The sequence below is a fragment of the Nelumbo lutea genome, chromosome 1, assembly GCF_056320005.1.
Source record: "Nelumbo lutea isolate HS-2025 chromosome 1, American lotus-T2T, whole genome shotgun sequence".
NCBI classification, from domain to species: domain Eukaryota; kingdom Viridiplantae; phylum Streptophyta; class Magnoliopsida; order Proteales; family Nelumbonaceae; genus Nelumbo; species Nelumbo lutea.
In genome coordinates, this window is record NC_142684.1 from 173099624 (window position 1) to 173171712 (window position 72089).

The following is a 72089-nucleotide window of genomic DNA, read 5'->3' on the forward strand; positions in this document are numbered from 1 at the left end:
CCTTCACTGAATATTTACACAACTTTCAATCATAGTGCAACTTTTGGTCAATAAACATAGATGGACTTATAGTTAATGATGGCATACTATGTTTCTCAGCAATTTTCTTGTGACTACATCAACAAGTTTGATTGTCCAGAAAATGAGAGAATGAGAAATGTTCTAGATTTTACCATGAAAGTCCTAAAATAAGCATTTGGTCAGCCTACGAAAGTAGATAAAACCCATTTCTCAAAAAAAGAAAAAAATAAAAAAAAAAGAAGAGTGGAGAGAACCCACAGTAGTGGGCCCCATCCCTGCAACTATTTCGAAATTGCCATGTTTTTGCCCAATTAAGCGTTTTCAAGAAAAGAAATATTTTCTTTCCTCCTATTCTTTACATTCTTCTACTTTCTCACTTTTTTATATTCTATAAGAACCAAATGAAGTCCATAAGACCAAGTTCTGGACAAGATTTATCGTCATGATTTTATAGTCCTCAAACAGCCAAATCTCATCTTATTTTTCCCTTGAAAAGTCCAAACAGATCTTATAACAAACATCAAAGTAGCATAGCAAAATATTTGTAAAACTAATAAGGAGCACAAAGACATAACAAGGCTACAAGATTAACCGAGTAAAGGTACTCTGAACTTTGCACATTATGAAATATGGTGAAAGCACAATTATAACTTGCCAAAGACATTAAGATCCTTGCTCTAGTTTTGAATTGCATACATAAACATCAGCTGCGATCTCACTCCTAAAAACCACTTTAATATAAACACATTAAATTGTTGGATGAATACCAACAACTATCCTTCAAAAAGCCCCAACGTCAACTTTTAAACTGGCCTCAGAAATTAAACAAAATAACCCTCACAACAAAAATAATGGGGAGAGAAGCCACAGAAAACGGGGTGGAAATAAAAGAAAACTTATACGTTTAGCTTTTGGTTCTCATTATTTCATGTTACACAATCTGACCGCTCCCTGTTGGAGGATGATCTGGCTTCCAGTCGGACAACGAGGTAGGTAAATCTGCAAAATGAGACAAGAACCCGGGGCGGCTAGCCCGGCGAGGTTGCTCCGATGCTTAAGTTAGTAAGTTGTTTGCGAGCTAAAATAGCTTTGGAAATGTAGAGAGCTAGAGAGCTGAGAAATCACGCGTACCTTGTGCCCTCGAGGTTAGAGCCTTTATATAGTTGAGTCCTCGCGGGTTTTGCAAATCGGTTCCGGGATCTTTGTCACGATGGGATCCGTTTCCGATAATGTTACCAACTGATAAGGCTTATCAATTCCTCCTAAACCGAGCGGGGAGGAGATAAGGCTCACCGTTATGCGGTGTGATTCCGCGAGGTTCGAGGTCTATTGGAGAGATTCTTGGGGTCGCCACGTAGTGGTCTGGGTCAGTATCCCCGAGGTGATACATTTTAGTTCCGAACTGGACTAAATGCCAAAGTGCCTTGAGTCCAAGGTGGCCATCTCCTGAGGTGGTTTAATGCTGAAGTGGTTGGGTGTCCGAGCTCAACTGTTGCGAACTAGGCATGTCGGGCTGAACTGTCATCTCTTGGTCAGATCGCGTCCACGTGTCCCCTTTTTACTAGGTCGGGCCAAATCACCTTTCATCATTTGTAATGCTACCTTTGCCTCCTTCCATGCGAATTTTGGTTTTAACAACTAAAGGCTTTCCGGAAAAGGCTGAAGTGGGGTAAGAAGCATAAGAGTCATCATCAATATTGTGCTTTGACTTTGATGGTGGTGTGTGTATCCTCTGGTTTATGTCATTCAGAGTTACATTTACATGGATCCCACAGGGTTTAATGAGGGCAAATGGATAAGCACAGAAGAAGCAAGTTTTGTGGGCATCCGCATGTACAATTTCCTTCCTATATATGTCAAATAGGAACTCTAAAATTGAAATCTTTTGAAATCTGAACAGGACAAAGTAAAATTAAAGACTGCAAACAGATTAGTACCTTCAAAAACATTCCTTGGAGATGGGGTCGCACATTCTTGCACAATATTAGGTTCTTCTACTTCAGGAGGGGTGTTGCAGAACTCTAGGGAGAAAAATATTATATGTCGAAAATTTTTAGTTAACATAGCATTAAATAAATCAAATTATTGATTAATTGAATGAAGTTATATGAAATACCTGAAATATCAAGTTGCTCATCAAGCAATCCAGACAAATTGCTGCAGCCCATGCACATCGAAAGAAAAATTATTCAAATGAAGGTGCAAACTGATTGCATAAAAATGTAAAGTTGAAAGAAGCATACATATCATCAGAGCTAAAATGCATCTCCACATCATTAAAGCAATTGGCAAGCCACCCCCCACATGATTGATCTAGGCCCTCATTCCCAGAGGTAAACCTATCTACTTGCACCAATGAAATAATTAGAATAGCCTTCACTTCAGCTTAACAATATTCATGTGACAACAGAAGTTAAGCATTATCATTATAATCTGTACACCGATCACATTAAAGCAAAAATTCAGAATTATTATTGCTTAGGCAATAGGGAGAGATATGTTTGTTTTATTTCATAATTTTTTATTTTGATCCTTTGAAATGTAGAAAGAGGGCAAGCATTAGCACCACTTCAGATGGGAAGGAAGAAGTTTTAGGGAGAAGGAAAGGGCTTGGAATTGCAGTCATGTCTATCTTAGAGTATGAGGACTGATAATTAAAATCTGTAAATAAGTGCAGATTTGGAATACAATTTGCCTATGGCTATCAGCTGATAATTAAGAGGCTTAAAAGAAGCCACCCCACTTTCAATGTTAAATGTAGATATGGAGTTTCAACCATTGGATAAATTGAGAGAAATTTAATAAAGCTTTTTGGCAATCGAGGAAATTTAGAAATGAACAAAAATATTTGTTAACTACTATATAAATGATTGAATAAAAGAAATTTTTTTTGAATTATATTATACTCTGTCAAACAAAATGATACCTATTCTTCTTTTGTTGTCTTTTTTTTTTTGGAGTGTGAAGAGCAATATAATACTTCAGTCATCAAAACACTCTACTTGTTATTGAAAAGGATTGCATTCACTTCTCTGTTGTCCTTCCACTCTTAACTTTCTCAAATTCAATGTCCTCAATGCCAGTACTTACGAGCTTCACAAATTTGCTGGGAATTGGATTTTCATGCAAGGTCCCACATATTGAAACTACAGAAATTCTCAGCTTACAATGGAGAAATGAGGTGTGCATCAATCAGATCAAACAATTCATCCCCTATATCAAATCCAAGCATTCTACCCATGTCCCTTGTCTTCAACTTGGACTTTTGAATTTTATGTTGCTTCAACCAAGAGTACACATTAAAAGCTTTCTACATTGCAAAGAATTCCAATGCCTCTGGGTTGAATACAACACCCATTCTCATGCTCATCTGCCAAAAGAAACTTGGGACCTTAGGAATCTAATGAATTGTCTAGCAAGCAAATAAGTTAATCAACTTAATCAGTAATGCAGTACCTGGTGAGGAACCAACATGGCTGCATAGCGAGGAAGTGCTCTGGCCCGCCAGTCCAATACAACAAGCAACCATGGATAAGAAGAATCAAGCCTCACAAATCATAGTCTTATATCTGGGAATTCAGATAGTTCACGTGGATCATATGGACCATCTCTTGTATAATTTGTTGTAAAACCAACTTTCCGTTCAAGAAGCTCTTTTGGCTCTGCACAGACACCATCTGCAGGCATTTTCCCGGTGGAATTCTTGGAAATTCCATTACAAGTTAAAATATGTAAATTTGGAAAAACAGTTTTCAGTGAACATAAAGAGTTCAGATTCTTGGGCTGAAGCCTCACAGAGTAAGAAGTCACAAACGGATGCTTACCTACCTGATGAAAGTGAGCTAATTACTGGTGAAATGTCGAGACGCTGAATGCTATCATTATCTATAACTATGTCAAAATACCCTTCTGTGGGAGGCCTTGGGGGTTCCACCTTCGGAGTATCTGAAAACCAAAGTTCAATATAGTTAAATATAGTGAAACTCATGGTTTCTAATATGAGTCTCAGTAACCATTTATCTTCTGTGTCATCTGACATTGTTATTGGATCTGTTACAATTCTGTGTAAGCCTAGTAAACTGACACAGCTTTAGACCTATGAAATTCTAAATTTACAGTTACTTGCTTGATTTATATTCGGCTTGCAAAGAGCTATAACAAATTCAAACTGGGGAACACTGTTTTAATCATTTTATAAAATTGAACAAAGCAGAGATGTGTTTTAAGACATACTGTAAGAGAGAGAGAACCAAGAGCAGGTACCCGAGAGTAGCATATATGTGCCAATTACACATGCTTCCCTGCTTGAAATGATCGATCAATTATGACCCTCTAAAGCATCCATCCTTTAGAAGGCCAATACTATTTAAGAATTTGTAAACTTTTCAATGATCTCGGTCAGAGTACGAATTTGGTTGACGTTGAGAAGAAGAGCATTGCATGCCTTCTCTTTGACGGCTTTCTGAATCCTCTTTGGGTTGGTAACCAAGAGATCATCTCCCACAATCTGCGCTTGTTCTCCAATTTCACATGTTAGCTTGTTGTAGTGTTCCCACTCATCTTGGTCAAATGGATAATCAATGGATACAATTGGGTATTCAGAAACAAATGATTTGTAGAGATCCTTGAGGGCATCTCCAGAGATCTTCTGTGAGCCATTATTATTATCTTCCTTGAAGTTTAGGTCATACATTTTGTCCTTCTGATAAAATTCAGAAGTGGCAACATCCATGCCAATAACAACCTGGACTGTGTTACCAGATTTACCAATGGCTGTATTGAGAAACTCAAGACCTTCCTTGTTCTCCTGAATGTTAGGAGCAAAGCCTCCTTAGTCACCAACATTCGTGGCATCTTGACCATACATCTTTTTTATCACACCCTTCAAATTCTGATATACTTGAGAACCCATTTTCATGGATTATTTGAAGGATGAACCAACCAATGTAAACCAGCCAATTGTTACTTCCTGAGCCAAATCCTTTATCTAAATGGTATACTGGAGGACTAACATCCAAACAAACTGCAAAGAATTGTGAACTTGAAGGTAATATATAGTAACAACCAAAGAGAGGGAAAAATTCTCTAGGAGTTCAAACCTTTTACCTATCACCATTGAAGGGCAGGAAAGGAGAGAGGAAAATAAAAGAAAAGCAATAAAATTTATTACCTGCACCCTTAGCTACAACAGATTTAACATAACTAATCTACACATATATTCGATTCACCTTCAATGTGATCAGTGTACAGGTTATAAATTTCGGCACTGATCTTGCATAAACCATTATGTGCACGTTAATCGTAGTCAAAACAAGGGAGATACTACGAAATGCAAAATATACACATTCAAAATAAAAATTGGAGAAAAAAACCGATCATTAAATGTTACTCCTAAACATACTCATTCACTCCTCAACCCCACCCTTGAAGTGTCAATATAATGTAGCTTTTTCCCTAAAACACTAACGAAAAATATGAATTGTCAAACTATTATCACTAAACCTACCCTGTTCCCTCTATATCTGCAACAGCAATTGGGGAAAGGGGCTTTTTAGTTTTTACCATTTTATGAATAGAGAAAAAATCATGAAGCAAATTGGAACAAAAAGCTATCTACAATGATGATAGTGAAGAATGATGGTATAAAAAGGCATTCTATGTGTAGGAAATGCAGTGCCAAGTTAAATGTCAAACCCATATACCGGTTTTAGCATAAACAATTTGGGTCTCTTGCAATTTCATGGACATTTGGTATTAAATTTACTATAGATAATATGAAATTGATAAATTTAAATAAACCTGAAAAAATTTCCCTCAAGAGAACTTGGATTATTATTATTTCATTTTGTATTTGAAAATTTATGCTTCTGTCATTAATCAAAGTATGTCATGTAGATGCAAAGCACCAAAGTGACTCTTCAATAATCAGCATTCTCTTACCTGGCTCATTGCATAGATTTAAGAGGGCTAGATCTGCAAATAGGTTCCTTTACCTTAAGTCAAAATAAAGATGCAACCAACAACTTTCATGCAGTAAACAAGATTGGAGAAGGTGGTTTTGGATCTGTTTACAAGGTACCCTACTTACACAGCCTATACAATGTTTGGTAAAATATCAGTTGGGTTTATTTGCATGCCATTACTCCTTTCTTCTAAATCAAAGCAAGGAAAGTGAATTTGTAAATGAGATTAGCATGATTTCTGGATTGCAACACCCGAATCTTGCTAAACTTCATGTTGTTGTATCGAATAAGACCATTTGGGGAATTGCTGCCCCTTCAAAATTCAAAATTTTCTATTGGATGGTCACAAGGGAGAAGTACCTCACAAAGTAAATGCTGAGAGTCTGAAAGTTTTACGAGGATAGCTTGAAGAGAAGCCATAATTCCGGGGTGAGACCTTTGGCTTTGTGGAACTGAGACTTGTTCCCTCCAACGACTGGTTTTACTCCACTGAGACCTGTGGGAACTTTATTTCTTCATCACCAAGTCTGCAACATAGGAATCTTTATTTGTTTTTAGAGTTTCTTCATTTCCGGAAGTATGACCCCCATCCCAACTTCTGATGCTGGGATTCCGGAGACCTAGAATTTCCCAATCTTGACTAAAGATGTTAGGTTCCTACTTTACCTCTATGGTCTATGCCATTTTTTAGTTGGTTTTAAATTTTTATAAATATACTCTAGCACATGCTTATTATTAAGTTCAATGCTATCTTACGACATTCAATGCTGTTATCCAACAAAGTTGTGCTGAAACCAAGGAGTTAGGGGCTGGGCGGGGCTGCGCCAAACTGAGCTTAGCACCTATAATAAGGGTTATAGCCCAGGCCCAACCCGCAGACCCCAAGCCTGAAATATAAACCTGGGCCTGGTCCAGTCTTCAAGGCCTATGTCTTTCAGAACACCATAGAAGTATCATAGTATAACCGTGTGTATTTTTCAATGCTCTATAGCATTTTGTTAGGGTCGAACAAAATGAAATGGGGTCTTGACATGTGTAAAGGAGCTAATGAAACCTTAATACAATGAGCCCTTGAAAGAAGATGGTACTAACCTTGTCAATATATCTTCAAAATAGGTTGGGTAAATCAGCTGATGGACAATGAACTTCACAAAATCTGGATTTTAAAGGACTAAAAGGAGATATAAAAATAATGTCTAGAACAATGAAATCTGTAATGTTAAATATTAATTCAAAACAATTATTCCTAATTATCAAAAAATTAATGAATTCCATGATCGTTGTTGAAAGGGAAGTCATCCCAAATGCCTTCCTTATTAAGAATGCCCTTTAGTAGGTGTTAGAATTCTTTTCGCTACATATAGATTTAATATATGGCACAGATACGGTTATAGCTTTCTGGGATTCTGAATTTTGTTAAAGCATGTACTTTGTCATACTATATGACTCAGTTGATGAAGCATTAGCATAATTGTTTTGAACTCTTTGATATGTCTGTTCCAGTGGTATGTATAATGTTGGTTTCAAATATGGCTACTTGACAACCATCAGGTGCCCCCCATAAGGGAAAATAAATCCAGCAACAAAGAAAAAGTAATTATGCTGCATTAAAGGCATGCAATTTTTTTTGTGTATTTTTATATGTTTTTAATCCAGCATTATTTTGTGTATTTCTATATGTTTATAATTTATATTATTTTAACAAAAAATATAAAAATAATTCTTCTATGACTTGGAACAATGGTTGGGTTGGTCCTCATGGATTTTATTCAAAAAAAACAAAAGAATAAGAAAAAGAAAACCATCACCTAGGCAATAAGGCACTCCCCTGTTGCTTAGTATTGCCTTGGCACCTTGAAAAATATGGGTGGTCTTCAAATCTAATTATGGTATGTTTTGGTCTTAGTGTTTCCCTACTGATTGTGCAGACGATACTAAAACTAAGTTAATGCCTTCTTTATAGATTCCCAGATAGGAAAACAAAGCCACCATGTGTTGTCATGGAAAATGATTCAATAAATGCCATTAAATGGGGCATAAAGCCAAAAGTGTGGGTAAAAGCACATGATATGTTTTCCATTTCTTAACAAATCAAGAGAAACATTAGCTAAGGTTTTTGGAATGAAGGTTACTTTGATCAGTTGATCTCAGAGCAAGAAGAATGAAGAAAATGAACCACTTGGAGCAGACTTGAGTTTAGTCAGCAGAGACCATGAACTGATGGATATTAGATTGGTATTTTACACCGTTAGCCCAGACACAATAACAAATGGCCAACAGATCAAAGACGGCCATACTTTAGTTTCTGCAGGAGGCCACTTTGAACTCGGCTTCTTCGGTCCCAACTTGAACCTTAAGAATCGCTATGTTGGAATATGGTATAATAGAGTACCTGTGAAAACAGTAGTATGGGTTGCTACCAGGGACAGACCTGTTATAGATTCTTCAGGGATTTTGATGATCAACAATGAAGGGAAACTTGTATGATATTCCATAATCTAATGGATTATGAAAGCACATTTTGTGTAATGGACAGGAGAGGTGGGTATATCATGATAACTTATGGTTCTGCTACCAGAAGTAATACAAGTGTAAAGCTTTCGGATGATGGAAATATTATATTGGTATAAGAAAATTCAGATAAGCAAGTGGTTTTATGGCAGAGCTTTGATTATCCCACTGATACATTTTTACCAGGCATGAAACTTGGGCGGAATTTGAACAGCAAACATAATCATTTTCTGACATAATGGAGAAGTGCAGAATATCCTTCATCTGGAGTATATACTTTTGGAGCAGACCCAAATGGAACGACCCAGTTCTTCATTTGGCAGTATTTATTAACAGTGTTTTCATTAATATTTAATACTATTTTCAATATATTTGATAACTACAGTAAATATAGTATTTTAACAATATATTTGATAAACAATATTTTAATAATTAACAATATTTTATTAATTAACAGTATCTTCAGTATATTCGATAATTACAGTAAATATAGCATTTTAACAGTATATTTTAGCAGGCTACAAGCTAACAGTATCTTCAGTATATTTGACCCAGCTTTAGGCTCCAAGCTAACAGTATATTCAGTATTTTTTATAATTATAAATATAGTAAATATTAACAGTATATTTGAGCAGGCTAAGTTCAAAAACATAGTGCTGAAAGTGGACTTGAAAGTAATAAAAAGATGGCTACAGGATGAAGTGCAAGGAGCAAAGCAGTATTGGTACACATTGAAAGAGAAAATGGAGATAATTTTCATTTATATTGGAGCAATTAATTATTGTATGTAAACTGAAAAGTATGGGGCTGAGAAGTTGCAGCTAGCCAAACAAAAAGGGATTGCTTGAATAGCATTCTTTCATTAAAATCAATAAATCTTCTAAAGCTACCTGTAAAAAAAATAGTTCATCAAAACTGCCATCAGGTTCCTAGAAGGCTAAGGCTACAAAAAATGGTCAAAGGGATAATCCAAATGCCGGAACAGAACATTCAAATCATGAGGCTGAATCTGAAGAATGGAACTCCTGGGTAACCCTGTGTAAGGTTATATCCAGACTAATGAAAATCAAAGAAGAATGAGGGAAAGATTACATTAAAAGCTGTTTTCTCACCAAGGCCAAGTTAATTATAAATTCAAGAGTACTAGCCCAGACCCAGCTTTAGGCTCCTAGAACAATTCAAAGAAAAAAGTAAACTCAAGAAACCTCCCTGTCCCATTAATTGTGACTCTGGTACTCACAGAGGAACAAGGAAGGAATCATACATAAGAGTCTGATCCTTTGGCCGGTCTGCAAGGAGTACCCTTATTTTTGAGAAAAGGAAACTTTCATTAAAAGAAGGGAAGGATATACAAGATATATATGATAATGATCAATCAGAAGCAAAACAATAACGAAACAAAAAGCCTTTCCTACCCATTAAAGAGGATGTTCTATATTGCTGCAAAAAAAGTCCCTACCCACCCCAGATTACACAAGAGTATCTGCTACTGAGTTCAAATTCCTAGGAATCCAACTGAAGACACAATGGATCTGAGATTGAATAACACTGATTTCATTGATCTGATGAGAGAATCTCCAAGGCCCCTCCTGATGATTTAACATCCAGCTTATGACCACCTTTGAATCACCTTCCTCCACAAACAAAGAGATGTTCAAGGATTTTACACACCTCAGCCCCGTTAGCAAGGCCTGTACCTTAGCTTCAACCACTTCAGCCTCTCCAGTGGAACCATTGTAGGAACAAACTTGAGTGCATAGAGACGTGAAAATTCTGCCACCTATACCAGCCTGACGTCTGTGATCTAGTATACTATAGCAGCTGCCATAAAACTGGAGAATGAAGTCTGTAGGAGGTGGGCAAGATATGGTGAGCCCACATAGATATTGTGATTCTAAACATAAACTTGAAAGGGGGGATTTAGACTTGGAAGAACAGTCACTTTAATGAAAAAAAAGGACTAAAGTTGAATCTCTTGGACAAGATATGGTGAGCCCACATAGATACTTATGGTATGAAGACCCTGAACTCGCCCCCTATTCTAATTCCCAATTCATGATAATGTATTTCTTTTCTTCCCATTTGAACAGATAAGTCTTGATACTGCCACTTTTGGGGGTGGAGGGGAGGGGGGAAAATTTTATGTTTCATTTTTCTTTTCAAGTTAAGACAAAGATAAACCAGTTTTTGGATTGCTGGACAATTGTTTTACCATATTTTCTCCCTGTTTCTTACAATTCATCTACTTTATTTTTTAAGGGTCAATAGAAAGAAGGTACTTAATCCTTTATATAAGCCAAAAACAGTATGCATCTATCATTTCATGGTTCGTTGAAGGTCTATGGCTCTATGTATCTGTAACTTACAATCTCTTCTTCTTTGACCAACTTTTGAAGCTCATAACAAGAACTCTGGGCAACAGGTCTGGACAAAAACCAATATCGGTTATTTACAGGGGAAGAATAAAGACAATGTCTCTTTTCTCATGTTGGATATTGATGTTCCTCCTCATATTCATGCATATTCTCTAATCCAATTCAAGTCAAATTACAACTTGGTGATGGATAAAAACAAAGTGGGAATCATTAAAGAACACCCCAACTTTATAGTTGCTTGTCCCAACTTGCAAGCTGAGTGAATCTAAGACAATTCCTAGCGAATTTCCTCTCTCCAATTGCTACTATGTATTGTTATCCAACGAGCACAGAAACTTCTCAGTGCCCATGCTGTGGCTGCACTTTCTGTATATTCTACATCCTTTCATAGCTATGTTCATTTAGATATTTTGTACAGATAATAAATAACCAAATACCTGTATTAAGGGTGGTATAATGTTTTGGATATATCAATTTTTCTACACCTTGTCCAGCCTTGTCCAGTTGTCCCTGCTATATCTGGGTAACATATGTACGTACCTTTTACTCATGCATGCATACCTATGTGTGTTTTGACTCTTGAAAGTGGGTTAATATATTTCACTTATAGTCAAATATTTCTTTGGACATTCTTTCTGTAGTAGAAACTCTTAGGATGATTTGATTTTGTTTTTACTTGGAGATGGTGGTATTCCAGAAAACGGAGAAGCCAAAGAAAGAGCTTGAAAGCATAAGCATTTCGTTTCTTGAATTATAATCATAGAGAACAACCTTCAGACTCCAAAGCTTTTTATCACAAAATAGGAATTGGTTTCTTTCAGGCTCAGGGATGCTAGAGGTGTCCTTAATATTTGAAGAATCTTTTTTTTTGGTGCAAAGCACATGAGATCCATAAAGGAAAGGGGGATGCCAATTGTCAAGTTATAGGGATATGAGTAGGGTGTCAGTGGCTTGGGTTGGGTTAAGTGGTAAACCGGCTTTTACCCGACCCTATTGGGTTAGGATTGGATCAGTCTTAATCAGGTTGAATGCCAGTGGTTAGGTACAAGTAGAGATGCCCAGTAAGGTTAAAGTAGAAAGGATAAACCACCTCTTATTGACTTATTAGCTTGCATTGCAGGTATGGAACCACTTTTTCCTCTTTGGGGCATCATGGACATCTCCTTTAAATATCTTATTTTTCCCTGCACGTTTGTTCTTTTATTACCTAAAAAGGCAGAAAATTGTATGGCATTGCACAAGGGCATCCATTTTATGGACCCTAGAGGTTAGAGTACTACAAGAATACTCGAGAAAAAAGAATAAAATGTACATCCCCCCTTTTTTTATTTTAATGAAAGTCTGCCTTTCTCAAAAATATTCCTGGGTGGCTGGGTAGTTATCACCATAGTGAGAATAACAAATTGTATTTTGTTATATGAAAAATTAAAAGGTGTTATAATTGGTGATCTAGGCAACCAAGATGCATTAGGCATAGGAGTGGTGAGAGATAATGGGGGCCAGTGGTGTATGTCAATCTGCTAACTTTCACTCAAGGTCTAACATTTGCTTCCATGAACATCTGGACAGACCTGATTGTTTAAGGTGGCTGCCTAGTATGCTTTTCTTTGGCTGAGGTTAGGGGAAGAGACACCTTGGGTATACAGGTTTCTACTCTGGAGAAGCAAGAAAAATCAGTAGCAGCATGAACTGCTCCCTCAGGTGGGTCTGAAGAGCTGCTAATTGATTGGTCGATTCTTTAGCAATAATAGGGGTTGCACAGGAGAATCTTTGTAGGGAATTTCTGGGCTGGGGAATGATGTGTAAAGATGGTAATTATAAATGCAAGTTGGTCTGGTCAGCCTTGGGCTGTTTTGTATTAAATAACTTGCTATCAGAATTTTTTGTGGTAAGGAAATTCTCTTTTCTTCAATAAAGTTCAATGTTTCCATTGACTATCCAAAAGGAACAGGAAAAACTTTACAACTATAAAAGTTCAGGTTTCTGGACATGGCCGATGCCATTTCCTGCCATGCCCTTGCCATATCTGGGTAATATAGCTTTCTACCTTCATAGTGATCCTCCCCAACCTATTTGTTTCCTTATTTATTTCATCATTTTGGTCATTTAGATTAATTTGCTTACAATGACCTGTTGTTGCAATTTCAGAAACCTAGACAATAGCCCCTGCTTTCTCTTGGATATTCACAGAAACCTCACTTTTGAACTAGGGAAGTTTTTTCAGTCATTTACCTGCTGGTCTGGCATCATCTAAAGTTGACAAAATATCATCACTGAATGACGAAGTATCTGCATTTTCAAAGTTGGGTTGAACAAGAAACTACACCATCATCAAGGAAAAAGTTCAATTGAAAGTTTTTGTTTGGAAAGTTGCAGGGAGAGGTTTGGTAATTTAATAGTTGAAAGTTTTGGAAACTACAAAGTTCTATAGCAAAATTCAATTGACCTTAGGAAGCTCATAGTGATACTTGTTCTGTAAGGTTTTGTGAACAGTAGGATGAACAATGGAGGAGGATAATTCAGTTTAAGCATGGTGTGAGAAATATGGTTTGGGAGCCTGGAGCTGCTTTCCAAACTTGTGACTGTTCCGTTTGGAAGTGATGGGAAGTCATCAGCTTATCATGTGCTTTGAAGATGAATTCCTGAATTTGTTGGAAAGGTCTGGTTTTGCAAGTTGAAAGCTCTAAAAGGCCCAAGATTTAAAAATACGTTCTATATTCTAGTTTAACTTTTAAAGTTATATGCTGTTCTTTTTTTATGAAAATGAACAGCTTGAGCCTCTAATGCTGGCCTAGGTAAGCCTATCTGCACCCATTTGCAAGTTGACAGGACTTTTTCTTCTTTTTGGGGTTGATGCCTTATCACCCATTGTAATCTCCTTTCTTGCCTCTTTCTAATAAAATTAAATGAATTAATCTAAAGTCATCGTATTGAATATTCAGGTTGATTCTGAATCAATTATTGTTGGTAGGGCTGCTATTGGAAATCTGTTGGGTGGAATTGGCTACTTCTATGGCCAGTCAAATGTTGCCATTCCAAAAGATTCAAATGTAAGTTGTGAAATTCTGTAATTTTCATTTATCATTAAGTTGGAGCTGCATGTCACTGTTTACTGCCTAACCTGCCTAACCATATATGTGGAAGCTGCATTTTTTGGAATCCCTTAGAAACAAAACTTCTCCCACTTGTTAGAAACTTTTATTGCCTTATTCCTTGAATAAGGTTCTGACACAGGAGCTTGATGGTTCAATTTTAGTTGTATGTAAAAGGAGTTGTTATATGCAGAATTGTCAATTTTCTGAATAAGTGATTATCACTCTGATTTGTAAGTTTAAGTTATTACCTAAAACAGATCTGTTGGAGACATTTAAAATTATTTTGGAACCTAGCCGTCAACTCATTAGTACATGCATATAGCTAGACAAAGGGATTTTTCCATCTGAATTTCTTCTCTTTTATCTGGATTAGCTATTATATCCTGATGCATTCCTGCTTCATTGTGTGGTTTAAACCAAAGCAAATTGTTGAGATGAGGTTTTGTTGAAGCAACCTCATCTGCTTTGTAATTTTCATCATATACCTTGATAAATCAGACTGAGTGTTTGCTTTTGCAGATTAAAAATGGTCATAACTTTGTTCCATATTGGCCAGCAGAACTTTATACAGCTGTTCCAAGCAGATCATTCTTCCCAAGGGGGTTCTTATGGGATGAAGGTTTCCATCAATTAATGATCTGGTTAGTCACCTCCTATTCTCAGAATTTATTGAAATGGTGTTTTATTTCCTTCATCTTCAAGTGCTTACTTTTTTAGTTTGGGAGTTCTACAGTGATATCATTTACCTCATTGATTTATTTTGTGCACTTATGAGAATCTTTACCTTGGAAAGGTGTTGGGATATCCGAATCTGCTTGGACATCATTTGACATTGGTTAGACCTAATGAATATTGATGGATGGATACCCCCTGAACAAATTTTGAGTGCTGAAGCTCTAAGGTGATTTACATAATCTTGCAATAAGATTTGTATATTGTGTAGCACAGTAGAAGGTAAAATCAAACCTTACTCATCAATGAACTTGACCATGAAGGATTTTTTGGAATATTTGCAGTAAAGTGCCAGAGGAATTTGCTCTTAGGTATCCCACAAATGGAAATCCACCAACTTTATTTCTGATACAGGAGGTAACAGGAAGATTGTTCAAGATGTTGTGGAGGATGGTGGTGGTTCTGGTGGTTGTTGGAGCATTGCTGTGGGTGATCAATTCCCTGGGACTTGTGATCAAGAGGGTGTTGAATCTCCCGTGGCCTGTGACAACTCAGAGGCTCAGAAGGATGCTGATTTGCCAATTCAAAAAAGTTTTTCTATTTCAGTGGAGTTGCTTCTGACTGGTTCATAGGAGAACAAATGAACAATGAAGGGGTGGATAGTGAACTGGGGGATGGGAAGGAAGTTCATGAGAAAGTTCACGTTCTTTGTCTGATCAGCGAAGAAGATGGAGGTGGTTCTCCAAGACTTCAAGTTATCAGTCTCCTAATTTCTACATGATTTGTAGGTGGGTTCAGTTTGATAGATCAAAGCAAGTTATAGTAAATTACCTATAAGTGATCAATCTCCTCCTGGTTTCTACATGATTGTAGGTGGATTAAGTTTGACAGATAAAAGCAGGCTATGTGTAGAAAACTCAAGGCAAAGGCAGACACATGAAGAGAGACAGTTGTAGAGATGATCACATTATTCTTAAACAAAACTCTTGTATTGCTTGGGGTCTTTAGAACAATGTTACTATATCATCTCCAAGTCTCCAAGTGATGAATCCCGTCCTAGAGGGCTTGAGGGAAAGCAAAATTACTCCTATATCATATTGCTCACTTATCTATTCAACTGATATGGACAAGCTGTATTTTGTGTAGAGATTGAGTTAAGAGTGTGTATTGTATTGTATTACTATAGTCTTGTTGTTATTTTCTGTTATTTATTGGAAAATAATAATGATTAATAATTGTAGAGAAGATGGGCCGAATGGCCCATAGGCTGTTACTTTATATTATCTTTATGTTCTTCTCTGTAATGGGCCTTATTCTGGGCCCATACTCTTCTATGTTCCTTTTTTTGTAATTTCTTGTCCAACAAAGGACCTTTCTTGTAATTACTCAAATATTAACTTAATAAAAGAGTATTAGTGTGTTAGAGAGCGGATTAGTTCGAACTCATCCTCTAACTCTCCTTGCCACAGCTCTCTCTCTCTCTCTCTTCTTCTCTAATCTTCTCTTGTTAGTTTTCTGGTTTTCTTGCACAGTCCCATACTTCTAGGACTGTTTTTCAACTTGGTATCAGAGCGAGACTGAGGCTGGTGTGGCTCTCATGTGGTTGTAGTCCAGCCGACTGCATGAGGGTGTTTTAGGGCTGGAAGTTTAGACTCACTTGCCTGACTCTTGGAGGTCATTGAAGGGTGCCCAAGACTCTATTCGCTTGGAGATTAGTTCGGTAACCAGGAAGAATCAGAGAGATAGATTGTTCGGCCTGATTTGAAGCTCAAATCAGAGATTCATACGACTGTAAGTTGCTTCAGTTATTGCTGAGTTGTTGCTGGGTTATTTTTCTGATTTGAGGAGCTATTAAAGTACTTGAAACTCCTCTATATCTGCTCTACTGTTCAGCTGTTGTTGGACTGGTTTTACTTAGAGATTTCTGGGTTATTTTCTTATCTTATTGGACTGCCAAGTGGCCGAAACTTGTTTGGGCTCAGTGGTACGAGTCTCTACTTTAGTTCAGCTACTTGGACCTATACGGAGTGTTTTTGAAGTGATTTATGCTAGTTAACAGTGAAGTGTTGATTGCTGCATACATAGTGTTTGTAAAAAGGCCTCTTAAGTACTGTGAATTATATTTTTTGTTCTCTTTGGGGAAATATTGTTGGGAACCAAGAATACATAGTGTTTGGAAGTCGGCTGATTGTTCCTTGAAGGCTGAATCAGGCCTTCTTCTTCTTGAAAGTGCTGCCACCGAACTTGGTTCTCACGGCTATCAGGCCTGAACTGAGTTTGTGAGTTGTTGTGTTTGTTGTTGATTCAACTCAATCTGAGTTCTTTAAAATCAGTATACTATTGGTGGCTTGCCGAAACCCTAATTGAAGTTGTTACATAATAGACTTCTCAGAAATTGAGAACAAGAGTACTGCTGAATATGGACATACTTCTGGAACTACAACTGATTCCTTGTTGGCTGTAACTATAGTTAAACTGGATGGAACCAATTATTTGGCCTGGTCACAATCCGTAAAAATTCATATTTTCAATAGAGGAAAGTGGGGGTTTATCTCTGGGAGCAAGAAAGCTCCCCCAGTGGATGATCCCTCTTATGAGAAATGGGTGCAAGAGAATTACACAGTGATTGGGTGGCTTGTAAATTCAATGCAGCCATAGATTAATCAGCATTATCACTGGATGAATTCGGCTAAGGAAATCTGGGATAGTGCTGCAGAAACGTACTCCCAAAAACTGAATGTAGCCAGAGCCTATAAACTAAGGAGTAATGTGAAGAATCTGAGACAGGGGGAGAAATCCCTTGCAGCATATTTCTCCACCTTGAAATCTCTGTGGCAAGAAATTGATCTAATAGAGGCAGTGACATGGGATACTCCCAATGATGCAGAGACCTACCGGAAATTAGTTGAAAGGAACAGGGTTTTTGAGTTACTAACTGGGCTAAACCCTAAATATGACATCACAAAACAAAATATTCTGTCCAAGGAAAGTGTCTCACTATCACAAGCATATGCTTTAGTCAGTAGTTAAGAAAGCAGAAGACAGGTACAGGTACAAGGAGTTGGCACTAATGCATTTGCAAATATGGGGGTTAAACCCAAAGGAGTTATAGGGGCTCCCAGTGGCACTGGAAAGAAAGAGGTTGTCTATGAATACTACAAGAAGCCAAAGCACACCAAGGACAAGTACTGGAAATTACATCCCGGACTTGTTCCTGCTCGATTTCAGAAGAAAAATGATGGTAGGAAGACAGGGAGTGCAAATGCAGCCACAGGTATAGATGCTGAAATTGAGTCCGCCTGTGCACAATTGGCAGCCATGAAGGCTGAGTATGAATAGTTTGGAAAGATGATCAGCCATCTTGAAGGAGTGACCTCATCATCCAACCCTTCAGAAAATTCAAGCACCACTGCATTTGCTCACTCAGGTATAAAGGCTTTTGCTAACCATGCAACCACCTCAGGTAATCCTAAGATCCCTTGGATCATAGACTCAGGTGCTTCTGATCACATGACCAATCTTTCTACTTTGTTTGTTTCATATGATTTGCTTCCTGGTCATGACAAAATCACCTTAGCTGATGGCTCTCTTGCCACTATTTTTGGAAAGGGAACTATCAAGACTGCAAACTCTTTACTCCTATCCTCCACCCTTCATGTACCTAGATTGAATACTAATTTGTTATCTGTAAGTAGCTTAACCAAATCATTGAATTGTTGTGTAACATTTTTTTCCTTCTCATTGTGTTTCTCAGGACCTGAAGTCTCGAAAGGTGATTGGGAGTGGCCATGAAGCGAATGGAATATACATGCTTGACACTCCTGGACAATGCATTGATCATCCTAAGAATGCTACATTTGGATCTACCTTGTCAGAGTCAGCCAGTCGAATCATGTTGAGTCATTGTCGTTTGGGTCATTTGTCTTTTTCTGCTTTAAGTCATCTATTTCCTGAACTGTTTAAGGGAGTCAATGTGTCCAGTCTTAATTGTGAGTCTTGTCAGTTATCAAAGCATTATAGAAACAGTTACCCTTTGGGCAATAAATGATCATCTTCTCTTTTTAATATTGTGCACTCTGATGTGTGGGGGCCTTACCACTTATCTTCTATGAGGGCCTACAGATATTTCATCCTGCTTATTGATGACTTTTCTAGATTCACTTGGATATACCTAATGAAATCTCGTGAAGAAGTTCTAAGACTTGTGAGGCAATTTCATGAATTTGTTTTAACTCAGTTTAATATCATAATCAAGATTTTCAGATCTAACAATGCTAAAGAGTATTTTGAGAAGAGTTTATCCTTGTATCTCTCTGACATGGGAGTTGTTCATCAAAGTTCCTATGTTAGAACCCCTTAACAGAATGGAGTTGCTGAAAGAAAAAATAGGCATATTGTTGAAGTTACAATGAGCCTTTTGTTTGCCTCACATGTTCCCACAAGATTTTGGAGTGATGTTGTTCTCACTGCTACCTATCTCATAAACTGTATGCCATCTAGGGTTCTAGGGTTTAAATCCCCCTTTAGTCTTCTTCATCCAGACAATGATCCATTCCCGATTCCTCTCCGTGCGTTTAGTTGCACCTGTTATGTTCACATTCCAAGTGTCCAGAGACATAAGTTTGAACCAAAAGCCCACAAATGCATCTTCCTTGGTTATTCCCCCACACAAAAGGGTTATTGTTGTTTTGATCCAAAGACTGACACTCAATATGTCTCCATGGATGTTACCTTTGATGAACTTTCTCCTTTTTATGGATCCTCTCAGGAAGGACATTGTCAACAGGGGGAGAGTTTGTCACAAGTGTTTGCTCTTCCTCTCCCTGTCCCAGTTGAGTCTCTTGATAGGCCTGTGTCCTCACAAAATGAATCAAGGAAGAACTAGTCACTTCATTCTTCTTGTCCTAGTACTCCTATCTCTTTACCTCCTCGTCCTACCCACAATTCCAAGGTGTATCAAAGGCAAAGGTCTAGGAATGAGCAGGTTGTTTCTCTTACAACAAATGAGCCTCATACACTTCCAATCGCAAATGAGACAACAGGTGTTGTTTTAACCTCTTTGGAACCATCTTTCTCGGATCTTGATGTTCCTATTGCTATCAGGAAAGGAAAACGGAAGTGCACTGCACACTGCATTTCCAAACACCTTTCTTATGACCTACTTTCTCCTTCATACTTTGCCTATCTCTCTTCAGTTGCTTCTAACCCTATTCCTAGATCTGTGTCAGAATCTCTTAAGATTCCAAAATAGAGAGATGCCATGCAATCTGAGATGGATGCCCTACACAAAAATGATACTTGAGAAGTGGTGGATTTGCCTGAAGGGAAGGATCCGGTTGGTTGCAAGTGGGTCTTTACCATTAAATACCGGGTTGATGGGACTATTGAGAGGTATAAGGCAGACTGGTTGCCAAAGGGTACACACAGACGTATGGGATTGATTACTTGGAGACCTGTGCTCCTGTTGCGAAAATGACATCTGTGAGAGTTCTCTTATCTCTGGCAGCTCACTTTGATTGACCCCTTTATTAGTTGGATGTAAAGAATGCATTTCTGAATGGTGACTTACATGAGGAAGTCTATATGTCTCTCCCTCCAGGAATGTATAGAAATGAGATGCAAGGAAAGGTATGCAAATTGAAGAAATCTCTTTATGGCCTCAAACAGTCTCATAGAGCATGGTTTGAGAAATTTAGAACAGCACTTGTTAAATTTGGCTACACAGACACAATCAGATCATACTATTTGTGTGAAGAGAAATGAATCCCTGGCAGTCTATCTTATTGTGTATGTTGATGACATTGTTGTGACTGGTAATGATGCCTCAGGAATTCGTGCTCTTAAGTCTTTCCTTCGTACAGAATTTGAGATTAAGGATCTGGGGGAATTGAGATACTTCTTTGGCATTGAAGTTGCTAGATCCAAGAATGGGATTCTTATCTCCCAAAGGAAGTATGTCCTTGACTTGCTCTCTGAAACTGGGAAGATGGGTGCTAGACCAGCTACAACTCCTATTGATATGAGTCACAAACTGTCTGCTTCAGATGAGACATTGTTAGAAAACAAAGGGGTTTTTCAGAGACTTCTTGAGAAGCTTCTGTACCTGTGCATGACTCGGCCAGATATTACATATGTTGTTAGCTGTATCAGCCAATACATGCATGCACCTAGAGATACTCATATGGCAACTGCAGAACGAGTTTTGTGCTATTTGAAAGGCTCTCCGGGAAAAGGGATTTTGTTTACCAAGCATGGACATCTGAAACTCGAAGCCTATACTGATGCTGACTGGGCTAGAAATATTGATGACAGAAGATCCACTTCAGGGTATTGCAGTCTGGTGGCTGGTAATGTTGTCTCTTGGAAGAGCAAGAAACAATCAGTTGTGGCCCGATCCTCAGCAGAAGCAGAATACAAGGCCATGGCACATGGAGTCTCTGAACTGTTGTGGCTAAGGTCATTGATGGAAGAACTCGGGATTGATTATGACAAGCCAATGATGTTGTACTGTGATAATCAGGCTGCCATCAACATTGCCCACAACCCCGTACAACATGATCGAACTAAACATATTGAGGTTGATAGACACTTTATTCGAGAAAGAGTCTCTTCAGGTGAAATGTGTTTTCCGTTCATTACCTTTGAAGAACAATTAGCTGATTTCCTCACCAAAGGTCTTCCCCCAAGGCAAGGCTTCAGCATGACACTAGCAAGTTGGGCATGATTAACATCTATACTCAGCTTGAGGGGGAGTATAGAGAAGATGGGCCGAATGGCCCATAGGCTGTTACTTTATATTATCTTTATGTTCTTCTCTGTAATGGGCCTTATTCTGGGCCCATACTCTTCTATGTTCCTTTTTTTGTAATTTCTTGTCCAACTAAGGACCTCTCTTATAATTACTCAAAGATTAACTTAATAAAAGAGTATTAGAGTGTTAGAGGGAGGATTAGTTCGAACTCCTCATCCTCTAACTCTCCTTGCCGTAGCTCTCTCTCTCTCTCTCTTCTTCTCTAATATTCTCTTCTTAGTTTTCTGGTTTTCTTGCATAGTCCCATACATCTAGGACTGTTTTTCAACTATAATGATTATAGTAAAGAAAAAACGGTAAATTATTTGTTGTTATTTATTGGAAATGAGTAATGATTAATTTATTAATTAGTGATTAATATAATTGATGTTTCTGCAAGTGGGCTGATGTTAATAGTTGAAGTAAATCAATAACTCCTAGAAGTACAGTTAGATACAACTTGCAACTTACGCAAGTAGTCAATTTTGCTTCATGAGGCAGAGGACAAAGTAATCATGTATAATTAAGGTGTTTCTTAGCAGTTTTACATGAGGATCACTGTAAAATAGTGTTGTTCTACTACTTGTCTCTCTGAACTGCCTCCATAAGGTTTGTGCAATCACCATCAACCGTAAAATAGTGTTGTTCAGATCACTTGTGGCTAAAGCATCAGCCCTATCATTTACAATCACCATAATTAACATTTGTTTTCATTGCTTCTCTATTTGACATTTTCAGTATCATATTGTTGTATCAGGGATACAGCTGGTCTGAGAATAACTAATCTACTGAATTATTTTCACATTCTTCTTAGGAGTTTCATTTAAAGACATTAGAAAGGCCTATGCAGGCTGCATCCTCAGTTTATAAAATCAAATCTGACAAGGTGGGACACTAAAGCTTTTCAACTTCCAAGAGGCTTCAGCATCATCCCCCGATTGAATTATTAAGCAAGGTAAAATTTAAACTATACAAAACCAGATCTGCTGTAATGCGATCCTAGCTAAGCCTGTCTGCACCTACCTGAATCGGTTTCCCAACCTTTCCCTACCTTTTCTTTCAAATGAAAAACACACAACCTAAAGGTGGCAAACCTTGGAATTTCTTGCCAGCCTGCACTTAACTAAACCTACCAATGTTGGTTTTGCCTTAATTAAAATTTGGCATGGTTTATAGTTGAGTCATACCTGAAAATTAAATTATATATGTTAACTTGGTAGATTATCAAACAGGAGGCTTGGTCTGTTATGAATGAAAAGTAGTAGTCTTTTCTTCTTAGTTCTTACTACCTCAATAGTTATTAATTGATAATGAAGTAACCCCAGATTAATATTAGATCACTGAACTGATTGAATTGTCTAAAGCTGAAGAGGTTCACATTCACCCAACTAATTGACAGGTACCCGATAATGAATATCTACCAGAATAATGGACAATTTGCAAGTCTATATTTATTACTGCAAAAGCTGAAGGGTAGATACATCATTCTGGTAGATAATCATTGCCAAGTCCAAACCTTTGTCATCTAACTCCTAAAATAAGAAGCCAAGTCCAAACCTTTGTCATCTAACTCCTAAAATAAGAAGCCAAGTCCAAACCTTTCACAGAAAGCCAAATAAGCACAAACTGCACCAAAGATACACACAGTGACAATCTCAAAATATTTAACCATTTCCAATCCAAAAAAATAAATCAAGATATTTACCATAGATACATTATTCTGGTAGATAATCATTGCTGTTAAATTAAGAATTTTGAAACAGGATTGGGCAGAACATTACCTCTCGAAAATCCCCTGCTTCTTTGATCGAGTTGCTGTTTCACAAATGGGAGTTGTGCATACTCCAAGGCGTGGACAAATTCCATTTATATAGATTTCGAGATAACTGCACTCCCCATTCGTGAGAGAAATTGTTGGAGAGTTCGTGGGAGAGTTCATCCTCAAATGGACCAGTTCGTGGGAGATAACGTCTTCGTGGAGGATAGGGTACGAAGGACTAAGGGTTTGAGGGAGAACTCGAACAGGGAGAAACATAGTGGGAGAGTGTCTCAGCGTACCAAAATAATCGAAAATAATGTACCAAAATAGTGGAAGTTACAGTGTTCTTCCTCGGTTTCGAGAGAGAAACCGAAGAGGGAGAACGTACCAGAATAATCGGAAATAGCGGAAGTTACAGTGTTCATCCTCGATTCCGAAAGAGAAACCGAAGAGGGAAAACGTACCAAAATAATTGGAAATAGTGGAAGACGTTATCTCCCCTTACAGTCCCTTTGCGGGAAGAGGAGACATGTCTCTGCAAAGGCCAAAGGTCAATGTTCGTCAAGCTATTACATTCTTTACAATGGCCAGACGTTCATTAGGAAGTTTTGGCTGCTCAGCGATTCCAACGTGTCAACCATCTGGCCAACTATGAGAACGAGGTTTTCACATTTACCGTCGATTTCAAATTCATGGCATGGAGACGGTGTGCAATCCCATGATGGCAAAGTTGTACCTCGCTGAGTCTTTGATTTGACTCATCCACCGTTCGATACCGCCGGTCTACGACATCTTTAATGTCGGTTGCTTCGTCATGGTAAGGAGCATCGATGGGGACGGTTTTGGTGGCGCCGGGTTTCTTCATCCGAAACCTTGACCAGGAGAGACAGCTCTTTCATCTCCAGCCACCGGAGCTTCTGTTACTTTTTGCTGGTTTCACGTCGTCGGAGTCGAGGACTCGACCTTAGAACCCAAAGTGATACAAATTCTTGTGAAGGCGAAAAGATTATTTTACTCTTTATTCTTCTTCAAATTTTCAAAAGAAAATAAGAAAAAAGGAAAAGAAATGCTGAAATCAGTGGCTCTTAGTGATCTCAAGGAGACTTGCTCTTATACACTCAGAAAGGAAGGCGAGACTACTGGCACTTACTCAAATCCATCCAGCAAGCGGAGGTGCAAGAGTAGGCTGAAAAGCAGCAAGCGAAGCGTATGATTCATAGTGGTAAGTAAACCTAAGCTATCACATCTTGGAACGGCAACGGGAAGGCCTTCTTTGTCACTTTCTTTGTTAAGTTATCTAAAGTCTACGCAGATCAAACTCTTTTCGTTTTTATTAAGAGCAGCTATTGGGGATACCAAATAGCTCGTGCTAACTCTGAATATGATAGATAGATAGCAGCGTCAAGCATTCGTTGAATCTCATTTTCCCCTTCAGCATCTTTGGTCTGTAAATGGAAAAGGAATAGGCTCGGACTTCGATCACGGACCTGGACTAGGAATAGGCTTTGGATCCATAGGCCCTGGATATTCTATCGATGACTCCGGAATAGCATTTGTTGCCACCATTTTTCTGTGGGTCTCCACCGACTCGGAGAACGAAGGGATTCAGTAATGGCATTGATCTTGCTGGGTTCGTCCTCGGAGAACGAAGGGGAACCAATGTTGGTTTCCATTATTGCCTCGGCCGTACGACGACGACTATTTCATTCTCCGAGCTTCATACGTCTAAGATAAAAGTTGCAACGGAGCGGAAGTTACAGGTTGCAGACCGGTTTTAGACGGAAGTTGCAGCAGCGCTCCTCTGTTTTCGTTTGAAGGGGGTCATCGCCGCCGCCGCTACAATGGCGGATCTGAACACGGGCAATATGCCTTCTCGCTCTCACTTTCAATACCGACCTACCTCTCTCTCTCATCTTTCCGACCTTTTTTTCCACCCCTTTCCTTATTTACTTTTTGCATTTTGGATTGTTGTTCAGCATCATCTTCAAATTCTCGAACTCGACCTACGTCACAGCTGCAGCAAACGGTAGATTCTCCGGCAGGCCGAAGAAGGGAGAAACCAAAGAGTGAGGCAGGGGGATGTCTAAGAATGGAGACAGTGGGGGTTCAAGTATGAGGGGACGAGGGTAGAACTATTCAATTAATGAATGTTAACATGAAGTCACATATGCACAAATTGCAACGGAGCGCGTTAATGGATAGGAATAGGAATAGTGTTAGTCAATTTTCAAACAGTAAAAATATAGTAAAATAGGTAATTTGAAAAAAAATAATATATTGGTCAAACGTTTTTTTGTATAGCTTTGTGTTGAATTTTCCAAAATTTTAAGAAAGATTTTTGTTAAAAGTAAAACTTTAGGAGAAATTTTTATAATTGTCAGAATAAATAAATAAGGGAGGCTTTTATATTTTACCCAAAATAAATAGGATGTTTATATGCTATATCTTTTAAAAATAAATATAGAATAGATGTTTATAACTGAAAGTTGAATCTTCATTTAATATTTTAGCTTAGTTAGGGCCCTAAGCGCAAGCCCAAGCATCATTCAAAGTTGAGAGTTGAATTATGATGTCTATGTGCGTACTCCCGCACGTCTGGCCTGGCCCAACCCAATCCCAGACCCGGACATATATTATTAAATCACGGTGCAGTCCGGGTCCTATACCATGTTAATATCCTAGCAATACTCGGACCGGGTCCGGCTCATGATCATCCTTAGTTATATGGTGGTGTTCGGGTCTAGGTATGGTGGTCCGGTCAGAAAACCGATCCTTCGACACCCCCCGCGTTCCATATTTAAGAGCAACCGACTAACTTCGCGCTGCCATTCATCCCTAAATCCACAGATGGGTAGAGGCAGAGAGTTGGACAACGACGACATCCCGCGAAGGCGGGACTCAAGGTTATCCTCAAGGGTGGAAATTCCAGAAGGGCGACGTCGCGCCGACCTGGAAAACGATCGCTACTCCCCTGATTCAGTTAGGTCTTTATCTCCTCGATACTCCTCCGACGATCGTCGTGGCCGTAGCGGTAGTCGTAGTCCGGTTAACGGTTACGGAAGATCTCGTTATGAATCAGATCGTCGTCGTGATCGAGCAGAATCCAACGGTCACGTAAACCCTAGGAGAAACCCTAGGTCTGGTAACACGTCCCCCGAAGGTCGACGACTCGACCGTTACGACCGGAAGGATCGCGGTGCATCATTTCTCGATAGGGATTTCAGGAACGGACGGGTTCCAGAGTCGGATTCCGACGAGGAATTGAAGGGATTAAGCTACGAAGAGTATCGGAGGCTGAAGCGTCAGAAATTAAGAAAGAATATGAAGAACTGTATTTGGAATGTAACCCCTAGTCCTCCTTGGAGTGAGAGGGAGCAGTCGGAGAAGCCGCTGGATGAAGTGAAGGAAACGGCAGATAAGATTACGGGTGATGGTGAAAATAGAGATGGAGATCGTGATAATGGAATTGGCCGTGGTAGGGTTTCTGAATCTGAAGAATCTGGTAGTGGTTCATCGGATCCAGGGCCAGACACCGATGACTCGAAGCCGAAGAGAAATAAGGGGAGAGGAAAGAGTGGTCGGCGGAAGGGTAAATCCTCAAGTTCTAGGAGGCGTAGAAGTAGGAAATCGGCTACTGATACGGAATCAGATGATGACATGAGCAACTCTGAGGGCTCTGAATCCACTGATGAAGATAGTAGAGATAGGAAGAAGTCAGGAAGAGGGAAGAGTAGGCGAGGGAAGAAGAGCAGCAGGCGTAGCAGAAAGCGAAGAACAAGGAGGAAGAGTAGGGACAATGAATCTGATGAAAGCTTGAGTGAGGACGGTGGAAGTGAGGAATCTGATTCGAGCAGGGCCTCTGATGATCACACGAGATCCAAGAAGAGGAGACTCGTCAAGCCTTCTCGTACAAAAAGGAGGAGGAGAAGGTCTGAATCAGACAGTGAGAGTTACACCGAGAATTCTGACTCAGATGCTGAAGAAAAAGGCAATGTGAATGCAGATGACTCAAATAAGTCTGAAATTAATGCTGAGGTCTTCAAGTTCAAAGAGATGATTGAGGCGCATAAGAAACCTACTCTGGATAATGAACTGTTTGTGGGACCTGTGCCGCTTCCAAAAGCTGAAGGTCATATTAGCTATGGAGGGGCTCTCAGGCCAGGTGAAGGTGATGCTATTGCTCAATACGTGCAGCAAGGAAAGCGTATTCCTCGAAGAGGAGAGGTGGGCCTTTCGGCTGAAGAAATTCAGAAGTTTGAAAGCCTTGGCTATGTGATGAGTGGTAGTAGGCATCAGAGAATGAATGCCATCCGTATTAGAAAAGAAAACCAGGTGTACAGTGCTGAGGACAAGCGGGCATTGGCAATGTTTAACTATGAAGAGAAGGCGAAACGTGAGCACAAGGTTATGGCTGATTTACAGCGGTTGGTTCAACGCCATATTGGGCAGGATGTTGGTCCTACTCACGATCCTTTTGCAGCAAAAGGCTCCGAGGGTGCTGATGCATGATCCTCATGTACGTTTTACCATGTACTTTAATGTTCTTGCCTAATAATTATTAAGCTTTTTTACACATTTTAAGGAGAATGCATCAAAACTGTAGTAGTATATGTAGAATTTAAATTAAAAGGCGTTGTTCATATTCTCTCTCTCTCTCTCTCTCTCTCTCTCTCTCTCTCTCTCTCTCTCTCTCTCTCATACACGTGTTTATGTGAGCTCCTTTGTTTTGTTTCTTTTTCAATGAAGAAACAGGATAGGATCACCTCCATAGAAAGCTGCCACTTTTCCCAATTAATAGTAGTTGAAATCTTAGTGCTAGGAAGTGGGAGATGGAGTTCCAAATTTCAAAAGCTACATCAATTATCAAAAAAAAAAAAAAGTCAAAAGCTACATCAAAAGGAGGGGTACTAAAGGCAATTGTTTAACTATTTTTTTATTTTTAATTACTTTGACCATTTTGGACATTCATATTTTAGTATTCTAATATATTTTTATTATATTAAGTAAAAGGTATACTAATGCTATTGTATTTAATTCTTAGAAACTTTCTTTGGGAGCTGGGAGGGTTCAAAGGCAAAACCTGGTCCTATTTGTATGCTTCTATGCTGTGCTTCAGTGCCTCAGGGCATTTTCTTAGTGACTTGCTTGTAGGCATGTCTTTGGTGTTCTTTAAAACAATGATTTATTGTATGTCTTTATTAGATTCTGGTCTTGTATTTGGATTATGGTCATTGACAAACTCCAGGGGAAGAAAGAGGGGAAGGGGGTTAGAGCTTATCCAGGTTCCCCTAATTGGCATTTTAATTGTGGCATTTTCTCTGTCAAAACGTGCCATGCAATACCATTGTAAAGGATGAGAATGGAATGGAATCCAAAGTGTGGGACGGAGGTGTTCAAATGGTGCAATGTCTTATGGTCAGGGTTTTGATGCTTTCTAAAAGTATGAATTCCATCTCAGGGTAAAAAGAAAAAAAGAAAATTTAGTTCATAGGTCTTGTAGGAAGGAGGGGAAACAAGCATGAGAGTAATGGGCAATCATTTTCTTACATTGGTAGACAGACGATCATTTTTTGATAATAAAAGAAAATCTCAATAGAATAAGAATGGTAGAAGATAAGGCAACAATAAAAAAGAGGTACCGAGAGGTAACTACAATGAATGTGCCAGTTAGCTTGCTGCTAAAGTCTCTAGCTGGTGTAACAGAGACATGGGATTTTGTCCTGCCTTCACCAGGGTTGGGAAGTCTACGGTTTGGGGAGATCTACCCTTGTTTGTAGCCCATTTTTCTACCGGAAAAACGAGGCAACTACTACAATAACAATCCAACAATACTTTCTTTTGACAAGCGTCAACCAAAACGACTAAAATCTACAACCCCGTTCTAAATCAAAACCCTGTAGAAAACTTGGCCTGCTAATGACCAGCAAAAGCTCCACCAACTAGAACACAAAGAACAACAAACAATTCTCCTTCACCAGAGAATTCTCCCCCTTCCTGAAATAAGTAGAAGAAAGAATTGTAGCAGAGAGGGAAAAAGAATCTTGAATGTAACAGAAAAGAAGGGAGAAAAACTGAAAGCAATTAACCTCTCCTAACAGGTTGGCTCAATATTTATATTAAGTATAATTATCTAGGTTTACAATAATGCCCCTGTTTAGTATAAAATAAGGACAGGAACACTCATAATAAAAGAATAGGAAAGATACTAATATCCTACCAATGAATGAACTCTAATATCTTGTCACCAATGAACTATAATATACCATATAAACAGTATACAAATCATCCCCAAATCTGTTTATAACTACTATTACTCCCTCAAGCTAGGGAATGTGCATTTAACCCCAGCTTGGTTGTGATAAAATCCATCCTTGCTTTGCACAATTCTTTAGTGAAAAGATCTGCAGTTGATCCTCTGATTTAACATAAGGAATTACAACATCACCATCTTGCACCTTCTCATGAACAAAGGGACATTCTACTTCAATATCTTTAGTTCTTTAATTAACACAAGATTTGATGCAATGTGTATAGAATCTTACACCTTCTCATGAACAAAGGGACATTCTACTTCAATATCTTTAGTTCTTTAATTAACACAAGATTTGATGCAATGTGTTGGACGTTTTAGTGAGAACCCTATCTCTTGGCATGTGTTTAATCTACATCACTTCACAAGTGGTTTGTCTCATAGCCCGTATTCAGCTTAACTAGACTTAGCCATGACATTTTATTTCTTACTTTTCCAAGAAATTAGGTTTTCTCTAAGAAAAAACGGAATGTCCTATTGTACATCTCCAAACAGATGGTGAACCTGAAGGGATGGAAGATCCATCATATGGATGGTCGAACCATGCAGGGTGGCTGGGTGAAATTTCAAAAATTTCTTTCTCCCATTTGGGAATCCTATTTCCTGATTTAAAAAAAAAAATTGCATTTTTTAAGGTTTGTTCTTGAAACAAATCAGACCAAATCTGAAACCAAGATTGGTGAGAGGGTAGTACCTGATATGAAATCAATGTAAAACTCCCAACGTATGTGTTCACACCCAAAGAGGTTACCAAATTTGGCTCCACTGAAGATAACATAGCGAATGTTGAAGCAGGATCAACAAGAATGGTTCTTCCGCAAGAACTTGTGATTCTTCAGCAATAATCATTTAGGGTTGTGTGAGCACAACTTCAGATTGTTTCTTCACCAAGAAACAATATCAAGAACAGTTTTTTATCACTCCAAGAGGTGGAGATCAAACTAGGTAGGGCGACAAGAGAAGAAGAAAAAGATTGCAGAGAAGAAGTGATCTTTCTGTGGAATTTGCCCCCATGTTTATAACCTTCTCTGGATCAACTTCCTAATCCAATTAGGAATGGATTTCTTGATCCAAATCTGATATTTGCTTCTGGACTCTTAAGTTTGATAAGACTTATTTTATCCAACTGCTAATCCTAATCAGGTTATAAACCCAAATTCGCCCATTTAATTAAATCACTTAAGCCCAGTTTAAAATGGGTCAGAGGCCCATTGAGTCATTGTGCTCACTTTACCCTTTAAATGCTGGCTAGTTTGGCTCTTTTTGTATGGCGTAGGACCCTAGCATTGATGTATACATCAATCACATGGGTTCATTTGTATGGCCAAATACATTGCAGAACACAATGCACCCCTGAGTCCATTTGTATGGGTTCTTAATGGGCCCAACATTTACACTAACTAGTCATTGGGTTCAGCCACCTTGTGAAGGCACAAGGATTATGGGCAGATACAAAATTAGCCCATTAGGTATAACCCTCAATGGTCTTACACTTAATCTCCCAGCCCATAATGATCAAACACTACCCGACAAGAGAGGAACTCTCCCTCGGTTGTAAGGTACAATGTTGCACTCTCTACTCACATGGATCCTGGGAATTAAAACATTTTGCAAACATTTTGTGAAACACTAATATATATATCTCTATATAAATATATTTTGCAAAACAAATTTCAACAAGTTAGAAATTAACTGCCAGCAATTTTAGGTTTTCATCAGAGACAGTGCATTCCTTGATCATTCACTTTGTCCGACAAAGGGGCTGATCCTGTCACTATTATCACCCACTCAGGTGAATTCTCGAACTGCCCTAACATACTCAGGTTTTGACCCAGTTAAGGATCTCACTAATTGGCATATCAAAGACAACCCAATCCGACACTTAGTGTAATACTATAAGCGAGTCTAGGGGTCAGGTGTAACATTCCAGTTTTGCCCATCTATCTCCAAGGTCTAAGACAAAATTGGAATTTGGTCCGGTTTAGGGTTTCAAGAAAACCCACACTACATGTGCTTTGGATCTTACCCTGGTAGCTTGAAACCAGCCACTCCAACTTTCTTGGCAGCATATCAGTGTTAACCTTGGCAAGATAAACCTCCCCAGGTTTATTCAATGGCTGTGAAGATTTTAAACTAACACAAGTCTCATTAGTGTCCAGTTTAAGCGTATTACACAAAACACACCAAAATAACATGAATCAATTATGCACTTTATTCATTTACAATAAATGTCAATAATTACATCAATCTGATTGGAGCTAAGGGCATAACTGTCTAACAACTTCCACTTGCAATTAGGTCCAATCGGGTACAAGCCGGAGTTCTATACTTTCCACGTGTTTCTCAAACAATTTTTGTATTAGTGGCTTAGTTAATGGGTCTGTTACATTCTCCACTGGCACTGCTTTTTGAATCTAGACGACCCCTTTACCAATAATCTTCTAGAGTATATGGTATTTCCTCTTGATGTGCTTTGACTTCGAATGGGCTCGTGGCTCCTTAGCCTGAGCAATGACTCCAGTGTTGTCACACAATAGTGGAATGGGTGATATGTTGGATGAAACTACTCCTAATTCTTGAATGAACTCTTCATCTAAATGGCTTCCCTGGCAACTTCAATTGTGACAATGTATTCGGCCTCGGTTGTGGAATATGCGATGGATCCTTGTTTGTTGCTTTTTCAGCTGACTGTACAGGACCCCATCGTGAATATGTAACCAGATGTGGACTTTCTATTATCTGGGTCTAGTTGGAAATCGACATTAGTATTCCGGATCTGTAGTGAACTATCATCGAATACTAGACAAACTCTTTTGTTCTTTGAAGGTATTTTAGTATGTGTTTCATAGCTGTCCAGTGCTCCTGACCTGGGTTAGATTGAAATCTACTTACCACACTCACTGCTTGAACAGGCCGAGTGCCAACATGTCATACATGATTCTCCCTACGGTTGAAGCATAGGGAGTCTCTCTAATGCCTTCAATATCCTCAGGAGTCTTGTGAGAGATACCCTTGGAGAGAATGACTCCGTGCCTGAAAGGAACATGTTCTTTCTTGGAGTTCTCCATATTGTATCTTTTGACAATCTTGTCAATGTAAGTAGAGTGGGATAATCCTATTATCCTCTTTGATCTATTTCTATAAAATCGAAGTCCCAAGATGCAAGAGGCTTTTCCAAGATCTTTCATGGAGAATTGTTGTAAAAGCCATACTTTCACCGTAAACATTTCTACGTCATTTCCAATGGGTAGAATGTCATCTACATGCAGAATTAGGAATGTAACCTTATCTCCAACTGTCTTCTTGTAAACACAGGGCTCATTCGGATTCTGCTCAAAGTCAAACTGTTTGACAGTAGAGTCAAACCGGATGTTCTAGCTCTTATAATCTTGCTTAAGTCCATATATGGATCAATTGAATATATATATATATATATATATATATATATATATCAGTAAGATCTCCATTCAGGAACGCAATTTTGACATTCATTTGCCAGATCTCGTAATCATGGTATGCTGTTGCAGCTAGTAGGTTTCTAATAGACTTAAGCATGGCCATTGGCGAAAATGTTTCCTCACAGTTGATTCCATATTTTTGAGTGTACTCTTTCGCCACAAGACGAGCTTTATAGGTCTCAACGTTACCATATGGCCCCTTCTTCCTCTTGTAAATCCACTTGCAACAAATTGCTTTCACCCCTGAGGGCGGGTCTACAAGAGTCCATACCTTTTTGGTCTTCATTGAATCCATCTCGGCTTTCATGGCGTCTACCCACTTCAAGGAATTTATGTCCAACATAGCTTCCGTATAAGTTACGGGATCTTCCTCTCTGGTCGTGGCTTCCATCAAGTAACTTTCTTGGTAATAGCTGTAATGAACTGGATGCTTAGATACCCAAGTAGACATTCTATGTTGGTTATTATATGGAGCTTGTGGGACATTTCCTACTACCTCTGGGAGGCATTTCGATTGCAAAACACTTATTGCTCTTTCGGATTATAGAATAAGTAACTTACAGAGTTTTGGGGGCAACCTACAAATAGGCAACGATTGGTTTTGGGTTCTAATTGTTAGCACTTGTTCTTTTAACATGTGTCGGACACTCTCAAATCTTCAAGTGTCTTACACTTAGTTTCTTATTGGTTCATAGTTCATAGGGAGTCTTAGGAACGAATTTGGTTGGAACTTGGTTCAACACGTAAATCGTAGTTTCTAATGCGTAACCCCAAAAGGATATAGGCAACTTTGAGTGGACGAGAAGTGAATAGACTATATCCAATAGAGTCTGATTTCTCCTCTCCAATACACCGTTTAATTGTAGTGTTGTAGGATGAGCTAATTGTGATACAATCTCATTATCCTTCAATTAGTCCCCGAATTCGTCAGAGAAATATTCGCCTCGATTTGATCGAAGGGCCTTAATTTGTCTCCCCAACTGTTTCTCGACCTCTTGTCTAAATCTTTGAACTTTTCAAAGGATTCAAACTTGTGTCTCATTAGGTACATGTAACCATATTGTGAGAAGTCATCAGTGAATGTTATAAAATAAACGTGTTGGTTATGTGTCCTAACATTCATGAGACCACATACATCAGTATGTATAAGGTCAAGTGTGCCTGTAGATTTTTTAGGCTTACTTGTAAATGGCCGTTTCGTCATCTTACCCTGAAGGCAAGGCTCACAAGTTGGGAGATCTTCTACAGTTAGAAAATCCAAAGGGCCATCATTTACTAACCTTGTGATACGATCTATATTAATGTAGCCAAGTCAGTAAGGCACATGGGATTAACTGTATCACGAGTTCTCTTCTTAGGGATTAGTTCCGATGTAGTTTCAATTAAGTTTGTTTCCAGAGAATGATGGAAAACATAGAGACCATTCTCAAGTTTTCCGTATGCGAGGAATTTGTTATTCTGTTTAACAGTAATCACATTATTGAACAAAATAGAATAACCATTCATGCACAATTTTGAAACTGATATCAAATTTCTTCTAAGTGTAAGTACATAAAGACAATCTTTAAGTACAATAATTCATTTTCTGAAAACTAATTCTACAGTTCCTATGGTTGTAGCTGCAACTGTTGCAGAATTCCCTAAGTAGAGCATAACTTTTCCATCACTCAGTCTTCTATTTGTCTTGAACCCTTGCAATGTGTTACATGCATGGGTAGAAGCCCCGTAGTCAATACACCAGAAAGCAGAAGTGACTAACAAATTGGTTTCTATGACAAAAGATTCGAAATTACCTTGCATCTTAGTCTCCAAATACTGAAGGCAATTCCTCTTCTAGTGGCTGGTCTACTTGCAAAAGTGACAGGCATCCGATGTCTTGTCTTTCTTTTGCCTTTGACTTACTAACATTTTTCTGAGGCTTCTTTGCCCTCATCTTTATCGTACCCGAATTGCCACCTTCAACAAGCATGGCTATCAGTTTGTCCTTCTTAATTAGTTCTTCAGCCATCTGCAATATATTGTTGAGTTCCTGAAGTCTAACATTTAGCTTATTCATGTTATAGTTTATGATAAACTGATTGAAGGAGGGAGGCAAGGAGTTTAGGACATCAATCTCTATATAAATATATTTTGCAAAACAAACCTCAACAAGTTTGAAATTAATTGCTAGTAGTTTTAGGTTTCCATCAAAGAGAGTGCATTCCTTGATCATTCACTTTGTCCGACAAATGGGTTGATTCTATCATTATGATCACCCACTCAGGTGAATTCTCAAATTGCTCCAACATACCCAGGTTTTAACCTGGTTAAGGATCTCACTGATTGGCATATCAAAGACGACCCAATCTGACACCTAGTGTAGTACCATTATCGAGTCTAGGGGTCAGGTGTAACATTCCAGTTTTGCCCATCTGTCTCCAAGGTCCAACGCAATACTGGAATTTGGTCCGGTTCAAGGTTTCAAGAAAACCCACACTATATGTGCTTTGGGTCTTACCCTGGTCGCTTGAGACCAGTCACTCCAACCTTCTTAGCAGCACATCAGTGTCAGCCTTGGCAAGATAAACCTCCCCAGGTTTATTCAACGGCTGTGAAGATTCTTAACTAGCACGAGTCTCATTAGTGTTCAGTTTAAGGGTATTACACAGAAACACACCAAAATAACTTGAATCAATTATGTACTTCATTCATTTACAATAAATGCCAATAAGTACATCAATTTGATTGGAGCTAAGGGCATAATTGTCTAATAGAACCACCCTAGTCTGTAGAGAATCCTGATATAGGTAGATGCTTATGATCTCTATATGTTGGTTCACTTTCTAGAGATCCCTTTAGATATACAATATCATATAGATTACCTCTGAATGTGGAACTCTTAGAAATTCCATGAATTGGCTAACCACACTAACTGCAAATGAGATATATGGGCATGTAGAGAATAGATTGGTCCAGAGGAAGTAGTGAATAACTGAATATAGAGGTGGAAGCAAGTAAGATCCTGGGGCTATCTTTCTTGGGGGTGAAAAGTTTGCAAGAGGGTGTATAGAGAGTTGGAGTTGGAGGAGAGGGAAAGGAAATAGGATAATTTCAGTAAGGAATCAGAAGGCTTCAACTTAGAAGCATACTAGCAGAGGAGTTTCAAAAATAAAATATAATCAAATCAAATCATTTGGATTGGTGGGGGCTGCAGCAGAACAAGGTAGCGAACATAAAGATTTTGAATATTTTGAGAGGATTTGGAATTGGAATTGGAAAGGATTAATGCTGGTACTAAAAAGGTGGAGTATTTTAAGAGGTTTTCTAATGCAGAAGACATTTTGGAAGGCACAAAGCACATTGAATCACACAAGGCTGAAGGGAGGTTTATTTGGGATTGGACCCATCAAAAAGGTCAGGAAATTCAAAAAAGTTCTGAAGAGAAGTTAGGAGGTTTCTGAATATAAGGAGTTGATTTGTTTTTGAGTTCTCTTCTCTCAAGTGACTTCTGGGTGTGTAGTAGTGATGTAGTATAGCTTGCCAACCAATCTCTTGTACTTGCCTAGATCATCAATTAGCTCCCTTGATCTGGAGCAATCCTAGTATTAGGATTCATAGGTGTTGTAGTAGCTTTGGCCCTTAACATCACTATTCCTACAACAAATCTAGCACATACTTCCTTTGTGATAGGCATAAATATCTCAGTTTTAGATCGAGTAACCTCAATGGTCAATACCCAAGGAATGCCACAACTTATTGGGATCCTTAGTGTGGAATTGATTCTACAAGGAAGTCTTCAATTCTCCAATACCCTTTTCATCATTTCCTAGTTCCTATAATTACAATATCATCCACATGTACAACTAGAACAATATATCCATGTTTTGATGCACGATAGAAAAATGAATGATTTTAGATTGTTATCATTTTAACCCAACATCAGAACTACTTCACTAAATTTACCAAACCACACTCATGGGGGTTGCTTAAGTCCACACAAAGCCTTTTTAAAATGACACACTCATGGGGGTTGCTCCATATAGACCTTTTCATAAAGATCACCATGTAAAAAAGCAATTTAAAGGGTCCAATTAGATGTGGGGGGTAGGATCACCCTTAAAGTTCACTCTTGCCAATTTGCCAATTTATCTCATGTCTGTTTTCAGAATTCTTTCTGAGGTTAGTATGAAGCTTGAGAAGTTGATGAGAGACGTTTTGTGGGAGCCAGGGGAAGAGAAGAAAGATCATAGAGTTTGCTAGGAAATTGTCAAAAGAAGCAAGAAGTTTGGTGGGCTTGGTGTGGCAAATATTCAAGAAGGAAATAGGGCTTTATTGGCTAAGTGGTTATGGAGATTCCTATTGAGAAGGACAAGATGTGGGCTGAGGTGATTGTCAGTATTCATGGTCTTGCGGCTGATGGTTGGGATGCTGGTATGTTGTTGGCTAGGGCTACAAGAGCTTCTCCTTGGAAGTCTATCCATGCTATCTTGTTTTTATTCCTCAACCACATTAGGCATTACCCTTGCTCCAGTAGTTTTGTCAAATTTTGGGAGCATGTTTGGTCGGGTAAACCTCCCTCAAAGAGTTATACCCTTCTGTTTATGCAATCTCCATTCATCACTTGTTAATATCCTGTCCCCTTACACAATCAGTTTGGGAATAGTCTTCTTCCTTGTTTGAGTGGAGGTGGATCCTAGAAAATATACATGGGCTGGAGCACAATGGATGGGACGCTGGAATCAGAGCTAGGACCATAAGCAATTCTCCTTGGAAAGCCATTCATGACCTGCTACCAGTTTTCTCCCCTAATATCAGGTATGATTTGAATTCTGGTAACTCCATAAAATTTTGGGAACAAACCTGGGTGGGGAGTGCCCCTCTAAAGGATCAGTTTCCTTCTTTGTATGCTCTTTCTAATTTGAAAAAATGAGCCAATCTCGTCTTTCACCACCCTGTCCTCTTCCACTTCTGGGATTGGGTGGAACTTGGGTCTAAGAAGGGATTTGAGAGACTCAGACTTCGACAGTATTTCGAGCCTTTATTGCACTTCTTGATAACGTTGTCTTAGACCCCACTACGGCGGATTCTAGAATTTGGACACCTACCCCCAATGGCATCTTTTCTTGTGCTTCTTTCTTCAAATTCTTAAGTCAGTCCACCAGTCCTACTTCCCCCCTTTCCCTATTGATGAGGTTTGGTGCAGAGTAATACCTCCTAGGGTTTGTAGTTTTTGTTGGGAAGCCTATCTGGAAGGAATCAACACTGGTGATCTACTCCAAAAGAAGAGACTCAATACTTGCTTGTCACCTTAGTGGTGTGTTCTTTGTAAAGCGGATGGGGAGACTGGTTTTCACCTACTGGTGCCTTGCCATTTTGCGAGGTCAATTTGGGATTGGGCTTTCTCCCTATTTGGATGTAGCTGGAATCCTCCATTAGACTTGCAGGGCCTTTTTTCCCTTTCTTTTTTCAGGTGGCGGATAAAAAGGGGAAGGACTATGTGGAGAGGACTAAGGGCTGCAGTATGTTGGACACTTTGGGAAGAAAGAAAATCCAGGATAATCTCAGAAGCTAAGAGAAGAGCCAGATCTGAGGGCTATCATACATATTAGGGCAGTACAGTGGCTGAAATCTTTGGAGCTATTCACAGATTACACTGTGGATGACATGTTGAGGAAGTGGGGTGAAATTGCAAATTGCACAAAGACCAAGTCAATAATGAGTGTGGCTTGGACCCCTCCACCTAGTGGATTCTTGAAATTAAACTTTGATGGTGTAGTAGGGGAAATCCGGGACAATCGGGGATTGGGGGTGTTTTTAGGGATGAAAATGGGGTCATTTTTGCCATTTTCTTAGGCCCAATAGGAGTGGGTGACTCCCTTAGAGCTGAGATCTTTGCAGTTATGGAAGGAGTTCAGAAAGCTAAGGAGTTGAACATCAGGAAACTCATAATTGAAGGGGATTTAGAGGTGGTGATAGGGTGGCTGATTAAAGATCACAATGGCTTATGGAAGTACAACAATGAGAGGAGGAAATTCAAGTGGCTGGTGTAGGAGATGGAAGTTAAGACATGTTGGGTTAAAAGATTGGGCATAAAGGGTTCACTGTTTTGGGTTAAGCTGTAACTTTAGTGTTTTTTTCTTTTTTCTTTTTCCTTTTCTTGAGGTCTTTTGTTGCTCTTGGAAGATAAGTGTGTTTGTCTTCTTCTTGTAAATCTTCTATTGATGATTTAATGAAAGTGTTATTTATCAGAACCCCCCCCCCCACCCACCCACCCCAAATGTTCAAAGACTTTTTGACCCTACTTCTGTTAGCTAGCAAAAGAAGAGGGGAAAAGCATTATGGATATGTTTAAGGGCTGCAGTTTGTTGGACTGTTTAGGAAGAGAGAAATCAAAGGCTGTTCAAAGGCATGGATGCTCTAATTGAAGTCATTACAGCTAGGGTGATCCATTGGATGAAACTTTGAAACTTTTTGATGGAATTCCTGCATTAGATTAGAGGAAGAAGTGGAGAGAAGTGGCTGATTCTGAGCCATTGAAAGAGTTAGTTGTACCTACTTGGTCTCCCCCTACTAATGGTTTCATCAAGCTGAACTTTGATGGTAGCAGTGAAGGAAACCCCGGACCTTCAGGTATTGGATGTGTTTTTTGAGATGAAGATGGCGAATTTGTGGTTCTTTTCTCTACTCCCATTGGTATTGAGGATTCATTAAGAGCAGAAATCCTTGCTGTGATGGAAGGAACCAAGAGAGCAAATGAGCTTAACCTTATTAAGGTATTAATTGAAGGGGGTTCTAAGATGGTTATTGGCTGGCTTCAAAAAGAGGAGAGGGGGACAGTGGGATTACATGAATGAGAAAAGGAAATTTAGATACTTGATTCAAGGAATGGATGTCAAGCTGAGTTTGGTTAAGAGGGACGCCAACTCCATGGCTGATGCTTTAGCTAAATAGGGGGTGGGAAGAAACACTAATTTTTGGGCTATATTGTAATTCATTTTATGGCTTTCTATTTGGGGGAGTTAAAAGCAGTGTTTTAAAAGAAGGCACATGGGCCAATTTGTGCCTGAGGCATAAGGCAAGGCATATGTGTCTTTTTGAAGCAAGGTGTAAAAATACAAAAAAAAAGCAAAAAAATGGTAAAAATAATCCAAAAATAATAAATATTAAACATAAATTAATAAAAAATATAGAATTATATTTTAAAAAACCTATTATCTAAAATTAAAATACATAAACATAACATATAAAGTGTATTCAAATGAAAATTTAAACATAAAGCCAAGCATATAAAACATTTTCAAGCATGTAAAACCCACAATCTCTTTTTTTCCTTAATTGCATTACTTCAAATAGCTCTAATGTGATGTAAAACATATTACATTCCTGGTTCTACGCCTTTGTGCCACGCCCTTCGAGGCAAGCCCAAACAAGACCATGTTAGGGTCTTAAATTCTAAGTTCTCACACAAAAATAATGATTTTATATTGTTTTTGATCAATAACTGGAATTCATTAGATTAAAATCAATAATGATTTTATAATTTTAATTGCTTTTTAAGAAGATTATTAGGATGAATGAATGGGCAACATTACCAAATAGGGGGTTCTTGGAGCTTTGGTGAGTAACAAAGCGAGTGAACCGGAACAGGGGTCCGGGGGCGGAACCCCTGGCCTAGCTGCTAGATTCAAAAAAAGCAAAAAAGTATCAAATTTTCAAAAGGCGCATGCTTGGGGTGAGGCGCAAGGCTGCACCTAGGACCTAGGCAAAGCACATACCCTAAAATGTGCCTTGCCTGTGCGCCTAGACGTGCCTTTTAAATCACTGCCACCAGGGCAGATCAGTCAGATAAACTAGTAATATTATTACTACCACAATGCATCTTGTGTATCCTTGTAATATTATTATTACCAGAATACATCTTTTCCACCTGTTCTCATATATGTTTTGATGCATCAAGGATTATCAGTCCACTACTTATCTTCAGTTGCATAGAGTTCCACAACCAGGTTTTAATTTGAGAATCTTGTTTCACCCAATCAGTAGGCAGAGGTGCCTTCTTTCTGGTTTCTTATCAGTCAACTACTTAATTTCCTTTGGCAGTAAGGAAAACCTCAACGGAATTTGCCCAAACAGCATAGTTAATTCCATTTAAGTTTAATGGAACTCATTTGTATAGGGAGAAACTCAGGAGACACCATAACAGCAACCTTGGAATCCATATTTTCTCACTCTTTTCAATGTAACGGATCTGGTAGGATATCTCAAATTAGATTTATCTACAATCCAACAAGGTCTCTCACAATGGGAAGAAATGCCCAATTTTTAACACAACTTCAAGAACTCACCTGAAAATTTAAGGAGATTACAGCAGCAGCTTCCCATATAAAGAATGCATCAAACAATCATCACACAGCAGCAGCAATCATAATACCTTTATTTAACTCTTCACAATCCAGAAATCACCACACCCCCTCTTGGTCTAGCCAAATCAAGGGTGACACTCACAGCAGAAGCAGCTCACAAACAATGGTGATGGTCACTGCCATCACTAATCACCATAACAAAACTGAAAAGTGGAGTTCTTAGAAGAAAAGAGAGAGAGAGAGAGAGAGAGAGAGAGAGAGACCAATAAAAGAAAATTTGATGGGAGGTTCAAGAGAAAGAAGGGAAGAATATTGATGGATCTACCTTGATCTTGCTCTGATACCATGAAATAAGTAGAACAAAGAATTGTAGTGAAGAGGGGAGAAAATAGAACCTGGAATGCAATAGAAGAGAAAAACCCATATAACTGCTGGGCATTTATATTGAGTATAATTAGCTGTGTTTACAATAATGCCCCTGTTTAGTGTAAAATGAGGACAGGAGCACTCACAATAAAAGAAAAGAAAAATTAATACCCTGTTGCCCAATGAACTCTAACATACTCTATAAACAGTATATAAAACATGGCCAAATCTGTCTGTAACCACTACTGCTCAACAATCCCCTCGGTCCACCTTGCACCTTCTATATCTGTCTTAGCAATCCACAGTCCTGAAACCTCAACTCCCTGCATCCAAAACTCGAGCAACAATAGACACTGACCCCCACCCCAAGGAAAAGTATTATTCTCTTTCCTTCTTCCAGTTTCTTAAATGCTTTTCTTGCATATTCTTCTCCACCTAAAAAGAATAACCCCAATTAGATAAGTCCATGTACAATGATTTCAGACATTTTTTTAGTGCAGGGGTGGGGGGATTTGAATCAAAAGCAGTGGTGATTGGGTAGGTGCACCGGAGAAATAAATAATCATAGTGATATTTGTTCATGATGGATGGTTATGAGGGATTGGAAGGCTGTGATTGAAGAGTGTACTCTGCCTTGAATTGACTTTGGTATAGCTCATTGTTATGGTTGACAGCTTTCAGGTGAGATTTAAGGATCTGATAACACTTAGATGATGAGAGGGGAATTTCTTGGATCTGGGCTTTTATTTTGGTAAATGGCAACCATGTATTTAGATTATAGTTGGTGATTTAGCAACATAATCAATAAGAAATCCTAAGTAAAATATTATTTCTAATGCCACAGGATGCGTATAAATTCCTATAAATTAAATGGTAACAAGTAAGAATCTTACTTGGGTTACTATTTCTGTACAATTGATTGCTATATCACTGTTGACATATCTATTCTGTTGGTAAATTTTTGTTTCCTTCTTGTAGGTACGAGAATTTGATTTTTGTTTCTGACTTTGAATTTGTCTATCATTAGCCTCTATGGTAGTATCAGATGAGAAGGCCCAGTTCTTTACTCAGGTGGATTTTAGTGGTTCTTGTGTATTTCAGTTAGTGGACTAAGCTGATACAAAGGTTTATGATAACATCAGATGTTTTCTGATTTGGCAGCTTGATCTATGATTTGTAATTCATGGTTGATTTTAAGCCTTGTCAGTGTTCTGAATTATTTCCCTAGGTTGAATGCCAATTAGATTTGGGTAGGATTACTCCTCTTGATGTAAACTGATTTTAAATTTGGATTCTATGTGAGAAAGGAGTTTTCTGGATGAAGAAGAGAGAGGTTTCAGTGGAGAAGGGTTTTCTCAATTGTGTGGTGGAGTCTTAGCATGTGTGGCCTCCTCCGTGGGGGTGTTGTTGGAACGTTTGATGTGGGTCTTAGCAATTTTTGGCCCTTTTGTGGGGTTCCCTGGGTTTGTTGCCAATTGGTAGCATCTATTTTAGTAGGGGAGTCATTTTGATTGGCCATGAATAAACTTATACATGGTTTTTGCGACGAACATTATCCACCCAGTTTTTTAGAAATACTCAGTTTTCCTGGACATCTGGCAACTTATGTTTTATACCTTGGTAGATATTAATTACAAATCAGGTGTAGCCTGTGATCTTGGTAGATATTAATTACAAATCAGGTGTAGCCTGTGATCTGACTTAAGTGGTACTTCAAGGCATTTGTATAAAGGTACATGATTAAGTTTTGATATGTGCTTGCCTTTACTCTTTACTCTTTAGATAGCTATTTTTCTTTGTCCACACGGCACATGTCTTGATTATTCAAATGTGCATGTTTAATGTTGCCATGTGCTCACCTTTTTTAGATGGCTATATTTGTGTTTGCCCATACTACAAAATATTGTGATGATATTTGCCACAGGAACATTATGTACCATATTGCACGTTAAGTAGTTGTTTGCGCAAGGGCATTTGTATAATTGACTCCATGGTTTTCAAAACCGGGAACTGGTCACCTGACAGGTTCCGTTTTACCCCAAAACCGCTATTTGGGCCAAAAACTGTTGATTTGGACAGCAAACTGCTGACCTGGGTTTTTTAATTATTTTTTTGTCAGAGCGGGCCATCCAGTCGGACCGTATGACCTGGAAACCAAACCCCAGTTTTTGGTTACTTATCAAAGGTCTGGGGTTCATTTTGCCTGCTATGTTACTTTTGTAATTTAGTTATTGACTAATTTCTGCTAATAGGAGGAATATTCCAATTGCATAAGAAATTATTGCAGAAGAAACGAACATTTTGATCAGTTGTCTGTCATTTTTGCAAATAACATTGCCACATGTATAACATCCAAAATAGAAAAAACAGACGGAAAGAGTTTAAGTGGTAGGATTGATCCTGGGCATAGAATGATTCTATGCCACATATCTTTGAAGGTGGTGCTGCTTCCTTCGAACTGAAGTGTTGATGTCTTTCCGTTGTCTTTGTTGCAGGTTCATGTCAGACAATCCAAGATGACCTGTTCTTTGGTGAGGAATATGAGGCTGCAATATTTGACATATTTGTAACCCTGTAGTGATAATTTGAAAGCAAGCATTACAAGTAACGTTTAAATCCCTCTGGAACTTGCAGGCTATTACTTTTCTGATTCATCTCATCCATGATATTTGATGGTTAACGTGTTACCATTTATCAGGAGGTATACAAATAAAATTTAATAGTTCTTTTTGTTTTTCGAAGCCTACCTAGAGTTTTAATGGTAAAATCTCGGGCTTGCTAGGGTGAAAACACAGGTTCAAGTCTGAGGACTGTACCCAGTCTATCCTCCCAAGACCCATAGCAGGGACTGACATTGGGTAATGGCCTACTTTACCAGAGTTGTAGGTGCAAGTTATCATAATGTTAGGGATTAATAAACAAATTTCTGACATGGAACTTATTCAACATCGAGGATGAATGGATTTCCTTCCATCAGCCAAGTCTCCATGTTTGTATGATTTGCTAGGAACTGGCCAGTTTCCTTCTATGACTTTTGTTGGTGACCAGCATCGTGTTTCTACTGATTGCTCTTGTTGGTACGTACTATAACTGAGACTGCTTGAAGGTTCTCTTTGCGGCTTTTGATCAATGAAATATGTACAAGTTTGTTACCTAGAGTTCTCTCATAGACTAGCTTTGTGATTTATTACGAGTTAGTCATCGTAGACTTACCAATTACGTTAACTAATCAATCTTCTCTCCTTGAATCAAATTATCAAATAAGCATCTGTTCATTCTCTACTGTTTGCATGTTATAATTTCCTTGCTTCTCAACAAATTGGTCCTAGCTTTCACCTGTTGCCATTGCCATGGGAGAGCGTTGAGAAAAAGAAAGCAAACTTGTGGAGTTTTCTTCAATGTGAATTATTTTTCTTGTTGAGTCGTAAACATAAATAAAAAAAAATATCTTGTTTGAAAATAAATTGATTCTCAAAACAATAATCACAGAAAACATGTTTTTGATTGTGTTTTTTGTTTCCACGACAGAAAGCAAAAATTATCACCATTATCATCTAATCCTTGTCCCAACTCCTAGCCATGGTTTTCAAAATCGGACTGAATGGGATGGTTGGGCTGGAAAAACTGGGAGTCGGTCACCTGACCAGTTATGTTTTACCCCAGAACTGCCTTTTTAGCCAAAAACTATTTATTTGGTCAGCAAACTGCTGATTCAGGCGGTCAAACCATTTGAACTGTAAAGTGGTTTTTGGCCGTTTTTTATTGTTTAATTTTTTTTGTCAGATGGGCATCCATTCGGTTCAAATGGTTGGACTGTTCGACCTGGGAACTGGACCCGTGAATGATTTGTTGTCTAATTTGGTTTTAAAAACCTTTCTCCTAGCTACATGGGGTTTGACTATATGAATCCTGTTTCAACATTCTATTATGTTTAGTGCCATGTTCGTTAAATTATCAATTATGAGCCCTTGAATCATTTTTTACTACTTTAAAACATGTTCTTTTTGGTCTGCCCCAGTTCCTCTGGTCCCACAGAACACGTCTTATGGGTGCTTGTACATGATCAAACAATCTCAGTTTGCTTTCCCTTTCCATCCAAAGTTCAAAGTATGGATACAGCCTGATACGTTAGTAGGGGCTCATTCCCCTATATATTTTTTTAGTTTTTTTAAAACCTGGTTTAGAAGGTAGGTTTAAGGCCTGTTTACCCTCTGAACTGGGTTAAACTCCGAAACACCCCCTGTAGAGGTGTATATGATATGTATTGGCCAATACGGGCCGATATATATCAAAATTTCAAACATTGGTTCTATCACCAGTTAGGGATATACTTCCAGGCTTTCAAAGAACATTCTTCAAAGTAATTAACAAGTGACTGGGCGTGCCGCCTTATGTCAGATTTCAGAATGGCTCCATGTTGATTTTATCATAAAAGGATCAAAGTTCTCTTAATAAAATGACATAATTCAAAAAAGAAAACTCAACAATCATAGGGATAAGAAATACTAAAAAAAGGATAGCAAGAATCCAAAATTACAAAGGAAAAGACGTTAAAAATGGAAGCCTATTGGACATGGTTCCTCACTTCCTTGTTAAGTTTAATGAAAGTTAAAGGACCAACATGCCCTTCAGAAGAAAAGGAAAAAGGCAGTGATGCAAAATTGATGAAAATGATGATACAAATGTGGCTTAAGAAAATGCAATAGAGCATCTTAGAATTAAAAGAGAAAAACAACGCAAAAAAGATATAAAAAAAAAAAAAGATTAAGAGAACAATCGAAAATTTGGACAGCCTTGATTTATTACATGATCACCCACCCCTATGTTAATGTAATATATCAATATAGTATCAAATAAAATGATTAAAATTCTCATAAAATAACAAGAAAAGAATATCAAAACAATTTTACAATTTGGGTTCCCGAGGGTGCTTCCACGTAATATTAGTAATAAATATCTAGATCTGGTATTGCCATTATTAATGCTTGAACAAAACATTTAAAGATGGCTGTCTCATCATTATTGCAAGCAAGGTTCAAAATATCGATACGTCGGTAGTGGTGTATCAGGCAGTATTGGTAGTTTTTTTATCATTTTAGTTAGGTTTCTTTTTTTTTTTCGAATCTAGTTTAGAGGGGCTGATTTAAGATCCATCCACCCTCTCAACTAGTCGGGACCCTGAAACACCCCTTGTAAGAGTGTATCGGGAAGCCCCCAATACGATACATATCAGCCGATACATATTGATACTTTGAACCTTGATTGTAAATAAGACAATTTATACAAGAAAAAAAAAAGAAAATTCAAAAACCATGTTGATTTGCTGACTACATAGCTACACTATGGTCCACGGTCCCTAAGGGAAACCTTTGCAAATGTCAAGTACGAGAGATTCTTCCTGTTGACCTATCAAAAGAAAAAAAAAATGGATACTTCCTGTTGAATCTTATGGTATATCTATGTAACATGCAAGGATCAAAGTATCGGTATTGGGTATTGTATAGAATAAGTTCGATATGGATACAGATACGGATACGGATACAGACACGCTTTGGAAATACACAAATACCAACGAAAGATATAGAAACGCTTAGATACATTAGGGAAATGCATATAAGTCACATAAATACATTAATAACACTAAACCAAAAGCTGAATTATTTATTAATAAAATATGAACACATGAGAACTAGATACTTCAATAGGTTATATGAAGAGAAATATTACAATAAACAATACCGGGACTATAGAACATTCAAACATTGTACGATAATTATCACTTTCAATTTTATAATTACAATTTTTTATTTTTATTAATTTTTGGGAATATTTATTAATTTAGTATTTTATTTAAATAACAACTATTTTTTAAATAATGAATATGTTTTCATTTTTAACATGTAATGTTTTTATTTTACACATAATTGTAAAATAAAACAAATAAATCATTTACGGTAGATACAATAAATTATATTTAATTTTTAGTTTTTATTAATTTTTTTTGGAAAATTAAATCTTAAATTATTCATTTCAGTTTTTATAATTATAATATTCTGTTTTTCATTAATTTTGTTGGGAAAATTTATTTATTTAGTATTTGTATATAATAACTCTATTTTTTCAAATAATAACTATGTTTTCATTTTTAACATATATGTGTAAAATAAATATATAAATCATCTAAGGTAGATGAAATATATTATTTTATAATTTTTAGTTTTTATTAAATTTTTTGGAAAAAATAAATCTTAAATTATTTATTTTAGTTTTCATAGTACTATTTTTTAACTTGTATTAAAGATGAAAAACAATCTAAAAGTAGTCAATGTACACTTTTGTCAAACTAGACACGAATATGCCTCTGTATCAGTGTGTGTTAGACCGTATCCATCGATACGGTGTGATACAGTCCGATACAGAGATGTATCATACTGATACACATGACTCATGGGATACGTATCCAATCGTAATATATTCTGTATCCATGATCGTAGATACGGATACCATACACCCTTTATCAGGAGTGTCATATACATAGGTCCCCTTCCTCTTTGACTGATTAATGGATTGAGGACATTCTGCTTTCTACAAGTTAAGGGATTGGGAGTAAGGTCTGAACGGATCAAGCTGCCAAATTGAACCTTCATCCAAAGATAGCAAATGGTGAAGTTAGATAAATTTGGTACCCCAACCAAAATCATCAATTTGAACTTTGGAGCCTGTCTCTTGGGTATGCCTCACATAAGTTACAACTTCCAAGACGGGTCTCAGTTGACATTATTAATAATTTAAGTTTTGAGCACAAAAGGAAAAAAAAAAAAAGGAATGAAGCAAAAATAATGACTTGTATTTACTGATAAAATAAATAAAAGACTAGTATTCAGAATTTCTGACAAAAGAAGCAAATATCAATCAGTAGGAAGTCTGGAAGTGCTTCTAGGGCATTCCTCTCTGTTTATTGTTCTCCAATCATGGAAACTGCTCCTGTGCAAGGGCCGAGTTTCTGTCTGTCACATGAAGTATCAAGCCCACTGAATAGGGACTCACATGATTGTAACTTTGTCCCCAGCTTTCATGCTTAACCAAGTGCAAATTGTAAAATATTAGATTTACTCTAATTGTCATCTACTTCAGACAGCTCTTTTCATGATGATTTTTACTCTGCTCGAGGTAATCCTTTTCCCCGTGAATTTACATCTCATCCCATCCCAGTCGTATATTGGAATCATTTCCCCATTTGAGAGATGTTTTCAATGCACGCTGAGATGTGCATGTGGGGTGATCTTTTTCACCCTTAACCCTTTCTGTAATTAGAATTTGGGATGTTGAAATCTGACTTTATTACTAACTAATGTTACCTACCCTACCTGACAAATACATCAAAAACCCCGAGACTTATGGAACACTTAAAGCCAAATAGCTTGTTAGCCAAGCTGTTTAACCTTTAAAATGGCATTTTGTGGATCCCAAAGATCAAAGGATTACCACATTCTATCACCCTTTAGAGAGAGAGAGAGGAGTAACCAAGAAGGGAATCTTCCTGATGGCAATTGTACGGGATTTATGAATTCCCCTGCTAATACGTAAACTGTCTGTCCTTAGTTGGGTCCCAAGAAAGAAACAAGGAAAGAATGTACCGACTTGTAGAACTTTGGTTTGAAGATTGTTCTTATCTTTTTTTATTTTTGTATTGAACAAGCGTGAGGTAGCAAGATAAGTGACTGGTTTTGTTGATATTGTTTGACGTTTTAAAGTAATGCTACATGCCTAAACAAGCATTCCTTTTCGTTTATAGTGTGAACTGTGAAGTGTGAAAGAAAAGAAAATAAAAAAGGAAATCCTAAGCGTCTAAACCTAGCTAGCTAGCATTTTGGCAAAAAAAAAAAAAAATGCTATCTCCTCATTTAACATGGAGTCGTCCAATAACTCGTTAGATTTCCAATTTTCTTTTTCTGTTATGAATGAAGGTTTTTCTCTTTTTAGGCAAGGTTAAAAATATTGATACACCCGATATGGGCATTTCAATACTTTTCTTTTTTTTTCAAAATTGGTTCAGGGGAGTCGGTTTAGGACCCCTTCATCTTCTGAACCAGTCAGATCCCCGATACATCCATTGTAGGGACGTATCGAAAGGGTTCCGAAATAATACGTATCGTCCAATACAATTGATACATAACGATACTTTGAACCTTGTTTTTAGGAAGAAAAATCAAGAATTCAAAAAACAAAAAAGTAATAAGAAGAAACGAGAATTGTGTCTAAATTATTTATAGGAAAATTTTAAATAGGTATATAGGTCAATAAATGGGATATAAAATAGGGAACAATTCTGTTAGTTGAGTCATTCAAATAATAACTTTGAATGGGACACGAATCTTCTACCTCTTTTGGTTTTACTCCAGAATCCAGCCAAATTCCTCTTTCTATCTAAGTTGGGTATCCGTGTTGGAAACATTGTACCACTTTCTGAGTAAAAAGGTGTTGGGCATATGGTGTTGTAAGCACCATTTTCCCACATATTTTTTATTTGGAATTGATGTTGACATACAGGCATTTTTTGACAAAATAACACTGGTTTTGTTTGGTATCAATGCTGATAATTACGCTTTCAATATTGATCTTATTATCCAACATTCAAGATGATGCCACATTGATGCCATATCATTGTATCGTTGGCAGTAATATGCCATTTTTTCAGAAAATATCAAATTTGACATTGCTCCAACCACACTTTTCCAATTTCCAAGACGTAATCTACAGCAACGTTTTTTCTGAGAAAACAATGCCAAACAAAAGGGCATCGCTTCCAACACCGTTTTCTCTGACCGTTTTTTGGCACCATGCCAAACACTAAAAGTAGGCTTGCTGTTGGTGGGCTCTCGATAACATAGGGCTGATGCGAGCTACAGGAGTAAACACTGAACATTTGGTCGGTCCGGAGGGCCCACTTTTTAAGGGGTCTGGGACTCTGGATCAGCCATTGGATTCTTCAACATGGCAGAGATAGGTGGGGTCATCTAGGGAGGCTCTTGACCTGAAAATACAACTGAAGTGAATTAGTTGCAATGTTGCTTATCTGATTTCTTTTAGCCTTCCAAAAATACATCTGATATAACAACTAAAAGCTCGTTTACATCTGTAAATAATCTGTGAAGGCAGATTTATTTAAAAAAATGTCCTTATTAATCTCCAAAAATTCAGTTGCACATAAAGGAGAAGTTCACAAAACGAATTGAATTTGTATTACTATTACAATGAAATTTTATTTTCCACTTGGTAGCTTAGGTGGAGTCATTTGTCCAAATTCTGTGTCTTTTTTCTGCTAAATTGTGATTGTTGGTTGAGACATCTTCTTCTTTGCATGTGATGAGCTTCAGCTTACTAACTCTTTGCCATGTGACAAAAAAGAGCCATTATCTTACATTTCTTAATTAAACTATAAAGCAGGAAACACCCAAGGGTCATTATTGATGGAGAAAGTACACTATAGGTTTGGTTGTTCAAAGTATGGAGATGATATGGACAAGGGGACTCTGCACATGGTCCAGAGTCCCTCTTTCAGAAGGATTGTTTGATTTATTATGTCAACTTTCCATACTGTTGGTGTTGGGTATAAATTGTTGTTGGAATTTTCAGTTGTTTCAATTTCAAACCTAAACTTGTGATATATCTTTCAAATATCTTGAATTTTCCTGAATCCAAAAAGCTCTGAAATTTTATGGGATAAAATTTGCAGTTTTAATTTTTTTTTTTCTTTTTTGATGGGCTCTTTTGGAATTGTGGTTACTCAATTGTTAGTATTGTTTCCTTGGAGTGCATTAATATGGTAGGACCAGAAAATCTGTAAGAAGGCCTCTACTCTATGATCTTCCACCCTTGGCTAGCTCTCTAGGCCTCTAGCTCCCATCTTTTACTAGGATCCAGACCTACCATTAAATAAGAAGCTGCCTTCTAGGAAAATCAGCACGATCAGATGAAGTCAACAATCCTATTTCTTTGAAGTTTCTTAAGATTCCAACACTTGTTTTTCTTCCACTAGCCAAAATAATGTAGATATTGTCTATCTGTTGAAAATGGCATGAGACAAGTAGCTAGTTCTGGTGGGTCCAGGCATCTCTGCTGGTTCTATTCTATAGCCCTAGACTCAAGGATACAAGATATTGTCATTTTTTAATTTTTTTTTTAACGACTCCAATCCAATCCCAAAGACTCTATTAGAGGGTATAAAGCCCACTTGGTAGACCCAGGTACATATCTTCAACCACTCTCTTTAGTCTTTACTCTTCACAAAGAAAGAAGAAAATGCTTACTTCGAGGGTGGCCACTGGCCAGGGGCCACCTCTTTGTAGAAACAAAAGCTCCTCACATGACTACTATTGGCTTGTGATTTTCTTCCGGCCCTACTATCGTAATTATGAAGCAAATAAAATATAAGAAAATACAGAAGAGACAAATCACTCAATAACGACTAACCCAATTAAACTTAATTAGACTTTCACTCCTGTCTAGTGTCTACTACTCTACTCGATTCTTTGATTTTGTGATTACAAACTTTCCCATATTTATGATGAGCCTTCAGATCGTGACCGTTCACAGAAGAGAAAAATGTGATGCCCACATTTGCCTACAAACCAGACCCAACCAGCTACATCTTTTTTCTGGGTTCATTTTCACACGTAATAACCCAATTGCTGAGTTGTCACTTCCGACGCCACGTGGAAAGAATCGAAATGCCCAGTCATTGTTTTATCGAAAAGCAACTGCTAGTTTCCACTGTGTGGTATGGTTGGTATTTCTAGCTACATAACAAGTGTGCGTGCTGAAATTTTTTTTTTCTACCGGTTGATCGGACATCACAGTAGAGGGGATTCTTTTCTGACAATTGTGTGCATTAACAACACAACAAATTGAAGTTTCATTGTAATTCATCCATTGTTTATCATTGAAGACATTCATATAAATTTAATTAACTGACTCTACGAAGAAAATACAACTAATATGTCTTCAGAATCAGAGAAAACAAGGTTGCAGACTTCCATACAAACATTAATGTGAAATATCTCATATCGGTAATATATGTGTTTGGCTTTATTCCCTCTAACAGCTAGCTTTTGTGGTCGAGTTCTCCTGAGGTACGTAACAAATGATATCAAAACCTACATTATGCCTCCCAATTGCAATCATGTAGCATAAGTGGTAAGGTTGGTATTGCAATGTTCCTAGGGACTAGATAGATTAGTGCAAAGCCAGCCTGCGTGAGTGCTGAAATTGTGTGGAGCATAGTGGAATGTCACGATCGATTTGTCCCATATTGATAGTATGGGATGTTATTGTGGGATATATATGTGCTTGGGTTCCCATCCTGTTAATCACTTAACAGAGGCAAATTAAAGAAAGTTAGCAAGGGAGAAGGTAAATGGGTGATGAAGCTACTCACTCACTTGACTTGCCTCCATTAATTTCTAACTTTTCTACTTGGGGCAAAACCCAGGCAATGAAGCTAGCATATGCATGGATGACAAAATGTGTCCCTAGTGTATTGTCCTTTCCTACAGATGCGTATATATATTGACGAAAAAGCCCAGAGAAGTTTTCTACTTTTTCTTCTCTCTGGGTTGTTTAATTCTTGTTCCTGTCTGTATACTTGCACGTGAGGAACCAACCACATATGCAAGGGCACAATGGACTCAGCATTAATCAATGGCTGATATAGCTAGCCTTTAACAGTGTCGTTTCGATCTTTTGGCTCTAACCTTGTTGGACATTGACGAAGATTGAGAGAATCAGATATAAAATGGACTGGGCATTAAGCAAGCGTCAATTCAAAGAGAAGAAGGGTCCTCCTCCAAGAGAAAATAAAATAAAATAAGCCAAAGGGTCCTCCATCTGATTCAGTTGTTTGTATCAGCGCAGCTATACCATTCCTGTAATATGGCTGAAACAAGAGAGGTCCCTTCTTATTGCACCGCTTCCAAACAAATGATAATAGCCATAGCCATTGTTTAGGACCCTTTGGAACTTTGTCCACGAAGATGGATTCCCCTTTATCAATTAAGTGATAAACAATGATGGGTCGACTACCCATTTTAATTAGGGATTCTTTCTTTAAAACAGTGTGTGTGTTTGTTAGTTTTGGCTCCTTTAGATGTACAGATAATATGAGCTAGTCTGCCTCTGGGCTTTAAGTGGTTTGTTGCTAAGAGTGAGAAAATGTTATTTTATTTTATGATCTTCAGGGCCGTAATTTTCACGGCAAAACAAGAGTCTTTTTTTTGGATTCATTTTAGTTGGGGATCATTGCGTGAGTGAACTTTCAGTGAAGACACAAACCAACGGGGTTTCTATTGTCATGTGCAAACTAGAGGTAAGTTATACTCCATGACCATTGATGGGGAGTTCTTGGAATGAGGAATTGAGAAATAGTTGAAGATACCTTATCTTAGAATAAGAGAGAAATTTGAGGTGGGTTGTGCCAAAAAGAAGAAGAAAAAAGTATGAAGACATGCTCAATCTTGGATTTTCTATCAGCAAGCATGCTGTTAATCAGATTTTCTATCCAACCTTTCTTGGATTGAATTTGCTTATCCTTTCTGAGTTGATTGGCCTAATTTGTTCAAGGTTCAAGGACATAACCACAAAATTAATGGGTATTTTGAGTAAAATGAATTCCCTAATAAGGAAATGATTTGTGTGAAATCAAAGAGAAAGACAAGTTACGTTATGGAACCACTGAGACAAGTGATCTTATCTCTTTGACATCTGATCTGTATTGAACTGGACAGAGACCTTGAAAATGAGCCCTATTGATTGATATTGACTTGATTGGATTAGGTTGATTGATTGTAATTGGTATTCCGATATCCATGATGCAATTATTAAACAGGTTAGGCTATACCCATCAAAGCATTGCACCATTCATGACCTTGTGATCGAGCCAGTTGCAAAGGTGGGTCGGAATTATATTGGAATCAGAACTCCCTGGCCCTTGAAACACACCAGCTGTAGAAAGTCCCAGTAGCATGCTATGGTTGAGCTCTCATTTTCTTAGTGGGCGGGCGGCACAAGTACTTATCTTGTTAGTGAAGTACATAGATTTTTGTACTTCTTTGATGGTGATAGATATAAATTCTTACGTACAACAAAAACTGGATGAAGCTTGTAAGAACATTAATTCGATTCGGTGATTTTGTGTAGGTGTAGCTTCATTCAAATGCTATAATAATGCTACTCTGGTCTGGCCCCTGACTACAATATCTACTTGGTGCAGTATTAATTCCCTAGATGGGAGTTAGGGCAATAATGCTGTACAGAAATACCAACTAGATATTGATTGTGAATAGATCGGTTCTATCAAATTGCCCTTCCTGTGATCTTCTCTGCCATGGCACCTCTTTCTCCTGGCCCATTTGGAATTAGGGCAATTCAGTGTTGGTTTGATTCCAATTAGAAGATTGTTTTCGGGACACCAATGGGATTGGAAGGCATGGTGGAATGGGATTTTCACTAAAGACATGGCGCTCTATTGCTGAAGATGAGAGAAAATGCTCTCTGTGCAAATTTGGGTATAAACCCAGAACTCATAAAAGACAAGGAGCTCTATATGATTATACATGAATGGACGATTTCTAAATTAAGCTGCCTATGTAAGGAAGAAAAACAAGAGTTCTTTGCAAAATTCCTCATACTGTTCAGATTAAAATGGGATATGAGAAATGCAGCGGAGCACAAGAAGAAAATCATCAACCCAGCACGTTTAGTCCATCACACGTGCTGGTATTTAGTCCCAAATGAAGCAACAGTCCCCCACCCGTCATTCATGCATTCCCATATCATCTTAGCTATTCAATTCAAATTGTTTATCGACGGGTCTTTTAACCCTTCATCTGGCATGGCAGGAACAGGAGTTTGGATCATCACAGCGAACGATAAGGAGGTCTTCTCAGGCAGTAGAAGGGTCATAGCTGCTAACCCCTTCAAGCCGAATGGAGGGCTCTCTTACATGGCATTCAATGTGCCATAAAGACGAAGATGAAGATGAAGAGATTGGCTATATTTTCTGACTCATAAAACATGGTCAACACTATCTATATAGATAAAGAAACGGAGTGGCAAGTTTACGACATCAAGCAAAAAACTCTACATCTCTTCTATTTTTTGATATAACCGTAATAGCCCATGTAAATAGAAGTATGAATAGGGCTGCGCATGAACTTGCCTATAATGCTTGTAAATATAATATCTCAGTTGAACGTATGAACAATCAAGGTAACGTATGTAATGTTTTGCTATAAGTAATAGAAGCTTTCTGAGGTTTACAAAAAAAAAAATCCACTAATTCAGTAGTTTATTTGTATTTAAAAATATACAATAATTCAGTAACCTATCAATAATTATTCATTAATTATACAAACATGTTTCAAAATACAGTAATTTTCTGATGAAATTACACTAAATTATACTAATTTTTTTCAAAATTTCAAGAACCAATTTATTTTAATATTTTCAATAACAATAAAAATATTAATATAAAATAATTGAAAATATTAATCACTGAAATATTAAAATTATTGAAATTTATAATTTAAAATACAAATAATATAAAAATAATGATTAATTTATTCAAATATCAATATATTATTTCTTGAAAAAGTTTGTAGTTTTCGTAAATATCAATAATCAGCAATTTATTAGTAATTATTCACTAAATATACAAAAATTGTTTAAAATTTAGTAATTTTCCAAAATTAAACTAATTTATACTAAACTTTTGAAACTTCAAATAATCAATTTTTTCTAATATTTTCAGTAATATTAAAAAATATTAATATGAAATAATTACAAATAGTAATTACTGAAAGTTATAATTAGTGCATTACTGAAAATATTAAAAGTAACTGAAGCTTAAAAATATTAAAATACAACGACAACAACAACAACAACAAGAATTACTAAAACCATTAAACCAAATAAGTAAAAAATAAATAAAAATATTATAATTATTTAATTAGTGCAAATTAATTATATCAAATAACTAAAAATAATATTTGATATTCAATAATTATTCCAAATTGTAATAAATCATTTTTGGATAGTGTTTATGATTTTCATAATTTGCAGTTAGTCAATAATTATAAATGATTGTTAATGATTAATTTATATAAAAATGAATGAAACCGATGTGTCATGTAATTTACTAATAAATTAAATATCATTAATTATCTTCAGAAATTAATAGTAGTGATTGGTTATTAATAGCTTGAATTGTAAATAATAATTATTTATTAATTAATGTAATTATTATAATTTATTAATGCGGCTGGTTTGCATTGGTTTTAAATATCATTAATTATTTTGAGAAATTAACAGTAATAATTGGTTATTAATTGTTATTAGTTAAAAGACAAAATTGGACCGGTTCAAAAGAATGAAGCTGGTCCAGTTTGTCATTAAAATGGTTTATTTATATGGTTATGGGCTAGATTTGAGTCAAGCTATCTAGAATCCAATGCAAAATAATTGTCTTCATAACTTGAATGAAGCTAACAGTGTCATTCGACATGGTGATGAAATACAGAAACTGGGGGTGAGATATTCACCCTTGTTTCAATCCTTTTCACTTCTAAATGGTGTTTGAAAAAGTTGCCGACAATAATGAACACCAAAAACAACTCGTAGATATTGGAAATGGTGTGAAATACATACTTGTGTTTGAGATTGAAAAAAGGACCAGTGACTGAGAGTTTGATCGTTTTTACACCTCCCTACGAATACCAAGAGTTTGATCATCCAAAAATGACTAACGACTAAACTCTTGACGTTCCAACAACTTCCAAATTAGTTTTGTTTTCCTTTCTGAAACAAAACAAAAAGAAAAGAAAAGAAAAGAAAAAGAAAACGATTGCAACACTCTCCTCTTGTTTTGTAATGTTCAAGTATGAGTATGATTAGCAAAACAGGGAGCACTAACAAAACTAAACAAATGTCAGAGAACTAATAGCATACCTTTAAAAAGTTTGCTCGATCCAGTGCTCATAATGCCATAAACAAAGCAAAATTACCGCTGGAATAGAATAGACAACAAAAAATAACCACAACATTCTCACCCCTGTTTTGGTGTGGTCAAGTATGAATCTATGGTTAGCAAAATAAAAGATGGAGTGTTGACAGAAAGGAAAGTGATGTCAAAGAACCGATTATAGCTGCTTTATCTAGCTCTCGAATTGTTTGAAAAACTTCTACTGGAAATGGAAGAAAATATAGCAAAACCACCGGGGTGGGATTCTCAAGCTATTGCATCATCTTTCTTGATGTGGGATTCTCAAACTTCAACCTTCTCCGAATGTGAAGAATAAGGGTTAGTAGGAAGGAAATAGTTCGTCAAGTTATAGAAAAAATATAATCCAGAAAGAATCCGAGTACAACACGACCTAGAATCGTGCTTCATTCAAAGTTGAGTGGAGAGAGTTCGTTAGGCTAGGAAAATCTCCTGAAACATGAGCTACATGCTTATTTAGATGGAATTACGTAGAATTAAAAATAAAAAAACAAAAAATCATAAAATAAGCAAAGGGGATTTTGGAAGTTGTCGTTGATATCAAAATAACATGGATTAAAAAATAAAAAATTCAAAAAAAAAGGAGAAAGTTTCTTCATATATATATATATATATAATTCCTAACTCCGTTGCTTGTTTGATATAAATTAGTGCCTACTGTGCATTATATTTCCCATCATTTACTTTGACAAATCTTGGGTAATAAAGACAATTTTAAATGGTTGTTCTTCAATTCATTTCCGGTGTTTTAGTGAATTGTCATTTGTCCCTTTGTGTTTTCAAAGTTTCCCTTATCTGCAAGTCATTTGCATCAGTACCTTGATGCATAAAATTAGGCATCCTTTAATTGCTTTAGGACCACAAGAGCCAACATGGTCAATTGATTAATGATATTTTGGTTGCTTCTGATCTAGAAATATCAAAATTTGATGCTTTTGTCTTACACCTAGAGCATAGTACAGAGAAATTTTGAAAAGCCAGTTGTGGGGTTGGATGCATTTGATTGAATTAAACCAGGGTGGATGTAATTTTTTTTTTTACTTATTATCCTCTTAATTTTCTAATATTTCTGAATGTTTTTATTCTTTGGGTTTCATGGGACTACACAAGGGGATAGCCCGTCCTCTACACCCATAAATCCCCAATCTTGGTGGCAGCGGGAGTTGATCCCAAGTCTCTGCTACATCCTTCCAGAGAACTCACCAATTAATCCACCAACAGTTGGTAATATATCTGAATGTTAAGGCTTCTCAAAATACCCCATTGCAAGAAGTCTGGAAAGGCCATAGTTTTTCCTATGGGTCTTGTGTTTGTTGACAGTTATTGGCACAATCAATACTCTCTCTCTCTCTCTAAAAAACTGAGTGAAAACACCAGTGTGGTTTTAAGAGTCTGCAGGTCAATGCAACAGTAACAAAGAGGTTGTTTTCAGATATTTAAAATGGTCGTCTTATCACCTGTCACTTGGGTTCAGGAACAAACACTTTCGGTACCTTGGCCAAGACAGGATAAACCGTCCTAATTCATATTGTATTTAACTTGTTTGATGTTTGTAAAGGTAGGAGAAGTTGGTGACAGACGAAAAGTGACGGGCCTAAACACATGGGCCATGGCATCTTTAATGTGAAAATTACCTAACAGACATGGACAAATTAGGTATAGAAACACCATTCCTTCTCTCTACTAGTATCTTAGATCACATTTGAAAGCAAAGCAATGCAGTATCTTTCAGGCTTCTCATGCCATTTCTCCTCCACCCGGCCACCCCATGTTCATATGGGCTTTGATTGTTGGGCTCACCTCACCATGACTGAGATGATATTCCCAAACTCAATATTGGGCATTGATGATGTTGCCCAAGAAGACCCACCATGCCAAAGTTGATTCTTTCTCTTTTAACTAATCAGTGTTTCCACTGTGGTCCATTAGTTCAGTTGGTAGTATATATTAACAACTCTGCTGATTTGGGTCAAACAGAACTAAACCCAAAGCATGTTAGAGTTAAACTAAACCTTAAAACTGTAAAATGATTTAAATAGGTTACACTTACACTTCTCAGTGTCTTGAGACAGGAACCTAACATTTGTTAAGGTAATAAGGTTGATTTTATAGTAAATTAAGGCCAAATGGGCCTGCACAGGTCCAGTAACCATCTTCCAACACTCTTCTTAACATAATCCAAATACAAGTGGTCTGAATCCAGCCCAATTCATCATATATGCCAAGTGAGCATGGACAAAGAAACACACGTGAACACCACAACTTTCTTTTTCGTCCATAGAGAGAGAGAGAAATCAAGCCAAACAAACTTTTGCCCCCCACTCTTTTACATCTTCACAAATAAAATATACTTATATAGTTAACACTTAGGCAAATATTCATTATAGGTAAAATACATTCTTATTACAATAAAATATAAAAGATTTTCTAGAGAGAGAGAGAGGTTTGGATCTTGTTTGGGTAGTGAATAGTGATGGGTTGGCAGCAGTGATGCATTGGTGTTATGCGAAAAGGTTAGATGGTCAAGGGGGAGTGATGGAGTGGAGTGATGGGATTATGTCAAGTGTGGAAAGAGGGCTCTTCCCAAATCCCAATTAAATTTAACTTCGTGCAAGTTTGGATTAACATAGCCCCTGGTCTGGCTACCTCTCTAAACGTTTTCTCCAACTTTACTCTTCCTTAATTAATTAAGTAATTAAATTGGCTATTATTGCTATTTAATTTCCATGAAAGAGGTGGTTCCAAGTCGTCTTCTCCACTTAATCCGAAGAGTCTCTTAATTACAAATACCCTGTGAAAGTTGACATCATAGCTTTGGTTTTTTTTCACCTCTAATACATGTGATTATGTCAGGTAAAAGAAGGTCTATATGATTTTTATGATGAGAGAGAAGCGAGGGTGAGGATGATGCTTTTTGCTTTTTTTTTAACCAGCCTTTCCAGCAATACTCAGTTGCTGTTTTTTTCTGTTTGAGCCTGGTGCAGGAGGTTTCCGTTCTTTGGTATCTCTTCATCTTCTTTAGATCATTCAAGCTGTCTCCTTCTCTATTAACCTCCTGAATTCGGGCTTTCTTTTTCTCTTTCCTTTATTTCTTTTTAAGTCGTTTTAGCCATGGTTTTAGCAGAGATGCTGACAATGAAACTAGTCCATTGAAACTAGTCCATTGTCTACTTCTCCCAGTTTTCTTATTTACTACCTACATTCCCCCAAATTTTTCTGTAATTTATGAGCCGGTCTTGTCCTTTCTCTAAACGGGTTGATTTCTACTACTGCGGAGGAGGGTCATCAGAAAAAAAACCAGGACGCAGATCATAGCAAGCCTTCACAAGCAGGTTTTGAAGCAGTGGGGAGTGTTAATTGATTGAAGGAGGGGCAGTTCTCATCTCCTATTGTTTTCCTTTCGGTTTTCTTATCTTTGGAGTCGGTTATTTCTTTTGGGGTTCAATCCTTGCCTCAAAAAAAAGATCAGATATTTGCCTCTATAAACTAGTGTACAGCAGGTACAGAGAAGAAGGAAAGAAAAAGAGAAAAATTGAGGTCCTTGGTATCAGGATGAGAGATTTCCCTTCTTGCTTTGGCGAAAATGGGGTTCAAGTTGCGGATTCCTCTTCCAATGCCAGCAAAACTGCTCAAAATTTGGTTACATGCGTTTATCGGAGTAGATTACGCGGCCGGTCTTGCTTGATTACTGTTACATGGAGCAAGAGCCTGATGGGTCAAGGCCTTAGCGTTGGGATCGATGATTCTACCAACCAATGTCTCTGTAAAGTTGATATAAAACCCTGGTTGTTCTCCAAGAGAAAAGGGTTCAAGAGTTTAGAGGCAGATTCTAGTAAAGTTGATATATACTGGGACCTCTCATCGGCTAAATTTGGATCCAGCCCTGAGCCATTGGAAGGCTTCTATCTGGCTGTCGTCTTTGATCGGGAGATGGTTCTCCTCCTTGGGGATTTGAGTAAGGAGGCATACAAGAAGACCAGCGCGGCGCCTGTTCCTTCCAGTGCTATTTTTATCGCTAAGAGGGAGCACATTTTCGGAAAGAGGGTTTATGGCACCAAAGCTCAGTTCTGCGATAATGGACAGATCCATGACGTTACGATCGAGTGTGATACGGTTGGTCTGAACGACCCCTGCCTCTTGATCCGCATAGACACTAAGACGGTGATGCAAGTGAAGCGCCTCAGATGGAAGTTTCGTGGAAACCAAACTATTTTGGTTGATGGGCTTCCAGTTGAAGTTTTCTGGGATGTCCACAACTGGCTCTTTGGTCCAGCTCTTGGAAGTGCAGTTTTTATGTTCCAGACTTGCCTTTCCGCTGAAAAGTTGTGGGGCACCCATACGTCCTCTGATCCCACTATAATTCCTTGGTCTTGCTCGCAAATATTTAGAGATTCCCAATTACAGGGCCTTGGTTTTTCACTGATTTTGTATGCTTGGAAGAATGAGTAAAGGTGTATTCCTCCTCGTTGAGTGCTAACAATATTTTTAGTGAGTGATTATTTTTGTTAACGATGTGCTTGAATTACATTAAATGTGATTTATAGGTGGCTTCATTCGTTTCTCCTCAAACTTTTCTCACCTCAAAATCTAAATTAAATTGAATAATTCAAATAGATCAGTAATGGTATGATTTTTATTAATCTATTGTTCTACGAGCCTTTGTACCAGCACTGATTTTTCATTAATTCTTGACATGCATTTTTGTTTTGATTTGATTCTTTATTTTCTGTTGAACATTCTAAATGGAGAATGATTTGGTAAGGGAGCTGTAGCATCCTCTCTGTGATCCTAGCAATAATATGCTGTGCTTTTTCTGACCCATTGTGGTAAGATCTCAGATCCCTTTATTCTTAATGACTATTGTTTGGTGTCAACGATTTAATATTCTCAGCTCTGTCCTTTGCAGGTGAAAAGAAGTAAAACATAAACAACTGATTTATTGCCACCAATACCATTTGCTGTTGGTCTGTTGATAAATAAAGTAGCAAACCTTCATTGGTTTTACCTTTTTTTAATGTTCTTATTGCAGAAACTGAGATCAATGGGGTAGAGGTTTACTCCAGAATTGTTGTATGTATCCATTTCACAGGTATGGTGAATGTGCCCTTTTCCCCTGTAACTGTCTTCAATATGTTATCACAGTTAAGGATTTGAGAAATCTGATGATATCATTTGCCACCATGCAATATGTTTTCGCATTATAATCTTTGCTTTTCTTGTTATCATGGAGACATAGATGCTACTTTCTTCCATTGGAAAATATTGCAATATCTGATAAAATAGGGAATCTGGCTTTCTGGCATTCTGATGTTTTCCTTTTATCTTATGTGTGCCAATCTGGATGGAAAAGTTCATCTGTTGTCTGTTATTAATATTACCAAAGTGGTGTGGAAACATAACCATTAGGAAAGTAAATTTAATCTGGTTTTGGTTTTAGATGGTTTAATTGGGAATAATGAAAGACAGAAGGGCCAATAAGGTTGTTTTTAGAGAGTTATACATAATTTTAATTTTATTTCAGTTTCAATAAACCTACAACTCTGTACTATGAAGGATGAAGCTTAGTTCTTGTATAGGACTTTTGTTTGCAGAGAATACGATAGAAAATTATCAGGTTACATAGCTCGTTAAATAGTTTGTGGCTAGCATAGGCTGAGTATATTTTACCAACATTACATGGCATGTTTGTTTAATTTTTAATAGTGACGAAGGAGAGGCGATTGAGAGCCTCAGGTTTCTGGTCAGAGATGCTCATCCTTAGATTTAGGGGTTAGAAAATGGGTAGGTTCTACCTGGAACCGACCTCAAACCAGCCTTGAACCAACCCTACCCAATCTGTTACCGGGTAGGGTATGGTTCCAAATTCTGGAAACCGACCCCACCTGAGCCGGTTCCACGGTCTTGACTCTAGAGGGTTACCCTACTCAAACCAACGCGGAGAACCAGCCTTGGTTGGCCTTGATGGTAATTTACTTCAATTTAATATTTGAATGTGTATAATAGGTAATGTAAAAAGTAATATTTATAAATTTTAAATTATAATGATAAGTTTTAAATTATTATTATTCAGGTTTTTAAAGAACAGGTTCCACGAGTAGACCCTAGAACCGATCTTAGAACCGCCAAGGCCAGAACCACCACTGGAACTGATCATGACAAGGTAGGCTCTGGTTCCAAAAACCTGGAACTGACGACCCCTACTTAGATTGATTGCCTTTGCTTCAAGAGTGTTTTTGTGTCTACTGTTTATGTGGTCCTGTTGATCTCCATGCTCCTTTTAGTGGCAGAAGATGGATAATTCCACTATGGTCTGACTTGTTTAATGTGCCATAGTTGTATTGGTGTATGTACATGCAGTCATTAGTCAACTATCCAGTGGAAATATATTTTGTTTTGTTATCTCATGTTTTTGCATTTCAAGAGATCCCATAAAGTCTTTTGTTGTGAGCTGTTGATCTCAAGTCTTTAAGCCTTTAACCCACCTGAAAATTGGTACTTATGAAAAATGAAAAAAGAAATAGAAGCTAATTTCCACTTATATATACATATATATACATGGGTGTTTACTTATTTTTTACTCATGAAATGATAATCTTGCTCAGTGAACTTGAGGATTCCTGTTTTCTAGCTATTAACAATCTCACCATCTCTAATATTTCTTAATGAGATCTAATAAACTAATTTTCCTCCTATGCTGCAGCTTCCTTATAAATCCTCCAACTCAACTTTTTTAACAATTGCTATGATTATGGTAAATATACATGATAAAAAATGAAAAGTCTACATGCATAGATTAATTGTGTACTTTTTTCTGGTTTGAGAGAACACAGAATGTCATAGTTTTTTACATTACTGTTTTTTCCCTTTCTAAATACCCCCATATTTTTTGTAAGAAATGCGCTTTTTCTATTCAAACATTTTTTTTTTTTAAATGTAAGGTATTGTATTAGGAATAAACAAAATCTCTATGAATCATATACACCAAGTATATGGTTCATAGAGATTTAGAGTAAACTTCTTTTGTTTTTTTCTTTGTTTTTTATAGGTATAGTATCAATTATATGGAACGGAAGTTGGAAGTCTACAACTGGACAGCATGGTCAGCCAGTGGTGTGGCCAATGCTCTAGCAAGGCTGACGAACAGGTAGAGATCAGTTGTATTGGGGACTGATTCCCCAAATGGGGAACTTGTAAAGAAATGAAAGACTAATGAAGGTAAACTCCTTGTACAGAAATTTTTTCAAGCAATTAATAGAACTTTGACTTTGTGCCAATTTGGCTTTATGATAAAGAAATCAACCATGGAAGCTATACTTCTTTTGACACGGTTAACAGAAAATTTCATAGAGAAGAAGAAAGATCTTCGTACAATGTTCATTGATCTAGAAAAGGCATACGATAGAGTTCCTAGAGAGGTAATATGGTGGGTCCTTGAAAAGAAAGGGGTTAAAAATTGGTATATACCTAATTAAGAACGTAGATGAGAGGGCAACAACCAATGGATCTTCACCAGTGGCAAAGACTTCAGATTTTACGATTACTATGGATCTTCATCAAGGTTCAACACTTAGCCCTTATTTATGTGCACTGATCCTAGGTGAATTGACTAAACACACACACACACACACACACACACATATATATATATATATATATATATATATATTGATGAATAACTGATTACTTCATTGAATTTAAAAGAAATTGTACAAGAGAAAGTGGGAGAGAGACAAGCCCTCTTATCTCTCCCCTTTAACTTTAGTTATAATATAAAATTAATTTGTGCCCAAAATGTTTGAATTCTCCCAACCCCTTGCTTGGCTAGTGCATCAGCCATCGAATTAGCTGTTCTTTTCACCCACTGTATTCTCAGTTCCATGTTCTTTGTGATCCATCTGAATTTTTTCCTCTCATTATTGTACTTCCACATCCTACTTTCCTCATCCAGTAGCCAAGCCACTACCAATTTGGGATCCCAATTGACTAAACATATTCAAGAGGAAGTTCCATGGTGCATGTTGTTTGCGGATGACATTGTTTTAATTGATGAAACTAATGAAGGATTAAATGCAAAATTAAGCTTACAGACAAATTGCCTTAGAAACAGGCGGTTTTAAAATAAGTAGGATTAAATCAGAGTATATGATATGTAAATTTAATAATAATAGGATTGCAAATCAAGATACACTTAGGATTGGAGACCAAAAGATAACTCAATGTGGCTATTTCCGGTACGTTGGTTCAACAATTCATAACAAAGGAGAGATTGAGGAGGATGTCACCCAAAGAATTAGAGCAGGATGGGCAAAATGGAGGGATGCATCTGGACTTTTATGTGATAGGCAAGTAGCACTTGGATTAAAAGGAATATTCTATAAAATAGTCGAGGCCGAGCTATGTTGTATGGAGCAGAGAGTTGGGCAGCCAAGAAACATGTCCAGAAAATGAATGTGGTAAAAAATGTGAATGTTAAGATGGATGACTGGAAAAGCTAGAAAGGATAGGATTAGGAATGAAGTTATCTGTAGGAACCTAGGAGTAGCTGCAATAGGTGATAAAATGAGAGAGAGTAGACTAAGATGGTTTGGGCATGTGCATAGAAGACCACCAAGTACGCCAGTTAGAAGAAGTGATTTATTACACATTTAAGGGGCTAGAAGAGAGTGGGGTAGACCAAAAAGGACATGGGTAGAAGTAGTAATAAATTATTTAAGCACTAATAATTTAATAGTGGATATGGCTTTAAAAAGAACAGATTGGCAAAACATGGTTCATGTAGCCAACACCATATAGTTGGGATCAAGTTTCAAAGTATCAGCCTGTGTTGTGCTTTTTTTTATGTTTTTTTTTTTTTTTCAAAACCGATTAAGAGGGGTCGGTTTAAGTCCCGGCTACCCTCTAAACCAGTCTGACCTGATACAACCCCTGTAGGGGCATATCGGGAAGCTCTTGGCACGATACGGGCCAATACGAATCGATACTTTGAACCTTGGTTGGGATAAGGCATAGATGATGATGATGATGATGATGAATTAATAGAACTTTGACCATTATTAACAAAAACGAATTATATTATCGTATTAGAAAATGAGACGACTTATCATATACAAGCTTGATTTACATGAGAAGAGATTCTAGGGGGGTCACTTTCCTACATGAAAGCCATGATTTCTAGCTAATCTTTGATGGTTGTTGAACAACAAGCCTTGCCTAGCAGGTATGCATGCTACCTGCCAAGATGGAACATTGACTGGTGTTTTTGTGGACCTGTCATTTGCTATTGTTCAGCTGGCCTTGTAGGGTTGCTTTTCTTCTTTTGGCTTTTTTCTGGCTTCAATTTTTCTCACTCAGATCTGGTCTCTCCTAGTTTTGATTTTTCTTATCTCTTCTTATACTACAACTACTAGGTAATGACCCCCCTATACTTAGTACAGGGCTGCTAGTCTGAACTTTTTATTTTTATTTTATATTTTTTGGAAATCTGATGTCCTTGGTTTGACACCTATTATCTATATCATAAATTTGGTTAGGCTTTTTATTTATTTATTTTTATAGATATTTTTTTTATTTGATTTAAGAAACTTGCCCAATTTATCTAGAAGAATGGGCCTAGACCATTTATCATTTCTTTTGAGATTCACTATGTATGCTCATATGATAAATAATTAATCATTTTATATTATTTAGTCATTTACTAATTCTGCAGAAATTTTATTAAACTAAGGGCCTGTTCCTTTGCTCTGACGTCTGGCATCTGAAAATGCAATAATTACATTAAGAGGTATATTGGAATTGGTGAATTTTTCCTTCCTCTAAACTCTGAATGCAGAGAATGTTGTTCTGAATTCTGAAAATTGTCAAATGTCCATTTTAACCCCATATATGAGAACTTTTGTTTGCCTTTTAGGGGTATCATTAGAAAACAAAAAATTGTAATTATTCCACTTTAAGATATAAGAGATAAGAGGAAACGAACAGGCCCTAAGTATTTTAATTGAATCATTTTTCATAGTTTAATTAATTTATCCTTTCAGTAACTTAATCACTATTATTTATTAATGATCAATATTTTATTAATTCAAACAGTCCCCGGCTTCTGTAGTAAATACTATTTGGAGGGAAAAACAGAAGGATTTTTCAAAACTGCTCCAAGGAAGTCAATAGTTTAATTTTCATTTCCTATGGGAAGCTAAAATCCTGTAGTTTATTTGAGTTGTAAGCCTGTATTTAGGTCCTTGGACCTGGTCTGTTGCTCTTAAAGAGGTCTCCTTGTAATCTTTGTTTTCATTTAATAAATTTGCCTTACCATTTTTCAAAAGAAAAAATTATTAATTTTAATCATTTTATTTGTTATAAAACTTATTAATTTTAAATCCATTTTAGTAGTGTAACAAACGATAAATACATTCCATAACAACTGATAAATCAAATGAAAAAAAGCTCTTTCATGATTTGGGTCCTCAACCGATCCAATGTCCAGCGAAAACATTTGATTATTTGGACAGTCTAGCTTGATAGTCAAATCAAATGCAGTGGGAAATTCCATGATTGATGCTCCAGTTAGATTGATAGTTTGTTCTGTAACCTCTCATTTTCATAATTAAAGAATTAAGCTAAACTGTAAAAGAAGCAAAGCTAAGTTTCACTTTATTTGACAAACAGCCACACTAACAATATCTTAACTTCCCAACTGCTTGAAGACCATTTTTCAAGATAGCTTATGAGAGTACATTCAATTTCACAGTGGTTTTATCACCTGGTCTTCTACAGAAAAAAGTATGGAAAAGCAAACAAAAGTTGTTCATGAATTCCAAGTCTATTGAATCAGAAATATAACCAAATTCATTACTAAAATAACACTTATCAGTACAAATCAATACCTGTTCTTGTAGTAAAAGAAGAAGAATGAGAATCACCCTTAAGTTTGTACCAAATGTTTGAAACCCACTGAATTTATACTCTGATAATTTATCAAAAAAAAATGAAGAGAAAATTCGATCAAAACATTCACCACTGCAACCCAACACAGAGAAACTGATTGATGCCATCACCTTTGCTTTCTGTTCTTCTTTTTCTTCTTCTTCTTCTCTCCCGTTATCTCTTTTCTTCCTCCATCTCCTCCATCTCAGTTGAGCAAATAGAGTAGAGCTAGCCCACCAATCAGAGAGCTCAGCTGCCACCTCCCTCCCTTTCATTGTATCCCTTCTCATCATTTGTCTTTATCTGCAGCCTACCCTCTAACAGAGAGCAACTGATCCTGTAACCGAAGCAGTCTATCTCCTGCATCACTTTGCATTTTTGTTAATATTTTTCTCCATCTGCTGCTAAGCCCTTTGTTTCTTGTTGCTTTCTATGCCTCACTTTCACTGTAACTGAGACTCCATCTGCTGCAACCAACCTTGTAACCTCTCTCTCTCTCCACCTCTGTTGATCACTGTTATTCCACTTGTTCACATGGACAATCTGCCACAGCCATGGTGATGGTGCTGTGTATCAGACCCAAATTTAGGGCTCACACACTCTTTATTAACTATTTCTTCATCTCATATCATTCTCTCTACTTCCTTTTTTCTATTTATTTTCTTCTTTTTTCCCTTCCTCTGGAATATTCTTTCGTTCTGCTCTCCTTGCCGATGTTAATGACATCACGTCTGGAATCATGCTGGCTGGTACTGATTCTACATACACTACATTTGTGTAATTTCATGGTTTAACTTATGCATTGCTTTAGTTATTTCCTATGTGGTTTTTCCTTTTTTTTTCAATATATTTCTCCATCTCTTTTTGTTTCTCTGTTTTTGTGATTACGACATTGTTGGTCTCGGATACATGGGTGTGTTGATTTTTGTTTTTGATTTTTTTTCGGCAATTGTATTAGCTATTCATCCTTTATACATTGTTTATCAACTCAAAGCTTATAAACAAACGTTCATGATCTGTGTTTTGCCAGTGAATGTCCTGTAACATTTCCAGTCAGTACTTGGAACTACTTTACCAAATAACAGGTTCTATATTTTCAGTCAGTACTTGGAAGCATGTATCTCTTACACAACCTTCAATGACATCAATTTTGCTAGGAAACCAAATCTTTTTCCTGAGGACTAATGGAGATTTTGAACGAAAGTGTTTGATGAATGATAGAAAGTGAAAGAAAAATAGAGGTTGAGAAGAAGAGAAATGGTAAGTTTGGTTGAGAAAGGGAAGAGAACAGTTATGAGTTTGTGTTTGAATAAACTGGATAAATTTTATGTTCATGTAGACGCATCTTATTACAACCAGAGGCTGTTAGCCATGGCAGGTGGAGGTCTTCTTTTTATTGAGAGGAATCCTTATAACATGCAATCATTTTGATAATGGGGTAGCAATAGAAGGATTGTGTAGTCAAAATTCTTTGTCATAGTAAATTGCTGAAGCCCCCTGCTGGTTCTACTCTCTTTTAAGACTTCTCTTCTTATACATATGTGGAATCTTTCTTAGACTTAATACAATCAATGTTATTCAAGAAAAAAGAAGTCATGTGCCTTATGTGAGATATATGCCCATCTACACCCTTAGTAACAAGAACTGTGCTAGAGGAGAACAATGTAAACAGAAACAGCTTCACCTTTATGAGCAGAATTGCACTAAAACAATGCTCCTGATAAACTAGATCCCATGAATCAAAAAGTACATATAGAAGGAATGGATTTGGTTAACTAGAACTTATTTTCTACTTGATACGTTCTCTTTTTTTTTTTTTTCTTCTCTCAAATTAAACCTTTTTGTGTAATTTTACATTAAATGCATCATTATCCTACTTTGACATGAATAAAATTCCTTTCTTCCTTAATTATCAAAAAAAAAAAAAAATTCCTTTCTTCCTTTCCTCAACAAAGGAACTTCATTATTCTTTTTACCTCTGTTTTCACTCCTTTCCCATTATCTTACTTTGACAGAACCCACTTTCTTTGTCAGATATATAATTATGTACAGAAAGAAAAAATCTGTAACCGCAAGAAAAGTTCAGTCTCTTTTTTCTCAAAACGAATTAGTTTATTCTTAGTGAAAATTTGGGAAAATGTTCTGGAAGGTTTGGCAAGCTAGAAGGTTGAATGCACATTTCTATGTCAAGTGTCTTTAACTGTAATGTGGGCCTAGATCTTATGCTCCCACTTCTAGTACTTGTGGTCTATGATACCTGAGTACTAGTAAAGGAGTGCCATATTCTACTAGAATTTTTAGCAAAAATTTTGGATAGCTTCCGATTGTTACGCTACTAGAAAGGTTATACAATTATAACTTCATAGTAAACTATGTATTTCTTGTTCCTGATTCTTATTGTCTAATTTTTTGTTAACCTCTCTGGTGTGAACTTTGATTGGCGATGACAGTTGGAGTAGATGTTTGATGTTATCCTATTATTTGTCAGTTAGGGTTAAACTTGATGCGGACTAGATATTTTCTTGCCCAAGCTTCTTATTGATGCTTCTTTGTATATGATATAATTAAGGGTTAATTACTTAATTATAGATGGCTCCAGTTGACACAAATAGGTGTTCAGTTGGTGAAACGTTTAGGGCCTTTTACACATGATATTTGTGTATTATATTTTATCTTATTCCATTTCTACCCTCCATGGTCCAAAATACTCTTCAACTGTGAAACCCAAACTTCTTACTGCCGGTTGCCTCTCTTCTCTCCTGCCTCTTCTTTTTTCAGGTGCAGCTCTGAGTGGTACTGTTATAAAACCTTTGTCCCAGTTCTATTCATCTCAAGCTACATTAATGAAATTTAAGAAAACAAATAAGAAGATTAAACGAAACCAATCAATACAACTCCATAAGATGAAGATAATGATGATGGCATTTTGGTGCTATTCTAAAAACCTGGTTCCAGTGAGAACAATATTCCTTACTTTGCTGAATATCCTTTTGAGTGTCCTCCCGACACCTTCACACAGAAAAAGAAGAAATCTGACTCCACCATTATTAGCCCATGAACTATCCTTGAAGCTATGGCTCCCAGACCCCTTTGAATTCTTCCTGTATATCCTCGACTAGTCAGGAATGTTTACAGGTACTGACTGGCGGTGAGGCTTGGCCTTATGTGTAGCAGTATTAGCTGCTCTCTGTATCATTAGCAGTTGGAAGGCGCCTTGGTGTTGGACTAGAAACAGAGGACTGATCCTTTGATTTTCCAACTCTGGGACTGGTATCCTTTCTGCCTTTCACAATGGCTCAAACATCTCCTTCAGCAAAATCTTAATTTCTTATTGATCTTCCACCACCACCCATTTTGAAAAAGTCATAACTATCTGCCATTAATGATTCACCTAAAGTCCTAAAGTGGCAGTTTCTGATAGATTTCTCAAATGGTTATTGTACAAAATCTATG

The 72089-nt window shown here is 37.3% G+C and overlaps 2 protein-coding genes and 1 pseudogene across 4 annotated transcripts; 2 read left to right on the forward strand and 1 right to left on the reverse strand.

Annotated features, from left to right (window-relative positions):
* Positions 1 to 709: 709 nt before the first annotated feature.
* Positions 710 to 25374, reverse strand: LOC148879249 (protein XRI1-like; annotated as a pseudogene). The gene is made up of 7 exons (XR_016104157.1): positions 23209 to 25374; positions 4285 to 23053; positions 3478 to 3966; positions 2265 to 2364; positions 2138 to 2178; positions 1959 to 2042; positions 710 to 1868 (listed from the first exon to the last, which is right to left on the reverse strand). The product of XR_016104157.1 is annotated as a protein XRI1-like (transcript).
* Positions 25375 to 25938: 564 nt separating this feature from the next.
* On the forward strand, positions 25939 to 44403 carry LOC148879250 (uncharacterized). 2 transcript variants are annotated; one of them, XM_088960723.1, is made up of 3 exons: positions 25939 to 27702; positions 44158 to 44193; positions 44297 to 44403. In XM_088960723.1, the coding sequence occupies exon 1, from the start codon at positions 26034 to 26036 to the stop codon at positions 27693 to 27695; it is 1662 nt and encodes a 553-aa protein (XP_088816849.1). In that variant the 5' UTR covers positions 25939 to 26033; the 3' UTR covers positions 27696 to 27702; positions 44158 to 44193; positions 44297 to 44403. The 2 variants fall into 2 exon arrangements, with proteins under 2 accessions (XP_088816849.1, XP_088816848.1); XM_088960722.1 differs by having other exon boundaries at positions 44158 to 44403.
* A 15940-nt stretch (positions 44404 to 60343) lies between these two features.
* LOC148879251 (uncharacterized) lies at positions 60344 to 62285 on the forward strand. The gene has a single exon (XM_088960725.1). It carries the CDS (start codon positions 61269 to 61271, stop codon positions 62163 to 62165), a length of 897 nt encoding a protein of 298 aa, XP_088816851.1. The 5' UTR covers positions 60344 to 61268; the 3' UTR covers positions 62166 to 62285.
* The last annotated feature ends 9804 nt before the right edge of the window (positions 62286 to 72089 follow it).

Excerpts from the sequence above, each read along its gene's own strand:
- LOC148879250 (XM_088960722.1), top strand. The coding sequence starts at position 26,034 with ATGGGTAGAGGCAGAGAGTTGGACAACGACGACATCCCGCGAAGGCGG.
- LOC148879251 (XM_088960725.1), top strand. The coding sequence starts at position 61,269 with ATGAGAGATTTCCCTTCTTGCTTTGGCGAAAATGGGGTTCAAGTTGCG.